The sequence below is a fragment of the Pantherophis guttatus genome, chromosome 2 (genome assembly GCF_059756535.1).
Source record: "Pantherophis guttatus breed Tessera chromosome 2, ASM5975653v1, whole genome shotgun sequence".
NCBI lineage: Eukaryota > Metazoa > Chordata > Lepidosauria > Squamata > Colubridae > Pantherophis > Pantherophis guttatus.
In genome coordinates this window covers 213,802,233-213,874,321 of record NC_142064.1, presented here as the reverse complement: position 1 = coordinate 213,874,321, position 72,089 = coordinate 213,802,233, and the positions used below count along the sequence as shown (strand labels likewise).

General features: G+C 37.9%; 1 protein-coding gene across 1 annotated transcript; it reads left to right on the top strand.

Moving 5' to 3' along the window:
• Positions 1-15,387: 15,387 nt before the first annotated feature.
• On the top strand, positions 15,388-47,986 carry RFT1 (RFT1 glycolipid translocator homolog). Its single transcript, XM_034438877.3, has 13 exons — positions 15,388-15,593; positions 19,678-19,763; positions 24,248-24,364; positions 25,300-25,489; positions 26,844-26,945; positions 27,559-27,693; positions 30,541-30,619; positions 32,249-32,299; positions 34,708-34,838; positions 36,394-36,538; positions 37,957-38,062; positions 43,537-43,786; positions 44,703-47,986. The coding sequence occupies exons 1-13, from the start codon at positions 15,495-15,497 to the stop codon at positions 44,868-44,870; spliced, it is 1,659 nt and encodes a 552-aa protein (XP_034294768.1). The 5' UTR covers positions 15,388-15,494; the 3' UTR covers positions 44,871-47,986.
• The last annotated feature ends 24,103 nt before the right edge of the window (positions 47,987-72,089 follow it).

Genomic DNA, 72,089 nt, shown 5'->3' with positions numbered 1-72,089 from the left:
TGGGCGTCTTCCTGGACGCACGGCTGTCTTTAGAAGAACATATGATGGCTGTGGCCAGGGGGGCTTTTTATCAGGTTCGCCTGATCCGCCAGTTGCGGCCCTTTCTGGACCGTGACGCCTTGCGCACAGTCACTCACGCCCTTGTCACCTCCCGACTGGACTACTGCAATGCTCTCTACATGGACTCTACTTACAGTCCATTTTCAAAGTTCTGACTGATCATGACCCCCCATCATGATCACTTTTTGGTCACTTTGAAACTGGCTTGCATTTACAGCTATTTGCAGCATCCCAGCATAGTGATGTGACTACACTTTTCAGCATTTGTTTTTTTTACCAGTTTCTGACATTTACCTCCAGTTTCTGGCAAAAAAACCCCTCCCATTGGGGAAAAAAGTTTTGCTTAAAAACTGTGGCAATTGCTTAATAACCATGGTGTTTGCTTAACAACTGCCACAAAAAGTTCATAAAATTGGAAAAAGTTGTGGTGACATGCTTAATAACTATCATGACTTACAACTGTAACTTATAATTATCAGATTAAGTTGAGTACTATCTGTACATCCAGTGGTATTTGCTTGTTTGTATGATCTGGAAGATAAGCCTTTCTCTGAGTATATCAGCAAGGATGTGATCAGAGTTCTTAGACATTGACCCTCTCCTAACAATACCTCTTTAGCCCTAATTCTAGCCAAACTGCCCAAATGTATTAAGATTTGGCTTTTCCAGAAGACCTTGGGAAATGTAAGTTGTCGTCTCCTGGCAGGGAATTTTCACATTAACTTCTTCAGTTGTTCCTTAACATGTATGCTGATAATTATATTGTTATTATTTGTTTTAGCTGAATGTAAGCCATTCAGCACTATAAATGTTTTGGTTTGTTGTTGTCGTCATTGTTGTTGCATTCTTCCAATCCTGAATGTGCAACAAGAAAAAGAAAAGGGGTGGGCAGAGGAAATAGGGAACTGGAAACTATGAGCTGAGGGCATTTGTAGAGGCTTAAATGGAATATAATAACATCAAAGACATTCAATAAATAAATTAGAAATTCTTAGAATTATGGTCAGAACAAGGTATACCAAAAGGAGCTTTGAAATGAAAAATTTGAGCAAGAGCGAGATATAGTAATACTCCAACTAAGGTACTCCAACTAAGGTACTCCAACTAAGGTATTGCTTAATGCATTATAAGTCGCCCTGAGTCTCCGGAGAAGGGCGGCATATAAATCATATAAATTTTTTTTTTTATGGAGCATATTGTGTAGACCATAGGTCTTCAAACCTCTGGTCTACACAATATGCTCCATAATATTCTCCACACAATATTCTCCATAGCTGGCTGGAGAATTCTGGGAGCTGAACTCTACAAGTCTTAAAGCTGCCAAGTTTGAGGACCTCTGGTGTAGACAATGTAGCTATACCAAAAGCGAGGAAGAGTTAAATTACCTACAGTAGATATTAGAAAAATGATGACATTGAAAGGTAACCATATAGTTACAGGCCAACCACTTAACACTAAATGAAAAGCTTATTACACTTTTTTGTGGTCGTTTTGTAACGTTTTTTTTTTTAAAAGTGAGTTGCTTGCAGCACATATGGAAAAGATCTGTTTAGTTAATTGATAAATAAATATTTTCAATTTAAGAAGGCTCTCTGTAGATGTGTAGAAGGTCATGATGTTCCACACTAGATGTGATTCATATGTTATTGAAGAATGGGTGCTGTTTCTCCATTTCACTCCCACATCATTCCAGGAAGCTTCCATAGCAAAGAACTACATATGTAAGGTACGTTGCGTGGTTTGTCTCCCTAAATAACAATTTCTGCGAAAAGAAATTATTCATCCTTGCCTATAGAGCTTTCTGACAAAGACTTTGCTGGACCAGCATGAGAACTGATAGGAAAGCAACCTCATCAATTGCTCTGATAATGCATGAATCAACATTGAATCTACAGGGTGTCCGTTAAATGGAATACAGTGAAAAAGCCTGATTTGCGCTTGCAACATGTACAAAACAGTCTATTTAGTTCCTCACAAGAGAGAACATTTTGATACATTCCCTTCACTGTTGTTGGTCAATGAGTTCAATGTGTACTGTTTCCTACAAACTTTTAAGGACAACATTTAACCTATTTCTGTAATATCTGGAGTTTTCTGCAATATCTGGAGATCAATAAGGATTTAGTTTGGTTTTGGTGGGGTGGGTTTTTTTTTTTTTTTTTGAGTCCCATAATGTTTTCTGAAGCTTGGGCTATAGACATTGATTTCTTTTTTGAGGCAAATAATTTATTTCGTGGCCATATAAAAATGGATTATTAGGTTTCCCACAGCTTAAAGTTGCTCTTACTGCACTGCAGGATCTGGTGGAAAGCAACTGTATTATTGACATGTAAAAATCTTCTTTCCCAAGCTGGTAACTCTAAATACATTGGAGCTCTACTTCCTGAAATCCAGAACTAGAATCTAAACACTGGTTTGAATTTTTGGAACCTGTAGTTTTAATGCATCTGGAAGGCATCAGGTTGGAAGCGCATGGACTGGTTGCTAGGAAAGCTGAAGTTATACAGCAATAAATTTTTTCAATGCATTACATGTTCCAGAATATTTATTGTGTATGCCAAGCAGTTCTTAAGATTGTTTCATACATTCACATATTTCATGTGTTTTCAAGATGCTTGTGAAGTGACTCCATGGAAAAGTATATTTGATTTCAACAGAGATGAAATAACGTTTTGATCAATGCTGTGATTGTCCATTCATCAGTATTTACTTAGAGCACAATTCTACTTTTCTACTCAGAAAATTGCAATGACGTGGGATTTATTCTCAGATAAACAGAGCAAAATTGGGGAAACAAATCAACCATTATGTCAGAGGTGAAGGATGTTGGAACTCATGGTTTAAGAACATTTGAAAACTTTTTTCCAGCAGGTTCTTTATTCTTATGATAGAAGAGTATGTTATACCGATCTCAAAGCTAGTAGCAAGTAATAGTCGGATCTGTATTAATTTTTTCTGCTTCCATTTTTAACTATTGAAATTGAGGGCCAAAAACCTCATCTGATGAATAAATTCCATAGATGAAGGAATGTTGCCATGTATGAAGAAAATGTCAGCTGCCAAACACACATAAATGCACATAAAATCCACCACTTCTGAAATACTGTGCTGTCTTCCACTTCTCTTAGGATATCCTGGGGCAAAGCCTCATTCCCAGGGTACAAATGTTTTGTAAATACAATTAAACTACCAGTATTTTCTGCCAGGAAAATAGAGATGCATATTTTAATAATTTACAGCAGTGTTAGCAGGAGGGAAGTGTGTGTGTTTATAATCATGGCTGAATGAAACAGGCTGAACATTTGTAGGAAGAAAAGAGTTGTTACAGAATGAGAAACAAAATGATGTATCCTGAAAATGTGGAAAAATTGTTCTACAAGTTTTCTTGCTCTACAAAAAGACTTGAAGAAAAAAAATGAAGATGCAAGTATAGATAGTCCCCAACTTACCACCATTCATTTAGTGACCGTTAAAAAGTCACTGAAAAAAAGTGACTTGACCATTTTTCACACTTAGAATCATTGCAGCATCTCCATGGGCACGTGATCAAAATTTGGATGCTTGGTACCTGGTTCACATTTATGAAGGTTGCAGGCCATGATCTGTGATCACCTATTCTGACCTTCTAACAAGCAAAATCAATGGGGGAAGCCAGTTTCACAACTGTGGCAAGAAAGCTCATAAAGAGAGGAAAACAAACTCATTTAACAACTGTCTCATTTAGCAAATTTTGGGCTCAACTGTAGTTGTAATTCAAGGTCTGCCAATAGTTGGTATGTCACTATTCTGGAGAACTAAAATAAATGAATGCTAACCGAACTCACTAGTGTGTGAATTATGTCTGCCAATAACAAATTTCAAGGATATGACAGAACTGCTTCCAAGACTGCTTCCAATCATCCCATCTTGCTGATAGATTTGGAGACATACAGCACTACAAAGAATACCTATGATTATATCACCACAGACTTTAAAAATCTCAGAAGGCAGCCCATGATGCTGTGTGATCAGGTACTATTATTGTTGATCTATCTAGACAACGGAAGAAGGAAAAAAGAAAGAATATTGCAACTCCTTGAAGTCTAACATATACAGGGGAAAGAGTTTGCTTTGGGAACCATGGTGTGTTGGACAGCTGACTTGAGATGAATTGTACTTCACAAGGACTGGAAGATACATTTGGCTAAAGGACTGTGGAATGAGTTTCAAACCAAAATCTCTGGGAGATGCAAACAAAAACTCTGAAGTAAGATTCTCACACATGTGCACTATAGAAAATGGGAAATTTGGTGAAATTGGCTTCTTGAGATATACAATCAGAAAGAATACTTGCTCTTAAAGTATCTGCCCTTCATTTTCTGTCGTCTAATGCTCAGAATATTAAATACATGCCTGGCTTGGTGCTAGGTTCATTTACTTCTCCATAGCACTTTTTTCCCCTGTAGGTTAGAAATCATACTTGAACATACAGAAAATGTGAATGTTTCGGGGCCTGTGTGAATCAGGAAAAGTTCAATTTACTTAATCTATTTGATATGTATGGCATCAGCCATAGTTAATGATGTTTGAACAACTAAAGCCTTGATTCAAAGACCTACAAACAAAAGAGTATCCAGACTATTCCTGAGAAATGCATTGGGCTGGAGTGGAACCAGATGTGTCTTCTTGCACTCTTTGGAAGAAACATAAGGTATCAGTATAGAGCCATGATGGCAAACCTATGGCACGCGAGCTTAGCTCTGGTGCGCGCCAGCTGATTTTCGGACCTTCTGGGCCCACCAGAAGTAGGGAAACAGGCTGTTTCCTGCCTCCGGAGGACTCGGGGGTGGTGGGGAAATCCCGTTTTTCTCTCTCCCCAGCCTCCAGAGCCTTTTAGGAGTCTGGGGAGGGTGAAAATGGCCTTCCCCACTCCCTGAAGGCCAGGTGGGACAGGAAGTTGGCAAACGGGCCATTTTCAGCCTCCGGAGGGCCTATGGGAGGTGGGGAAGGCCGTTTTCACCCTCCCCAGACTCCTATAAAGGTTCTGGAGGCTGGGCAGTGCAAAAAACAGGCCTACGTGCCAGGAGCGGTGTGTGTGTGTCTCACATGCATGCGCGGGGGCAGGGCACATAGAATTATGGGTGTGGGCACATGCGCAAACCCCCCCCCCCGGTCCTGGCATGTGATGGCAAAAAGGTTAGCTATTACTGGTATAGAATATACAAAATGATGTGTGTATGTGTGTGGGAGATTCTATTAACATAAATAAGGAAACTGGGATAAGATGTGAGTTCGATGATGGAGATGATGATGATAATGGTGGCTTTCCGATTACATCAAATTGTTCTTGTTTAGGATCTGGAAACTTTTAAAAATATTTGAGGACTAGACATGACTTTTTTTCTGCTAGTATAGTTTTAGGGACAGACAACAGTTATTGCCATTAATTTTTATATGAAGTTGACACTAAATAAGTGGAAATAGATTGCTCTAGATGCAACTCTGTATTAACTACTAAAATAATCCCTAGAAAAATGATAAAATAGTAATGGAAGGGCAGAAGTGCATTATAATTTCACCTTTGTTGGGACTCAATCTATTCCTCTAACAAACTGAATACTTATTAATAATAAATTTGTTAAGTCTTTACAGGACTAATAGAAGCCCCAGGATTCTTTGGCTTTTTTGCTATAGCAACAAACTACAATATCTACCCTTTAGATGATTAAAAATCTATTTAGCATAATCGCTAAATCATTTAGATGGTTTTTCTCTCCGGAATGGGAACTGTGCAGAAATTTCTAGAATTGAACAGCAGCAATTCTACTCCTTTGAATACAGTCAAACATTAGTTTTTCAGATGTAACAATGTGTCTTTTGATAATATCAAGGCACTGGTTATTAAAGCAGGATTCCGCTCTCTCCCTTTCCTGCAGATGTTCTCTATAGATTTCATCTATTTGACACCCATATGTGCGGTAGCAATAAAGGAGAATATTTATAGCTCAGGGTTGAAATGAGGAATCCTTGGTGCTCTCTGAGCATCAATCTTGACTGATGATCAGTGGTGGGTTGCTCCTGGTTCTGTCCGGTTCTATAGAATCGGTAGTAAAACCGGTGGGAGGCCCCGCTCACCTGCCATGATGTCATCATGTGAGTTCTGCGCATACGCAAGTGTGTGCACATACGCAAAAGTGTGTGCGCATGCGCAGAAGTGTGTGCACGCATGCTAGCAAAGCCAACGCACACACTCCCATTGCAAACCGGTAGTTAAGGTAAGGAGAACCCACCCCTGCTGCTGATGTTAGCTAGCTTGGGTAAGGAAACATCTGCAAGAACACAACCAAGCTCAGCAAGCATCAAGGACTCCCAATCTTCATGTCTTTATATTCATTCCTTAATTTTGGATGGTTCCACAGCATTATATTTGAAGGCAAAGAAAAACGAGACCCACCTGAATTCAAGTTTTTTGTTCAAATGACATTTATCAAGCATTATATTTTTCTCAGAATGGAAAATAAGAACTCTTAGAAATGTTCTACATGCGCATTCAATAATACATATTTATGTATTTATTTATAATTATGCTTTATTTTCCCTAGGGCTAAACCACTTCATTGTTTAAACAATACTGAGCGTTTGTTCTGAAAACACAGCAGGTACACTGAATTAATTCAAGGAAGACTAGAAGACAAACTACACAATATATCAGAATACATGTTGTGATTCTATAATGGGTTTCTTGAAAAGATCATTTTGGGAAATTGCAAATTTGAAACCCAGGAGCAGGAGGAACAATGCTAGATCCTCTCCCTGTTGCAAGATTTGAAGTAAGTGGTTCTGAAAATAAATCCTACCTTTTTTTTACCCATTTAGACTCCTACAGCCCCCAAACAGTGGGGCAGAACTGAGACCATGTTTCTTAGTTCACCAGGGGCAAAGATGTATAACTGAGCATTATCATCACACTGATGGTATTTAACCCAATGCTGTTGGATGTTCTCCCAGAATGGATTCATATGTTGAACAAAAGTGGGGAGGGAATGAATCTGTGAAGCACCTCACAAAGTAGGGGGCTAGGGATAGGCAGGAAAAAGGAGAAGAGTCACTGAAACATTGCTTCCTATTTCCAGTCCCCTGATACCATGGTTGACGGTATTGGAGGCTGCTAACAGATCTAGGAGAAAAGCCAGGAGTAATTCATTGGTGCCTGGCCACACCTCACTTGATATCCCTCATTCCTGCCAAACTTTCTCCACTGAGTGTCATAGCAGAGAGACCCTTCTGTCTCACATCTAGCTCCCTGTACCATCAGTCATCACCAAATATTTCAGTTTCTCCCCAAACTTCCAGCCTCTATAACTGCCACCACTTTCCCAATTGTAACCACTTTGGTGGTGTTTCATTTCTTTCCTTTACTTCTTTGGTGTGCAATTGAAAAAGTCTGGAGCTGGTTGGAAAAAAACAGACAATTATCGTCCTCCATATGTTGTGAATTTCAGAAGGGCTAAAATGGCATCATTCCACAAGACAAATCCTGCAGGATTATGGCTGTTTTTCTTGTAAGACCGCCAGCCAATTCCCTCTCCCATTGCTGTCCAGCATGGGTGTTGAGTCATCAGGTCCTCCACGGTGCTGAGGGCGGGGAAGTCCAGATCACCATTCTGGTTTTGTGCTTTAAAAAAAGAAAGAATCTGAAGCCTGATAATCCCATCACCCTTACTAAGGTTCAATGCAAGTTCTGCTCTGAGTGGTTCTCCAGTGCAGACCAGCCATCTTGTCAGTTCAAGACATGGTCAGTTCAAAACCTTCCAGAATCCTCACACAACTTCCAGGGCTACTGAGGCTGCCACTTTGGGGCCCTGCTAAATTCATGGCTGTGGAAATTGTTGACCTACCATCCAAGGAGTCAACAACATTCTATGCAACCTCCACAATACAGTGACACTTCCATGAACCAACAATGCATAAAACCCGCACTCTTATGGCTCATCCTCAAACAACTTACCAGTCTTGGCACCATAACATCATTTTTACCCCATGTAATATTCAAGTTGAATATTGATCGGGATGCCCTGTGCACAGTCACTCATGCTCTCGTCACCTCTCGCCTGGACTACTGCAACGCTCTCTACATGGGGCTCCCCTTGAGGGGCACCCGGAGGCTCCAACTGGTCCAGAATGCAGCCGCGCGGATAGTTATGGGAGCTGCATGGCGCTCCCATATAACACCTCTCCTGCATGAGCTGCATTGGCTCCCAGTGGTCTTCCGGGTGCGCTTCGAGGTGTTGGTTATCACCTTTAAAGCGCTCCATGGCATAGGACCTAGATATCTTTGAGATCGCCTGCTGCTACCGACGGCCTCCCATCGACCTGTGCGCTCCCACAGAGAGGGCCTCCTCGGGGTGCCATCAGCCAAACAATGTAGGCTGGTGACCCCCAGGGGGAGGGCCTTCTCTGTGGGGGCACCCACCCTCTGGAACCAACTTCCCCCAGAGATAAGGAGAATCCAAGACCTTGGTGCCTTCCGCCGTGCCCTTAAAACCTTCTTTTTTCAGCAAGCTGGGCTGGCTTAACTCTTTTAAATGTTTTTAATTGGTTTGTTATTGTTTTTAATTACGGGGCCAAATTTATATATATCTTTTTAATAGTATTTTAATGTTTGTAGTTTATGTTTTTATTTGGCTGTACACCGCCCTGAGTCCTCAGGGAGAAGGGCGGTATATAAATCTGATATAAAATAAATAAATAAAGTTCTAAATCCTTTTAGGAAATTAAGGGTAAAGTGTTTAATTATCTGAAGCCACTTTCCCTCTGAACAATGATTTGACAAGTATGACTTTAAACACATACGTTTAACGCTTCAAAAAACTAGACTAATAACCCCAGTGCAGCAGTTTCATTTGCTTTGTTCTTTGAACCACTGGAACACCAACACCTCAACATCCTTTTCCTGTATCTGACTGTGAAAGCAGAAAAGTTCACATGAAAAAGGGCTGGAGGACATTGCTGCTAACTCTACATTAGTCACAACAGAGCAAAATGCCTACTTGATTGAAGGAACTGAATGAATGGAGTGAAATATGGTTTGTGCTTTAATTTATTTGCTGGATTTTGATTGATGCATAAAATAGCTTGCCCGCTTACTTGGAAGACTAATTCCATAATTACCCACCCAGCAACACATCTCGATATCTATAGTATACCTTATATCAGGTTTCAGTTGAATGCAAAAACTTGGTTTCAAACATATGCTATTAAAAAGAAATAAATTGTCAGATATTTATCATTAAATAAATCACAAAGAAAGAATAGTTATTTATGTATTCTACTTTACCCTGGCTACAAAGATGAGGGGCTCAAACTATTTTCCAAAGCATCAAAAGGTAAGACAAGAAACAATGGATGGAAACAAATCAAGGTGAGAAGCAACTTAGAACTAAGGAGAAAATTCCTGACAGTGAGAGCAATCAACCAATAGAATAGTTTGCTTTCAGAAGTTGTGGGAACTCCATCACTGGAGGCTTTCAAAAAGAGACTGGATAACTATTTGTTTGAAGTTTCCTTCTTGAGTAGGGAAGGGGTTGAACTAGAAAACCTCCAAGGTCCCTTCCAACTCTATTATTCTATGTTCTAAATGAGGTGAGGTTCATATAAAACTGCAAAGCTATAGAACAGATCTGTACAGCTATTGACATTATAGTAGCTACTTATGGAAATCTGCAGACAATGCAAACCATGGAGAATTAACAATGAAGACTGGTTTTATATCATGGTTCGATCACCCTTTTAATTTATAGTTGGAATGAACGTTACAGGAACTAGATCAACAACAAACAGTATATTTACTTTTTACCCACTTCATTATTTTCATTGCACAATTTCTAATTTTACAATGTATCAAAATTGCTGGAGTTTTATATGTGTTATTTATACATAAGATCGTATTCTGGCTGCACCAGAATAATAAAATCAGACTATACTACACCATTTTTCAGATTATTCTAGTCTACCTTTCCTATTGATTTTCTGGACTTCGCAGGTACCGAATACTTGGGTACTCGCTACTTGGGTGGTAGGTTTCACCACAATAAATTATGAAATAGTGTAGATGTGCTATAGTACATGAATGGCAATTAATTTTTATGCAAGTTTAAATAAAAGGAATTCATTTTAATTAAAAAGGAATAGCCAGCTCCATAACATGAAATTTTTCCTGTTGACATGTTTAAAATTTGAGGAATGCATGCTTGTGGGCAACTCAAGAGGGTTCACCAGTGGTGGGTTGCCCACAGTTTGGACTGGTTCACAAGAACCGGTAGTAAAACCGGCAGGAGGCTCCACCCACTGAGCCGGATGTCATCAGGAAGCTTTTGCGCATGCGCAGAAGAGCGTGTGCGCGAGTGAAGCAAGGGTACGCGCACGGCCCCATTGTGAACCGGTAGTAAAGATAAGTAGAACCCACTCCTGGGGTTCACGTTTTAACCCTCTTCCCTTGCATTGCACAATCACCTATATATTGGAGAAATGCCATTCTGAAGTCTTCCCATTTGTTGCAAAGGAGGCTACCATATCCTGGCTTTACCATTTTTTATTCATGGACCTGGAAAAGAAAATTTCTGCAATATTGCAGTTGGGATCAATTTTATTGCAGTCAAATGGGAGTGGGAGGAACATCCTTTCTGTCCAGGTTGAGAGGAAGAAATCAAAAGTTTAAAGGAGATAAAAATGCTCAGAGAAATCCTATTTATATGGCTCCTCCCTATGCCTTTTTCTCTCTTTCAGCTGCAGGAAGGAAAGATTTAACCAACAAGTTAACTTACATTTGTTGCTTAAACTAATTCCTTTGACCCCCAACTGCTGATATGGTTATGTATATCCACAACAACACCCCCCTCCCTCTCCAATAACCCAGTTAAGCCTGCCCTGATAGTATATTCTCACACATATTTTCTTCATAAGCAGGTCTCCCTGAGTTGGAACATCTTCACAGATAACTGTGTTTAGAATTGCAGGTCTCCATCAATGACATGGTAAAAATTGATTGAAAAAAATTACCCGGAAGCAAAGATGTTGCTAAAATAAAATCCTCACTCCCATAAATTATCTACTTGTTGCTCTAAGGAAGGTCTGCCATCTAGTGGAACTAATACATAGATACATGTTATTGAACAAAATTCTTTTATTGTTGAACTAACCCTAGTCTATCTCCTGAATTATTATAATCTTTTGTATTAGTATTCAAGTGTTAAAAAGTAACGGATGTAATGCGATTACATAGCTCATCTAAAGAAAAATAGGCAAACAAGTGCCTATTGAATGAGAGTTTGATATATGCATTTTAGCTAGCATTATAAGAAAACTCTGAAGAAATAAATACTATTCATTTTAGAGAAGATAGCAGAAAATTATATAAACATTTGAAATACTAAAATATGATTGCACCCAGTAATGAAAATGTGTTTTTGGAGTGTTGTATCATTGGATATTTTCAATAATACTATATATGAATAAAACGTGTTTGGTAAATTGTATTTATCTGAAGGAATTGATCCAGATCCATTTGGGTTTACTGATTGTAGGCAATTTATGTAAACACATGTATTGAAAGACAAGTGCTTTTGCTATACAATGCAGGCAAGTTTTGGTCTGAAGATGGGTTCAAAGGATGTATTTAATTGTGCAATTATAACTATTAGCAGATCACATTAGAAGAAGATAACAAAAAATTCTTTAATGCTCTGTAAAATAATATTCTGTAAAGATTATTTTAATCCCAAAACTCCTCCCCCAAATAACTGCATTATTTATTTAGCTTTATAAAAGCTATTATTTACAGATACTTGTGTATATTTGACAAATAAAAGTTAAGATAAAGTTGGTTTTGAAATAAAAAACATCTTATGGCAATTATTTCAATATGAATAATTGATTTGACAATTAGTCAAACAATATGATTTGACATATTGATCTAGAAGAAAATGTAGAAGTGTTTGCATGGTTTTTTTTCGTGATTTCTGCTTTAGTTCAAATTTGAATCTTGCATATTATAGTTCATATTGACCAGTTTTCTTCTTCCATATTTGTTATTGTTGTCATTTTGTCAATAAATGTAGCATTATATATTCCTGCAATGTGTGCTCCTCCACATAGCCGGCCATGACTTTTAACAGGGTGTGGTATTCCCCCATTGCCAATTCCAGTTTGTTGGAATGATTAAGTGGCAAGGAATTCTCACTGGATTTCAGTTGTGAGTACAACTGATTCTTACATAGGCAGAACACCCTTCACCCGAAACCTCTACAGAGAGTTCTATGGAATTCCCACCTATTTTCTTTAACCTTTTAATTTTAAGGCCAGATTCTGATGTACAGCTCACAATCACAACCCAAACCATGAGATTTATGTCCCTTCACTTGATACTGGGACACAATTACAAAAAGCTGGGGCTTGCAATGTGATACCGCAATACAGTACATGTTTCATCATTTTTTGCTGATGCCAATGTCAATCACTTTTAGTTGAGGGTCACACAGTATTCTAAGCCACTATTTAACCATAATTTATTGAATGGACCACACATATTTTTCACAACATACCAAACCATGAATTATGGTTCATAAATCAGTGTCTGGGTTTACACAAGCTAAACCAAATCAGATGATTAAGGGAGTGGAGGCTAAAACATATGAAGAATGGTTGCAGGAACTGGGTATGTCTAGTTTAATGAAAAGAAGGACTAGGGAAGACATGATAGCAGTGTTTCAATATCTCAGGGGCTTCCACAAAGAAAAGGGAGTCAAGCTATTTTCCAAAGCACCTGAGGGTAGGACAAGAAGCAATGGGCGGAAACTAATCAAGGAGGGAAGCAACTTAGAACTAAGGAGAAATTTCCTGACAGTTAGAACAATTAATCAGTGGAACAACTTGCCTCCAGAAGTTGTGAATGCTCCAACACTGGAAGTTTTAAAGAAGATATTGGATAACCATTTGTCTGAAATGGTGTAGGATTTCCTGCCTAAGCAGGGGGTTGGACTAGAAGACCTCCAAGGTCCCTTCCAACTCTGTTATTCTATTCTATTCTATTCTAAACCATTTTATGATTTAGCTATAGAAAAAAACAGTTTATAGTTATGACTGCATAGTACATGAGGTCACAATCAAGGGTTAATCAGTGTTCACTGTTAGTTTAGTTCCAGCCCATTTGTGTGAATGGTTTAATAATTAAGGCTGGAAGCTTATTTGTGAGGTGAACAAACTTGGAGCATTTGTTCAAAAATTAGAAATCAAGGCTTAGTGTAATGGGCATATGCATTAGAAATTAAATAATAGTTTTCTATTCCACTTTTCATTATCAGCTTCTCCCTTTACACAGGGAGGCTAACCATTGAAAGAGACAACCCAGGCACACTGAGATAGAAGGCAGATGCAGTTCATGCACTGTGTATGATTTATGATTTATTTAGTTTTGGCTTGGCATGTGATAAGGATTCACTCAATCTTCCTTTTTTTCCTATGCAGTTGACAGTGTTGTATCAGTTATCAAATTCAAAGGGAAAATGGTTCAGTGATGAAAGATTCACTTTTTAATTCACGTTCATAATAACTATAGGTAGTGAGATTAATTTAGTACTGGACTGATCTGAATGCCTTGGAGTGATACACACAGTTGATCTGGAGGGACCCAAAAATTGTTTTCCTGTGGAGCTGTTCCTAGACAGAAGAACATAAAATTGTTCAAAAAAGAAGATTGCATTCCTCGGACAATCTTCCTCAAATGAAACCTCTCAAATTCCATGGGTATATTTTTTTGTAGCACCAAAAGCTCTGAAGGACAGAGAATTGTTATGTGTCAGGATTTTGCTATTGAAGTTTTGAGCCAAAATCTGTGTCCTGCATCACTACAGCTGAGAGAGGCCTGCATTAAATCAAAGCTGCCAAGGCATTTTCCACCAACAAGGAATGTCTTATTCAAAAGATAGGAGATACAGAGTAATCTGTGGAAAGGGATGCATGTTTCCTTATATTCCTGATTTCCTTGGTGGAAACTAATCAAGGAGAAAAGCAACCAAGAACTAAGGAGAAATGTTCTAACCCTTGGGTGCTGCCCTTGGGGTGCACCCGGAGGCTCCAACTGGTCCAGAATGCGGCCGCGCGAGTAGCTATGGGTGCATCCCGCTACTCCCATATAACACCACTATTGCGTGAGCTGCACTGGTTGCCAGTGGTCCTCCAGATCCGCTTCAAGGTGCTGGTACTCACCTATAAAGCCCTTCATGGCATGGGCCCGGGGTATTTGCAGGATCACCTCCTACTGGCCTCCCACCGCCCAGTGCGTTCACATAGAACTGCTCTCCTCCGGGTCCCCTCGGCCAGACAGTGTCGGCTGGCGGTCCCCAGGATAAGGACGTTCTCTGTGGTCGCACCGACCCTCTGGAATAGGCTGCCCACCGGGCTCCGGACAGCCCCCGACCTCTGCGCCTTCCACGCCGACCTAAAGATATGGCTCTTTCAGGAACTTCCCTGATCTGCTGTGGATTTTAACTTGGGGATTTGGGGATTTTAAATTGGTTTTTAATATTATTTAATTTTTATCTATTGTCGGGTTGTTTTATTGTTGTGAGCCGCCCCGAGTCCTACGGGAGAAGGGCGGCATATAAATCTGACGAATAAATAAATAAATAAATAAATAACAGTGAGGACAGTTAACCAGTGGAACAGCTTGCCTTCAGAAATGGTGGTTGCTTCATCACTGGAGGCTTTTAAGAAAACACTGGACAGCCACTTGTCTGCAACGGCATGGGTCTCCTGTTTGCACAGGGGGTTGGACTAGAAGACCTCCAAGGTCCCTTCCAACTCTGTTATTCTGCATGTTTATATGTGCATGAATACTAGTGTAATAAAATCTGTTTCCGTTTAAACTGTATGGGCGCACCATGCATAAGATTAACCTTTGCCACGTTTAGGCGTATAGGACATCTCAAAGAAACCCGTCCAACTAGAAAAACATCAGTAGCAGGCAGTGGTCGCAAACTCAGTGGAGAGGCAACCCATCCCAAATCCTGATCTTTATTCCAAATACGAGATAGGACTGGGGAATAAGGACTAGGGAAACCAGCGTCTCCTCCGCCTTACCGCGGCAAACAACGCCCCAAAACACACCTGCCCAAGACAACCGGCCAGTTCAGAGAAGGGACGCCTTCCCGCCGCACGAGCCTTCTCAGCCGGATTCCCGGTTTTGCCACGTGTGAATCTGCAGGTGTAAACGGCGCAACTGTATCGGCAGCGGATTAGGTGGAACAAGCCTCGAAGCCGCCGCCTTCTCGTCCTCCCTCTGCGGCTGACGGGATCCGAGCGCGACGGGGAGGAGCCACGGGCTGCTTCTCCCTCTGACAAGGCAGCCAGCGAGGGAAGGGAAAAAAAGGTCGGAAGGAGCGCACGGAGAATCGTTTTGCATGGGCGCGAAGGATGGCGGGACGGTGCCGGGGAAAATGGGCTCCCAGGACGCGCTCAGGGATACCGCCAAACTGGCTTCCTCCAACGCCCTCTTGCAGGTACCCGCCTCAGAAGATGGGAAGGCGGGGATGGAGATCAGAGGGCGCGCAAAAGCAGCAGCCTTTCGCTCTCTTTCCGCCTCTTCTCCCGACTGCCGGCTTCTCCTTTCTCGAACTGGCTCTTTCCAGGAGAGGTGGTGAATCTCAAGCTCCCGTTTAAGTGGACAGAAGCCGAACGTGTCCAGACACGTCAATAAGTTGCTGGAGAAGCCGGGAGGCAAAGTGACTTCCAATAGGCAGAAATCAGTGGAGTTTCAAAAATTAATTGATCATAGCATATGTGACCGGAGTCTTTCCCGTTGGTGAATCGTAACAATCCAAATGTTGGAAATGATTTTTTTTCCTATTGCAATCTGCACTCCACTGCAGGAATCCATTGCTCCAGCATCCCAGATAGATGGCTGTCCAGCCTCTGTTTAAACATTGCCAGGGAAGGAGAGTCCACCACCTCATAGGGCAGCCTGTTCCATTGTTGAATAGCTCTTTAAGAGATTTTCTTGATGGTCAGCTGAAACTTACTTTGTAATCTAAACCTACTGCCCTATCTTCTATGGGACAGCCCTTGAGAGACTTGAAAATAGCTATTATGCCTTCCCAGAATCTTCTTTTCTCCAGGATAAACATATTCAGCACTCCACCACTGTTCCAGGATATGATGCCCTTCACATAGATCCCCTTCACATCGTAGACATCATATGTCTATTGAGATTCTCAATCATTCAGGCCAAGGTTGTCTCAGAAGTGCTTTTTCCAAAAGGCAACTGAACTCTCTGTGAGGAAATATTTATTTATTTATGAAAATTGTTTGCCGTCCATCTCCTATCCATTGGCTCTGAGTATCTTACAACAGTCTTTCACCAACAGTCAGTCAGAACTGAAGAAGCTTCTTGGATGAAAAGCAAAACATTGGCAAAGAAACTCCCGCCAAGAAAGTCCAGTTGCCTTTTGAAAAAAATGCCTTTGGATCTCCTCTGGATACATTCTAGTTTTCAGTGTCATTCCTAAAACGATTCTTCAAGACACTAAGTCCTTTTTGTCTATACTGCTGGCCTATATAGTCTCCCCTGCATACACTATATTTGTGGCTTTAAGGTTTTTTTCCCCTTCCTGTTCAGCTGTTCTGCATTGTTTTTCTATTGAATTTCATTTTGCAGGTTTCTGCTTGTTATTCAGTTTGTCATCATTCTCCTGAATCTTGATACTGTCCTCTAAGATGCTTTGTTTTCCCTTATCACTTCGTCATTTGCATATTTGACATTTCCCAGAAATCACTTGCATTTAATCTGAGAAAGTACTTCATAAAAACTATTTGTTGAAATTTGTTGTATAGTTATTTGTATACCATAAAAACATTTATGGCAAATGGCAGAATATGTAAGGTCTAAGCCTAACAAAGAATGTATGCCTAAGAGAAATTTGCTTATCAGCATCACATTCTTTTAATAGATAACTTACTATTGATACTATTGGATTTACAGCTATTCCTGTCATGTTATATTTCTTCTTATGTTCTTGTTTTCTTTATTTCTCACATTGAATAAGTAATTTATTTAATCTTCAATTCAATGCAAAGCGTCAGATGGTTCTCATTTCAGAGAATTGAATAAAATTCTTATAGTCTCATGTTACCACTTTATTCACAATTGACAATGAGATAGGTACCATAAGTGGATTTAGTGATACATGCATTCCAGAGGTGAGTTTCAGCAGGTTATAACCAGTTCTGGAGAATCGGTAGTGGAAATTTTGAGTAGTTCGGAGAATTCTGATTGGCCCTGCCCCACCTATTCTCTGCCTCCCGAGTCCCAGCTGATCGGGAGGAAATGGGGATTTTGCAGTAACCTTCCCCTGGAGTGGGGTGAGAATGGAGATTTTACAGTATCCTTCCCCTGCCATGCCCACCAAGCCACGTCCACCAATCAGTGCCATGCCCACCAAGCCACACAGAACAGAACCACAGAACTGGTAGTAAAATTTTTTGAAACCCACCACTGATGCATTCAAAAGCTAAACATTTTCCTTGATATTCTTCCTAGTGATTCATATAATGTCAAGAAATATAGAGTATATGAATATAGGTGTGTAAAAGAAGACACAGACATCGCGATCTCCGGAACTTTAAAATATGCAATGCTGCATAAATATATCTTCAATTGTAGTTTTTACACTCTGACGATGTTAGCAGAAGCTAACAAAAGCTAAGTGGATAATCTGTTTTAAAGTTCCGGATATTGCGATGTCTGTTTCTTCTTTTATAGCTACACCTGGAACTCATATTTTTAGGATAGTTCGCAATATAGGTGTGTGTAGGTAGGTATGTATGTGTAGGTATATATCATATTTTTTGGAGTATAAGACACACTTCCCCCCCCAAAGTGGGTGAAAATTTGGGTGTGTATTATACACCAAATGTAGCCCCGCCCACCAGCTGGCCCCCACCCTTTGGCCTCTGCCTCCCAGCAATTTACCTCCTTGCAGCAAACAGCAAACAGCCCATTTCAGCTTCAGCACAGCCTGATTGTCCGTTGGATCGGCTTCCCGAACCTTAGCTGTTTCAGGCTGCAGGAATTGCCATTGCCTATTGCCACGCGGGCCTCTGCTGCAAGCATGCAAATTGCTGTGAGGCAGATTTTTTTTTTCTTGTGCTAATCAGGCTGGGCTGAAAATGAAACTAAAGCAGGCTGTTTGCTGCAAGGAGGCAAATTGCTGGGAGGCAGAGACAGAGGCAGATTTTTTTTTCTTGTGCTAATCAGGCTGTGCTGAAAATGAAACTAAAGCAGGCTGTTTGCTGTTTGCTGCAAGGAGGCAAATTGCTGGGAGGCAGAGGCAGATTTTTTTTCTTTTTTCCTCCCCCCAAAAGATAGGTGCGTCTTATAGTCTGGAGCGTCTTATACTCCAAAATATATGGGGTGTGTGTGTGTAGGTATATGTGTGAGTGCATGCATGTGTGTATATAATGTATGGATGGATATGTGCATACACACACATACACATAAAGGGTTTCCAGTCACTGATAAATGTAGTTATTAATTTTAGTTTAATTAAGCAAGTTGTTTTGTCATCTCTGCAAGTTTATTCTCTTCATCAGGCATTCCTCCATTGAGATTATTTCAGAGGCTTTTCACTTTTGTGCATGACTCGCAGTTGTAATAGTCCTATAGCTACATTGTTGAGCTTCCATGTCTGGAATAATTAAATTGAGCAAAGGCACTTGCATTTGCCTAAAACAGCTGTTGCCTGTAATCTGTAGGGCTAACCCAGGAAAAAAGGAATCTTGTTATGTATAAGAATTCTTTGATATAAGTAATAGAGACAGATTCAGCTTTAAACAACCGATGGAGGATCATTCTGAAAAGGTTACTTCAAGCATTGCCCTACAGATTAGGTTAGGCTCTAATCTAAACAAACAGCAGTTCAGTAACTGTATGGTAGTAAATTAAGAATCATTACAGCCAAACTGTAATTACAATATTGTGTGTAATTATTTTCTATTGCCATATTTAGATAGAACCTTATATAAAAGCTAACAATAATGCTGATATCTTTTTGGAAAAGCTTTTCATTATGCTCAGATTTTACCATTCTGTTCTACATCCTACAATATAGCAGGTTTGCTCTTTTCCATGCGGTAAGATTTATTTGGTAATGCAAGTTAATGATTTTATTTTGTGATGAATGTTAGTAATATTACAAATTAATACTCATTCCAAGAGTTTCATATGCTATGAGTGTGATTGTATCTAAAGGTGAGAACGTTAATTTAGACTTAATCCCTTATAAGGGCTTGATGCTCTTACATGTATAATCAATAAATTATGTATCTGTAGAGTTATTACTGAGTTTGTAGTAAAAGTTTATAGGCAGCATTTTTGGAGTATCCAACTTCCTATTAGAACAAGGAAATAATCCTACATGTCTGTTGAGTGATGACAAATTGAATTGTAGGGTTTACTGTTATTTAGTGGAAATAAGATCATAGTGTTAAAATGAAATTCTGAACAAAAGAAATCTAACAAACAAACAAATGTTGAAGTCTTACAGTTTGAAAGCTAATGTTTGATTAATTTCACGTTTCTTTTTGCAGGTGCTATTCCGGCTAATTACGTTTGGCTTAAATGCTTTTACTTTACGTTATGTATCAAAAGAAATAATTGGTCTTGTGAATGTAAGGTAATAAATCATAATCATTTTATAAAAACATGAAATATTAATGGTTACAAGTTATACTAGCTTTGTCTCTAATTTCTTTCTGGAATAAATTTGGATAAATTACTTAACTTTCTGCTGCTTGGCATGATTCTGCAGGGAGATATTTTGAATTGTATGGATGAATCAATGTCTTCACTGATGTATAAATGCAAATTTGAGTTTGTGATTTAGTTTTTTGAATAAATGCCTTTTCCTCTAAATTATGTAAATAGTGGTTTTGAAAATGCTATGTTTTCAAAGTCATTCCTGTTTTTAATAGGTATTCAGTAGTTCTGAGTGATTCTTGAAGTGAAATAAAGAAGTTTTGCTGCTTCTTTATTATTTCAAAATGTGAAATATACTGGGTTTAATTGCATACCAAGTATTGTCAAATGTACTACCGTGTTTCCCCGAAAATAAGACAGGGTCTTATTTTCTTTTGAATCCCGAAATAAGGGCTTGGCCCTATTATCGGGGGTCTTATTATTTTGGGGATGCTCATGGTTGCTGCTGTGTTGCGCTGCTGCTGTTTGCCCAAGGCCGTGTTTGCTTCGTCACGTCTCTGTGCCCGGCTCTTTGGGAACCTGTTTGCAAGAGAGCAGCCGCCCAGCACCTCTTGCCACTTGGTGCCCACTCAGCAGACATCCCCCCCTCCGACCAGGCAGAGCGCCACTCACCGACCGAGCGGTAACCCAGGATCACGATGTGGGCGAAACTGGTGAGCACCAGGTCCTTGAGGAGTCTGTGCCGCTGCCATCCCAGCACTGAGGCTGGCTTCCTCTGCGGCTTCCAAACCCCGTCTAGAAGTCGCTGGAAGCGGAGAAGAGGCCGGTCGGACCAGCTGCCTGCTGCCAAGTCTTTGGGAGTCGGGGAAGAGTCTTTTGGCAGCTGGGGCAGAGAGGCGGCGAAGGGTGATGGGAGCCACAGCCCCGCATGGGGACTCTGTGCTGTCGCCATTCCAGCACTGAGGATGGCTTCCTCTGCAGCTTCAAAACCCCGGCTAGAAGCGAAGAAGAGGCCGGTCAGGCCAGCTGCCTACTGCCAAGTCTTTTGGGAGCTGGAGCAGCTGCATGGACCTGAAACCATAGAGCGGGACTTCGGCAGCAGGCAGCTGGCCCAACCGGCCTCTTCTCGGCTTCCAGCAGCTTCCAGACAGGGTTGGAAGCCACAGAGGAAGTCAACCTCAGTGCTGGGATGGCAGCGGCACAGACTCTTCAAGGATCTGGTGCTCATCGGCTTCGCCCACATCATGATTGTGGGATACCGCTCGGTCGGTGAGTGGCGCTCTGCCTTGCCGGAGGGGGTAGTGCCGCTGGGTGGCAAGGTGGCTGCTCTCTTGCGAGTGGGGTGGGAGTTTTCAGGCGAGGGGAATGGATGGATGGAAGGCGGGCGAGCACCAAGAACACTGGGGCAGCTCCTGATCAGCTCAGCTGATCTGCGGGTTGCCATTAAGGAGCCCAGCTGCCATTAGCTGATCGGGGAAGGGAAGGGGTGCCTTCTGTGCTGTCCACGCCCAACCCTTCACTAGGGCTTATTTTCAGGGGAGGCCGTATATTTTGCCCACCCTAAAAATCAGGATTGGCCTTATTTTCAGGACATGTCATATTTTTGGGGAAACATGATAGTTTTGCTATGTTCCCTTGATTCACAAAAACCTTGCCTGAAAAATAACAGTCACATGTCCAAAATACATTTCTACCTTTAAAAGAGAGCTGTTGCAGTGTAACCTGATGCAGACTTAGCGATACTTTAATGTAATATTCTTTACCTATGGTTATTTTAGAGCAAAATTACTGCTGAAAGAATATGACATTTAAAATTGTCCACCCAATCCACCCAAAGCAATAGAACTCTAGAAGAGACCTAAGAAAACCTTGAGTAATATTTTCCATGTGCTCTTGTTTTATGATTTTCATTTTGTATATTTCCTGATTTTAATTTTTATTATGAAACCCTCAAGAAACTTGTCTTCATACAGGTACAAAATAAACAATGGGACTACACAGATAAATATGTGGTATAAATTAATAAAAATAATTTCCACTTTTTCTTGATATTATGTAATATACTCAGTGAGTTACAATTGCGTACAAAATGGTAAAATATTGTAAGATTGTATTTTTCTGTAATTAATAGTGTTATTAAGAAACTTAGTATAACATTTAAATATAACTTAGATAGAATCTAGAGAAAAGAAACTTACCCTAATATCTGGGGATTCTTACCAAGCATGAATATAGATTGTAACTGTTATATTCTGCAGAAATGAGATCTCCAATTCCCAAAATATATGTAAGCAAAGTAAAATAAAAAAAAAAAACCACTGAAATTTTAATATGACCTCAGATTTTTAACAAATAAATTTAAGAACTCTTTAAAAGCTATGTATTTATAAAAGGTTAATTAAAAGGTTAATTAAAAAAAGACTAAAACTTAAGTATTTTGAAACTTAAGTAATTTGAAAATACATATTGGGCAGTTCATATTTCCTCTATTAAAAAAAGGAAGCAGGTGGTAAATGACTTATGAGCTTATTAAAATTTCAAAGGCCTAGTTTGTGTCTGGCACAACTTCTATAAAATTTTATGACTCTTCCCAAGTTGCATGTGGACCTGGGTGAGTGCAATTCACAATTGATAACCCTTAAGGTAATCAAATCTCCTTTGATACATATTATTGATAATTATAATAGTTACAGTCAGGTCCAGAAATATTGGGACATCGACACAATTCTAACATCTTTGGCTCTATACACCACCACAATGGAGTTGGAATGAAACAAACACAATGTGCGTTAACTGCAGACTGTCAGCTTTAATTTGAGGGTATGTACATCCAACTCAGGTGAACGGTGTTGGACTTACAGCAGTTTGTATATGTGCCTCCCACTTGTTAAGGGACCAAAAGTAATGGGACAATTGGCTTCTCAGCTGTTCCATGGCCAGGTGTGTGATATTCCCTCATTACCCCAATTACAATGTGTGGATAAAAGGCCCAGAGTTCATTTCAAGTGTGCTATTTGCATTTGGAATCTGTTGTTGTCAACTCTCAAGATGAGATCCAAAGAGCTGTCACTATCAGTGAAGCAAGCCATCATTAGGCTGAAGAAACAAAACAAACCCATCAGAGAGATAGCAAGAACATTAGGCATGGCCAAAACAACTGTTTGAAACATTCTCAAAAAGAAGGAATGCACCGGTGAGCTCAGCAACACCAAAAGACCTGGGAGACCATGGAAAACAAATGTGGTGGATGACTGAATAATTCTTTCCCTGGTGAAGAAAACACCGTTCACAACAGTTGGCCAGATCAAGAACACTCTCCAGGAGGTAGGTGTATGTGTGTCAAAGTCAACAATCAAGAGAAGACTTCACCAGAATGAATACAGAGGGTTTACCACAAGATGTAAACCATTGGTGAGCTTCAAAAACAGGAAGGCCAGATTAGAGTTTGCCAAACAACATCTAACAAAGCCTTCACAGTTCTGGAACAAGATCCTATGGACAGATGAGACCAAGATCAACTTGTACCAGAGTGATGGGAAGAGAAGAGTATGGAGAAGGAAAGGAATTGCTCATGATCCTAAGCATACCACCTCATCAGTGAAGCATGGTGGTGGTAGTGTCATGGCGTGGGCATGTATGGCTGCCAATGGAACTGTTTCTCTTGTATTTATTGATGATGTGACTGCTGACAAAAGCAGCAGGATGAATTCTGAAGTGTTTCGGGCAATATTATCTGCTCACATTCAGCCAAATGCTGCAGAACTCATTGGACGGCGCTTCACAGTGCAGATGGACAATGACCCAAAACATACTGCAAAAGCAACCAAAGAGTTTTTGAACGGACAGAAGTGGAATGTTATGCAATGGCCAAGTCAATCACCTGACCTGAATCCCATTGAGCATGCATTTCACTTGCTGAAGACAAAACTGAAGGGAAAATGCCCCAAGAACAAGCAGGAACTGAAGACAGTTGCAGTAGAGGCCTGGCAGAGCATCACCAGGGATGAAACCCAGCATCTGGTGATGTCTATGCGTTCCAGACTTCAGGCTGTGATTGACTGCAAAGGATTTGCAACCAAGTATTAAGAAGGGAAAGTTTGATTTATGATTATTATTCTGTCCCATTACTTTTGGTCCCTTAACAAGTGGGAGGCACATATGCAAACTGCTGTAAGTCCTACACCGTTCACCTGAGTTGGATGTACATACCCTCAAATTAAAGCTGACAGTCTGCAGTTAACGCACATTGTATTTGTTTCATTCCAATTCCATTGTGGTGGTGTATAGAGCCAAAGATGTTAGAATTGTGTCGATGTCCCAATATTTCTGGACCTGACTGTATATAGTTAATATAACTATATTAACAACAATATAATAAAATTATCGATCGTTGAAATTCCCTTTTTAAAATGAAATTCCCTTTCCTTTCTTTTTTCTTTCCTTTTCCTCCCAAAATACTAGACTGACGCTACTTTATTCAACAATAGTTTTCTTAGCCAGAGAAGCATTTCGTAAAGCTTGTTTGAGTGGGAACTCAAGGAGAAACTGGACACAAACATTTAATCTATTATGGCTAACGTAAGTTTAAATCACTCATTTGAACATATTAGTTTCTTTCTTCTGCAGTTCTTCTGCAATGCTGCTTGCACTTTTGAAAAGGCATAGGAGCTTGTTTTTGAAGTCATGATTGCATTGAGAAACAGGCAGTTGAGTTCCTCAAGATAGGCTATGAAATTGTTAATACTTACCTAAATTACATCTTAGTTTATCTGTAATAGTTTCATCCTAATTGCATATATTAATTACCTAATATTTAATTAGGTAATTTCATTTACCTAATTCTAATTTAATTCTAATTGCATATATTAATTACCACATCTCCATAAACCACATTTGAGAAATTGAGAAAAGCTGCTATTCAGCTCTTGCATGAGAATGATTTTCTTTGGAATAATTTTTGCCTTACTGCCTGGAAAAAGAAAGCAATCTCCAATTTTCAATGCTAATGTTCCAAAGTTAAATAAACTTTGGAAAGTCAATGCTGGTGGGAGAGACTGGGTCTTTTATATAATACTCAAAGAAATATAAGTGCCTTGGCTTTTTTAGTGTGTTTGTTTGTGTGTATCCACATTCGTGCATATTTGCATATGACACCTGCAAAATTTGCTGTTTGTGCTGTTTCTTTTTTGCTTTTTGTATTGGGTTATTAGTTTCCAAAGAGCATTCCTACCCTGAAGCACTGGATGAAAAGTATAGATTTCTCAAATAAATATTTATGCAAAAACCTTATAAGTTGTAATGCATTCCAAGAAATATTGTAATTAAACTGCAGAAATAATTTATTTCTGCAGATGCAGGAAAAAACCAGTTGCCTGTACTTTTAAAGTTTATTGTACTGACTCTTGGTTTGCTAAAACTGGATGCAGATTTTTTTCTAAGAATTCACACTGAAGATAGGAGAGAAATGAGCAAATTATTAATTTTGGCTTAATGGTTTATCTTAACTTTTGTAGAGTTCCTTTGGGTGTATGTTGGTGTGTGTTCCTGGGCTGGATCTGGCTAGATGTACTTGAAGTTCCTAATGAAAATGCAGTTCCTTACTATAATTTTGGAGTACTTGCTTTTTGTCTTTCTGCTGTGATTGAACTCCTGGGTGAACCTTTTTGGGTTTTAGCTCAAATACATTTACTTGTACGGCTAAAGGTTAGTGAAACTATATTAAATTGTATTTTTTGCTTCTTTTAAAATTACAGTAATGAACAGATGTCTGAAGTTAAAAATCTTTATTCTGACATATATTCTGACATTTTCTTATAGGTAAAGTATTGATTTACTGATTAACCTAAATACATTAACTTAAATGCATTAGTCTTATTGATGAAATAATTAATAACAACAACAACAATAAATCTGAATACCTGGCTGACTGTGAATGAACCATACATAAGACAAAGATACAAAATAATCACAAAATATCAAGATCAGAAAATTGAAGTTGAAAGATTATAGCATAAACTGGCAATGATGGTTCCAATGGTTATTGCACATTGGGTATCATACCCAAAAGCCTTGGACAATACTTAGAAAATCTGCCTATTGATAAAATCTCCAAATGTGAGATACAAAAAAAATCACACTGTTTGGATTTGCAATTCTGCATATATAAATTAGGACAGCCTAGGTTTTTGGGAAGAATTTGATGCGAATGAAGGCCAACATCAGTTAAAGAACTGGCAGCTGTGATTTCACATTGTTGTGTATATGATAATAATACCACCTTTTATTTTTGTACAATTCAAAGCAGTGTACATAATTCTTCTATTTCTTATTTTCCTCACAACAATAACACCGTGAAATGTGTTGGGCTGAGAAAGTCACACTTCTAGTCTCATACTAGAATTCATAGTCTCTTGGTTTCTAGTCAGCATCTTAACCACTACACTAGACTGGCTAAGCAGAAGTGGTGGAAGTGCTGTTGCACTGGCAAAATGAGGTTTACATAGAGGTAGTCTTGCAGAAGCCGCACCTGCATAACCATGAAGTACATGAAGATTCTTCCTTTTCATCTCTGGCAATTGTTTTTATTATTTTTCTTTCCATTTCAAAGCTGATGATGGCGTTGTTTACAACAGAGAGCCATCATTGCAGACCTGGAAATATTTGGGACTACAGGATTTCTTCCATAGTATTGCTTTACTTGTTCATCATTGAGTGATGAACTCAACTCAACTACATTGAGTTCACTAAAATCAATAGGATTTTTAATCCTGATAACTGCCTGATTTTCCTGAAACAAAGCAAGAATAATTTAACTGAGGTTCAATTCATTGTTTTTGGCACAGAGGATATGAATACCCAAACAACTGAAAATGTCATCCTAAAGAAAAATTGTACTTTGAGAAGTTTCTGGTCTTATAGAAAGTATTAATGGTTTTTCAGAAGTGCATATTTGTAGAAAAGTTTCAATATAAGAATTCTGGATTCCATGCTTTTTGAATCTGACACATAAGTATTAGGAAGTTGTGTTTCTGATAAGATCTTTGTATATTCTTTACAGGTGATTGCTGAGAGTTTGTCAATCCTTTGCAAATGCTTTTTGACAGTTCTTCTAGTAGTTTTGTATCCACACTGGGGACTCTATATCTTTTCTTTGGCTCAGGTACAATTTTCTCCCTGCTTTATTAACATTTATTGGATCTATCATAAGAATTGGTTGTAGAAACTGGCATGTTTTCCTTAAGTTACATCACATTAATGGAAAATATATTTCACAAGCAAATATATTTATATCCCTGTGCATGCTAGACACATATAACATTTAATTTAGCATGATGGATAACTAGTATGTATGGAAAGCTAGTATATGCTTGTGTCTTATGCAGAAGTGCCAGTGTTACTCTGCCAAGGAGGTGAGATGAACATAAGGGATGGGTTAGTCTTGAAAATAATTCAGCATTAAATTTCCCACTTATAGCATTCCCTTCATCATCTTAAATTTCTTGGCCCAAGTTAAGGTGAATGCTCACAAATACACCTGAGGTTGAACTGAAAACTGAAGTTGATAGGTTCCCCCTAGAAAAAAGTCATACTGCTTGCATCCTGTGGCCCTTGGCATCTGTCTCACCATGATGATCCTTAAGCAGGATTGGAGTGGATGTAATTGCATGACTTTTGAATGTTGCCGACATTCTCTTTTGTTGCTGTTCAAATAAGAATGTTGTTGCATTGCTATGTTGACAATAAAATCAATATGAATTATTTTTCTGTTGCAGCTTTTATACACTACCATTCTAGTATTGTGCTATATAATATATTTCATGAAATTTTTGGGTTCTCCTGAAGCAACCAAAAAATCATTTCCTATTACCAGAATGGTATCTTTTTTGCCTGCTTTGGGACAAAATGAGGTAAGTCCAACAACTTAAAAAAAATTAGATAACTTCTTGGCGCAAGATATTTGTTGTTCATGAGTAGCCAAATTGTCCTAATAAATTCTTAGATTAAGTATCATATGTTTACCAGTTAGCTGTTAATCAGTTTTAGTTTCAGAGTCATTTTTCAGGTTTCAGTTGGTTACATTTTTAATAAAGGTAAAAGTTCCCCTCACACATATGTGCTAGTCGTTCCCGACTCTAGGGGGCAGTGCTTATCTCCGTATCTAAATCGAAGAGCCAGTGCTGTCTGATGACAATTCTGTGGTCATGTGGCCGGCATGACTAAATGCCAAAGGCACACGGAACGCTGTTCCCACCAAGGTGGTCCCTATTTTTCTACTTGCATTTTTACATGCTTTCGAACTGCTAGATTGGCAGAAGCTGGGGCAAGTAATGGGAGCTCACTCTGTTATGCGGCGCTAGGGATTCAAACCGCCGAACTGCCGACCTTACTGATCGACAAGGTCAGCGTCTTAGCCACTGAGCCACCGCGTCCCCCTACATTTTTAATATTTACATTTTATTGTTTGAAAAAATAAGCATATAATACTTGAGATCTTGTGTGCACATATTTGTTATAGTAAGATTATTTATGACTTGGATATTCAATATTAGTAAATAAAAAAATTGGTACCTGAAATGGGTTGAGACATTTTTTTTCTCTTTCTTTCTCTTTTTGTGAGACCTAACTATGATACATAAAACAAAGGATTTCCAAAATAATAATAGTGCTATAAAAACAATATTTTTTTATCAAGGCAACCTAACAGAATCTTGCAGTCTGATCAGTCTGTATCTCCTCTTCCTTCAGTAATTTAGGGAGGCATTTTCCTGATTCACTTTCAAATGTCATTTGGCTATTCTGGACATAAAAATGTTTTGGCCCATTTGCCTAACATTTCCTACAAATTCCTGTCAAGGCCATCTCTTTCTTATTCTCTACATCATGTGGCATATTTCTGTGCATTAAGGTTTTTCTATCCCTTAAGAAGTGACCCTCACAAAGTATCCATCTGTCCAGCCTATACTCTCCAGCCTATACCATCTACATATAAGAGGAAATATGAGGAAAATATTTTATTAACTCGCATCACTGGTCATTTGTTTATCACCATTGAGTAGTTTTAGTGGTACTGGAGAAGTTATATCATATGTCTCAGCTGTGTTTTTGTAAACTTTATTTTTATAATATAAATAGTCCTTGACTTAGGTCTGATTGTTTAATGACTGCTTGAAGTTACAGTGGCCTTGGAAAGGGTGTTTTATGGCCCATAAAGCTTTTCCAACTATCAGAAAGCATTGCACATACCCCTCTGTAGTTAAGTGATCGTTATCTGAGTGCTTAGCAACCTGTACAACATATGATTGGTTGCCAAATGTTCCGCAGTCTTGTGATACCATTAGCAATCTTCTTTGCTGGCTTCTCCACAAAGTAAGTGGACCCTCCCAGGCCTCCCTTAATACTTAAGGCACCCTGCGCTCCTTACCTGGGACTCTGTCTGCTTAGTGACCCAGAATAACTGTTTAATAACTGCAAGATCTAACCCTATAAGCAAAAATCTTTCAATGATTTCTCTGAACTTAGATTTATTTTATAAAATATGTTTCTGGTGGCTTGTTAGTTTAAATCCATCATGTATTCTTAATTATAAAAGAGTGTAACCAATTTATATACTTAAATTAATATTCTGATTGTAAAACAGGTTTTTTTTGCATAACCTCACATTATGTTTAAAGTTATACAAATATATATAAAATGGCTTATATGAATTCAAAATGTTGACTTATCTAGTGTATAATGTGCTCAACAAACTGCAGAGTAGATTATTAAATTTAAACAGAATTAAGAAACCTATGATGAAAAGAAATGAAGTCCGTTATTTTAATATTGGTGTCATTAAAATCATTAGGGTGCAAACTATTCTTTTGATATTAATGAAATTTGACACTGAACTACTAAAATAATTCTGAAATGTTTCAGAGAAGAAAAGATAGGGGTTCCTGTAAATTATTGAGCAAAATGCATTTTTAACCATTTTGATATTAGATTTAAACTTCACTTAGTGGATTTTTATTTATGTAAGCAAATCTTTAGATCCAGAGATGATTGTACCTTTTAGAAATGATAAATATGTTATACAGAAAACGGCTTTTGCTAATAGCTGCACTAGCTCAATGATCTTGTATGCAGATCATTTTTCAGGAAAGTGTTAGAAAACCTTTAGCCTAAAGCCAGTTTATTTTACTATGGAAATATATAGTTAATTCTAATATAAAAACACCTGAGTAAGCTAAAATGACTGCATTTTAATCTTCTGGTGAATAGTTCAGATGTTATAATAGAAGACATTTCTATGAGTTGCATATTAAAATGTAGCTCTAAAAATGAAGAGTCTTCCACATTAACATTTGCAGAAACTTCCTAGTTTCTTCCTAGACCAGGAACAGGTATATCTGTGTATTTTTATTTAATTAAGACATTATTTTAATTAAATATAGTGTTTTAATTAAATAGGTTTTTTTCAGAGTTTGTGTTATGTAATATTTTCACTGATATATCAGTGTACAGTAAATTGAATCAAGCTTGACCTTCAGTGACTTCCTAGATACATCCAGGAAGTTCCAGGTTTTCTTGGAAGTGGAATGGAGGTGTGTGCTTGCCATTACTTTCTTCCAGGATTTCTTTTTAGCCTTTTTAGCCTTGGTGTACCAGAGAGGCCTGTTATCCAAGTATTAACTGGGGCCAACTCTGCTGTTTTTAAACCCAGACAAAATGGGACAGGCTATTTAATTATACCTAATTATTTGTATATATTTCAGGATATTGTTAACTGGAAGGAAGCAAGGTTGACTTGGAGTTTCTTTAAGCAGTCATTCCTAAAACAGGTTTTAACAGAGGGTGAGTACGACACTTTCTTCAACTTACATTTTTTATTCTCAGTCCCCTTTTGCCAACTATATCAATAAGAATGTCATTGATTGACATTTCTGCATTTTTAGAATTGTTGGAATGGGTTTAACTTTAGGCTATAGAGCAACGAGAAGAAACACGCTGATTTCATGAGGTTGTTTTAATATAGGTTTTGTCTCTGTTCATTGCAACATGGAAGGTACTGAATTATTTGATAATCTTTTGATAATCTTTGAGAAATACTTGCCTACTATTTCAGCTTACAGCCCCATCTTTCTTTCTTTCTTTCTTTCTTTCTTTCTTTCTTTCTTTCTTTCTTTCTTTCTTTCTTTCTTTCTTTCTTTCTTTCTTTCTTTCTTTCTTTCTTTCTTTCTTTCTTTCTTCCTTCCTTCCTTCCTTCCTTCCTTCCTTCCTTCCTTCCTTCCTTCCTTCCTTCCTTCCATTGATTTACCTAGTTTACATAGCCACCGATCTCTCAACAGTGACTCTGTGTGGTGCACAGGGTTAAAATCAAACCAAATGAAAAAAGAAAAATAAGAAAAGTAGTGGAGGTTGAGGACAAACCACAGCTTCAATCGTAAGAAAGACAAACTTAGCGATGGGCACATCTAACTTACAGACCATCCAAGGCAGCCCATGTAAAGTGTGTCGCAATGGTCTACTCAGGAGATAGTAAGGCGTGAGTGACTATGAGCAGGGCTCCTGATCCAGGAAAATACGCAGTTGGATTAGCTGTTACCTACTCTTTGAATAGGAGTTGCAAGTCCAGGAGGACCCCAAATTTGCATACAATTCTGATTAGGCAGTGCTACCCCATCAAAAGAACTAACAATGGAAATCATCAGAGCCAGAGCTCTAAAATCCAAAGCCACTAGGATTGAACTGACCCTGTTCTTCCCTTATTTAATCCCATCACTTGCATATCCTGGGATAGAGATACATAACTGAGAATTATCAACATATTGATGATAACTCTCATTGTAGTGTTTGCAAACTATCTTGCTCAGCTGCTTCATGTAGATGTTCAGTATAAACGGGGAGAGCCCAGAGAGATCCTACAAAGAAGGGAGCTTGGAATAGATCTCTCCCCTCCATCAACACTAACTGCAACTGGTTCTGAAATAAGGAGCAGAACCACTACAATGCTGTGTTCTTCTACTCCAACCCCAGAGTGGTTTCAGTGTCCAAAATATACCATGAATAATGGTATTGCAGGCCACTGAGAGATCAAGAGAGGAAGAGTGGACACATCTGCTCCAACCAGAGGTCTTTCAGAAGGACAATCAGTGTTGTCTTGGGTTCATGCGCTGGTCTGAAACCTGACTTAAAAGGGTCCAGATAATCTGTTTCCTCCTGGGCTCTCCCAACGACCTTTCCTAAAAGGGTGAAGTAGGAAACACGATGAAAATTGTCAAGATAAAATAAGATAGGGTAGAATAGGGTAAGGTAAGGTAAGATAAGGTAAAGTAACCTTTATTGCCACTTCTTTTTCTTTGAATATACTGTGTGTTTGGATTCAAAGAAAGTTTCTTAAGCAGAGTAGACCACTGGCTTCTTAAGCCTGAGCAGGATCACCCTTTAAGAAAGAAATACTAATTTGAAATATTAATTCTATAGGTGAAAGATATGTGATGACTTTCCTGAATGTTTTAAATTTTGGAGACCAAGGTAGGAAAGACTTTAACAAAATTTACCTGCATGGAAGAAATATATGTGAATATCTAAAAATAATCTAAAAACATTTTTATGTGACTCTGACTTTCGATGATAAATATAATAAAGATTTGAGGTATTTCGTTATTGTGTTATGTAATATCAGCTAATCTGATTATGAGGCTAAGATTACTAAATGTCACAATGATCGGAGGTGTGCAGTACTTCAATTTTAAAATCAAATGTTTCGGACTGTCCAGACGCAAATGGAGCACCTCGGTGCAACTCTTCAAAGTAACTGTATCTTTTTTCTCCATAATGATATTCTGATATCAAAATGTGGAATTGTATTATTTATTTATAAAATTATTTGCGGTCCATATCGTATCCAATGACTCTGGGTGGCTTACAACACGAAAAACATTAATTATAATTAAACATCAATTATAAAACAACAGATAAAGCATTATTGTCCAAGCAAAACAAATCTCAATACAAAATGACTTATTGATTAACATAGGTACCTAAAATTTATACTATCATTTTTAACTTTTTGGACCTTGGAACTGAGTTCCCCATTAGAATCCCTCTGGCAGAGGCATTTAGAAATTCCACACTCATTTGGACAGTCAAAAACCTCACATTGTTATAATGCTTTAGACCACGGGTGTCAAAGTCGCCATGTCACGTTACCATCACGTGACTTTTCATGATTTTCCCATTTGTGGAGCTGGGGTGGGCGTGGCCTGTGCGTGACTCATCCAGCCTGAGGGCTACCAGTTTGACACCCCTGCTTTAGACTATCAGACCTGGGAATAAAAAGGTCTCTCTTTTTTTTTGGAAGGGGGGGAACCATTTAAAATGAACTAACAGGGAAGCGTCAAACTCCAATGCATGCATCGTTTAAGTTGCCTGCATCTAGTACTGGACTATCTGGGTATAAATATAGCAAATTAATAATATAGTTTTCAAGAAGATGCATTAATGTCATATATTTACAAAACCGAGGTATCTGTTCTTAATCATAATAGTACAAGGCTTAAATTGAAGGAAAAAGGCTAGGGCTATGCTAGGATATGGCTTTAATGTAACCACAGGGATATCAAATTTAGTGGGAGCAATTATTGTATTCTCAGTTTCATGAGGGGTTCGTATTGTTTATACCGGGTGAGACTCTAAAGGCAGAGTGGGCATATCCAGGTATAAATAGATCATGCATAACTCAGGTTTCTTGGAAAAAGAAAATACGAAAAACAGTAATGTAATTCCAGAGGGTTCCTCATTTATCATCTAGCTATGTTCCAGGAGAGGATGGAGATTAAATTATAATCATGGCATATCAGTATTAGGGATCTCAACTGATGACCTGAGCAAACCATCTGGGGGAGATAGTGGGATGCAAACATTATCCCTGACTATTGATTTGTTTTCCTGTGGAATCTTCTGTGAATGTAGGTGAATATGAGGAAAGAGTTTGTTTTCAAAAAGAAAGAAAGAGAGAGAGAGAGAAAGAGAAAGGGGCGGGGGAGGGGGGAACCTAGGCATAGGCCCAACTAGGAGTCAGTATAAATGACTGCAGAGCTTGAAAATCCCTGGGGAATGGCTGTCTGTAAAAGAGCTATTGGTACTTCTGTGGAGAAATCAGAATTGTGAGGAGGCGAGGAGTCATATTCAGTATGAATTTATGAATAGATTGCCGCAGTTTTTAATTGTCTCCTAGTGATGCCATATGTAAACTTCAGTCATGCAGTGAACTGATTCTAAGTGTATACTTTCTCTTAATGATAATGACATATCTGATTCCGTGTTAATGAAAGAACGAAATAATACCATATATGCTGCATTAGATAAGTTGAGACAGCTGACTTTCTAACATGGCAATATGCTGATCTTTATTTGTCAATGAGTTCCCAGAGCATTGAATTATAAGGATTTAAGTTTAACAAACCTGGAAAATATCAGATTGAAGATTTCTATGATAGTTCAATGAATGTGAAACAAATGCAATATCTTAGTGTTTTTAAAATTCTGCACTTTGAAAAAGGATAGTTTATTTTTCTTGGAACTGAAAATGATTTTCCATTTCTATGAAATAAGTTTGCCACAGAAATAATTGTTTGCTCATTAGTGTGAATAGAGTAGATTTCTCTATTAGGTTGATTGTTGTTATAAAAATGAATTATTATATTATTTTTAAATTGTTATATTGGCTCTCTGGGTTGCAAGTGTTATTCAGATAATTTATCTGGAACCTTGTAGAATGTTATTTATAATACTTATAATATTTTTAATCTTAATATAATACTTATAATATTTTTAATCTTAATAGAAACATGTTTTTAGATAGAGACTAATTTATATTGTGAGTAGACATTAAGTTTATAATAAACATATTAACTTTATTTTTCTCCTCCTTTCCAAAGGTGTATATGATATTATAAACAACCTTGGTTCTTTGACAGCTAGATTTATATTTTTACCAATAGAAGAGAGTTTTTATGTATACTTTGCTAAAGTTCTAGAACGTGGGAAAGATACTAAGTTGCAAAAACAGGTAAGTTTAGTCTTAACATTTGTTAATTTAACATGCTACAGAAGTAAAAAGGATGAAAGTATTGATCAATGTTTTCTAAAGCATTAATACACGTTTTCACTAGAAAGAGAGAGGAAAACTGATAGATGTACAATTAAGCATAGAATGGAGAATGTACTGTATGTAGAGTTTTTTCCTCTCATGATACAGAACCTCTATATTATGACAGAAAGCTGTTTGGTGAAATTGAATGGTGAGAAAATGAGGACGGGTAAAAGGAAAGGAATATATTTGTCGCATTTTACAAATTGCTCTCTGAAGTTAATGGAAGGTCTAAAAGGCTGAGGGATAAGTGTATGGATAATATGGCCTCAGAGTTAGCTTCCTCCACCATTAGTCCCTGGGAACAGCAACTGGAAGATAATGAACTCTTCTCAGAAAAAATTGTTTGGCTGATTTCAGAACACAGTGCTGGTCTTCTTGGAAGAGGCCTTCCAAGAGGCCTCTTTGTATGTTAATTAGTTCTAAAGTACTTTACAGAACTAAGTAAGAAAAATCTTGATGTATCATGGTTTTCAAAAAATGTTAAAGGAAACACATTGTCCTATAAGCCATGTGTGTGCAAATAAAGGTTTATGTACAGTATGTGCGTGTGTGTATATATATATATATACATACACATACTGAAATTATACTAGAATTTGTGATTTAAAAGCAGGGTGTTATTTTCAATTAATTTCAATGTAGTAAATTATTTTTGGTGAAAGTACTCAGGATTGGATTACTAGCTCTTGAATAAGTATGAATATACATTTCATATTAGAGTTTATGAATAAAATACAAAATATAGAAGTAATATTACATAATTTACCTACTACACAGACCTCTTACTGTGGGGAAAAAAATTGAAGGTGAGTGCTACACGTGCTGTTTTGAATCCTGGAGAAAAGATCTACAGTAAACCTAAAACAAACAAACAGTGTAAGATAATTAAGGCTTGGAAATCTAGGCCGCAGAAATCTGGAAGATCATTAAATGGCAACAAAGAGAATTTTCACTTGCAGTCATCTGGATTTTTACAGCTTAGATAGATTAAGCCTAAGTATCATGTTTATTTTAAGATCAGATTGATTTGCTGTAAAAGTAAAAAATAAAGTCTGACATAGTTTACTAGGAGTGTTGAGTGTTTTTGCTTTCCCTATATTGCATTTGAAGGTAACTGTCAAATAGATTTATTTTCCCATTGCAGATTTCCCAGTGAAATTAAGATACTTTTAATGAAGCAATTTGTACAGATCAATTTAAGTCTGTAAGTTTCAGCATATCACGTACCTTTAAATGTGTATACTGTCAAACATATTCTATAAAAATGGCCTTTGCTTATTTGTAATAATTTCACTGTGACTAAAAAACTAAACATAGCACATTATAAAGGTGGCAAGAGTTCCCAATTGCCCTATAAATTTAATACAAATCAATAAATGAATAAAATCTGATTATTCTGTGTATACACTTAGCATAATAATCTTGAACAGTTTTGTTGTTTACATTAAATAAATATATAATTCCTTTTTAGGATGAAATTTCTATGGCAGCTACTGTATTAGAATCACTGTTGAAACTGGTGCTTTTGATTGGCTTAACCATTACAGTATTTGGTTTTGCTTATTCGCAATTGGCACTGGATCTTTATGGAGGATCAATGCTCAGTTCAGGATCAGGTAATACTTATTTACTTTCTGAAATGTACTTTCATAAATTTCAAATTATGTTTTGAAAGCCTATTTGATAGACTTTTATCTCTGGAGAAGGTACACAATATTTGAAAGAATTGATGCATAGCAATCGTATTACAACTAAATAGTTGTCTAGAGTTTTGCTTAGATTTGCTTAGTCTTAGATTTAATTCATGTTGTTAGGACTGTGCAATGAATTCAAAGGAGAGAAATGAGTCAGAGTGTGGGTAGACATTCACGTTACACTTATCTGCCCTTCTTTAAATCAAGCACCTATTTTCAACAAGCTCAGGAAAAGATGCACAATTCTTTTCCTTCAACTCTGGTTTTCTGAATAGACAAGCTTTGTGCATTGGATTTTTGCTGTTGTAATGAGACATTACATAACAATGAGTGTAATGAGACATAACAACCAATGAGGTTGGAGTGCTATGAATATTGGGATGGTTTTCTAGGTGCCGCATCCAGAAATGGAATATCTTCCTTTGATGGAAAGATTGGCAACCATTTTGAAAGCAAACTCATTACATAGAGGAAATAGGAAGGGAAATTATACAATGAGAACCAGTGTTATATTGTTAGTGGCTTACTTCTGTACTCAGTTCATCTTTTATAATTGGAGAAGGAAACCCCTGCTCTCTAGACTTTGCTGAAGTAAAGCTTCTAGCAATGGTGAATGAAGTAAAGCTTCATTCACCATTGGGCACACTGATTAAAGTTGCACAGGGAACAGTAGCCCAGTAACATCTGGTGGGCTGCAGGTTCTACTCTCATAATTTAAAATAAAGCAGCAACCTTTCCCTGAGACTTGAGAGAGTTGCTAGAATTGAAATATCTTATCAACCTATCTATTTATTTGGTTTGACTTTCTATGAGGTAGCTTCATGCACTCCACATATATTTATCTAGCTTTCAATGGATGACTCAATTTTTTAATATAAAATTAATTTTGTAATAAGCAGAATAGATTAATCAATTGTCTTTTGGCATCTGCTGCTTTCGTGAAAAAGATGTATAATTCTGTTAATGGATTGCACATTAAAAGCAGCCATCTGGCTTGCAACAGGCTTTCTGAGGCCTTTAGTTTGGCTAGTAAAGCTTTCTCTGATATTGATGGAGACCAAAAAAAGGAGCAGCCCAGAGCTGTCTTAACAGTGAAATGGACAGCATATACATTAAATAACTAAATAAATTACCCGTATTCAAACCTAATTATTGATACTATTTCTTATACTATGTTTGCTTTGAAATGGAATACTTGAATTAAACTAAAAATTTAAATGGCTAGATTACACTCTAAGTTGATTGTGTTTTTATAATTTATTAATATTTTTATTTGCATTTGTGTACAAAATTAAGGTTATGTGTGATTAACTTACCTACTTGTCACAATGTTTAATCAGGTCCAACTCTCCTTCGTTGGTATAGTTTGTATGTCTTGCTGCTTGCTGTTAATGGGATAACAGAGTGTTTTACCTTTGCGTCAATGTCTAAAGAAGAAGTGGACAGGTAATGTAAAATTGCCACAATTACCAAAAGTTAATTTTAATTGTAAGTTTGAATGAGGAAGAGAATCCAGTTTGTAGAACCTCAGAATAAGTAATAGCTTATTAAATTTGATAGCTATTCTCTCATGGATAGGAAAAAGCATTCATTTACATGAGGAACTATTCAAGAACTGAAAGATCTTAATTTAACTGGGAAGTTTACTGATTGCTAGATAAGTAGTTTATGTACATAACTCACCTAGTGCCTGAAGGTTCATCTATGTGTATAATCAATTGGAGTTGAAGGATTTATTTTAATTATGCTTCTTAAAGTCAAATTAGGGGTGTCCCCACTAAATGAAATTGCCTGGGTATTTTGAGGGTTGAGGATCAACGTGATCCTGGGCATGAATCTTGTATTCTTCCATTCATTCCATTCGTTCTACCATTTAGGCATAGGAGATATTCATGAGTACAATTCTCAAAAAGGATAATGATTTGTGAATTATTTATACTAGATTGTTTTCTAATAAAGGTAGTCCTTGACTTATGAGCACAATTGAGCCCAAAACTTCCATTGCTAAGCAAGATAGTTACGTGAGTTTTACCCCCATTTTAACACCTTTCTTGCCACAATTGCTAAACGAATCATTGCAGTTGTTAAGTTAGTAACACAGTTGTTACTGTGAATCTGGCTTCCCCCTTGACTTTCCTTGTCAGAAAGTTGCAAAAGGTGATCACATGACTCCAGGACACTGGAACTATCATAAATATATGCCAGTTGCCATGGTCATCACATGACCATGGGAATGCTACAATGGTTGTATGTATGGAATAAGTCATTTTTTTTAGTACCATTGTAACTTCAAATAACCACTTAATGAATGGTTATAAGTCGAAAGCTACATCTATATTAAAGGACTAAATTTCAAGTCTGTAGGATAGAATCCCAAGCTGTATTTGGAGGGAAGTGTTTGTTGAATTGGTTAGAATCTTAGCTATTTTTTAAAAAAGTATTTTATTAATAATACAAATTATTTGAGGTCCTAATAAATAAAACTGGTTTCTTGGTGCAGTTCCTATTGCGTATTTATTTTCTTACAGCATAAAACAACTCACCTAATTATAACAGAATTTAATAATAAATTCCTCATTATCTATAACAATATTTGATACTGGCCTATTTTTAAAGAAGAGTTGAGAACATTCTAGTTATAAACTTTTAATTAATTTTTATGTGCCTGATCTGTATTTGGAGCAGGGAAAATAATCAATGAACAAAGGCTTTCAGAGTTGTTCAGGCCATAGAATCTTACTTAAAATCTTTGAACCTGAAGGAGCCCTGGTGGTGCAGTGGTTAGAATGCAGTATTGCAGACTGACTCTGCCCACCGCCGCGAGTTCAATCCTGCCCGGTTCAAGGTTGACTCAGCCTTCCATCCTTCTGAGGTCAATAAAACGAGGAGCCAGATTGTGGGGGCAAATACTGACATTTGTAAACCGCTCAGAGAGCGCTGTAAAACACTATAGAGAGGTATATAAATCTAAGTGCTATTTCTATTGCTAACCTTTGCTAACCTCCTTCTGAAAGTTAGCTGACCCACCCTGCTCTTTTTACTAAACCTTAGAAAAATTAGCATGGGTGCCCGAAACTGCATTTAAGTGATTTCCCTCTATCATGGAACTCTGTAAAGTTTTCATGGAACTTTGGAAAACCTAAAGTAGCATTCTTCCTGTACCTTCCTATTTTGAACCTTTAGGGTTTTGCTAAGGGGTTTACCAACTGCAAACTACAGCAAACTCACACTGCTTCTTCTAAGTTTCTGGTCGCTTTCTTTATTTATTCTTGTCTTCCCTCCAGCAGTCTCTCTGTTGGGTTCAACAATGAGAGAACTTCTTATATACTGCCTTCCCTAAAAAAATGGGACACATTCATATATATCTGCCTTGAAAATAATCCTTGTTGAACTGTATAGCACAGTCAAACATCAGCATACGAAAATTTGTTATGTCATAAACTGTTTTATGCTAATTTTTATGTAATAAAATGTTTTAAACAATTTTATAAAATTCCATGAAAGGCATAGGTCCCAGATTTTGAATGCATTCTTTAAGTTATTCTGTTTGGTTCAAAATGTTTTGCCCTATGGTGTACTGCTTTACCCAGTTACCTGAAAAAAGAGCTTTAGTAGTATATAGATAGGCTACTCTGCCATTTCCAGTCACTATTTAGCTGAATATTACTTATATAGCAATAGCAATAGCGCTTAGACTTAGAGAGGTGCTTTTACAGCCCACTCTAAGCTGTTTACAGAGTCAGCATATCGCCCCCAACAATCTGGCTCCTCATTTTATCCACCTCAGAAGGATGGAAGGCTGAGTCAACCTTGAGCCTGGTGAGATTCGATCTGCCAAACCGTCTGCTGGCAGCCGGTGATCAGCAGACGTAGCCTGTAGTACTGCACTCTAACCACTGCACCACCGTGGCTCATTAATATATAGTATATAGTAATAAACATATGGTTACTGCTAGATATGGTCCATTATATTTATGAAACTCTTTTTCAAGGAAGAGTATACATGTGACTTGCTTTTTTAGCAGTCAGTGAACACCTAACTGATTCATTTGCCAATAAGCAGCCATCCACATAGCTAAAATATTCAGATTTTCAAATATTCCTAGCAATCCCTCATTGAAGTTTTTTATTTGTATGGTGCCTTTCTGTCATATTCTGAGTGGTGCATTATGTAAATTGACAGGGATACAATGAAATGCTAGTCCACATCAATGGTTTATAAAATGGCACCAGGAACTTAACAATAGTCTTTTTCAAAACATAAAGTGCAAAGTCTTACACTAAGCATAGCCATTAGTACAGTATTTACTTCTCCACTGTTCACTGGTGTGACGAAACAGATAAGATGCTATCCTCGGTCACAGTGAACAAACTCATTCTGCTTGATTTTGGATGCCATGACCCTTATTGATACTGATCTTTAAACTTTGTACTCACTCCATAGACTCTGCTAGAAACAGAACAATTATTTTCGGTGAAAGGGTTAGCCTTTAAAATACAGTGCAGTGGCTTCTTGCGAGAATAAGCTTCATCCTAAATGTCTGCCTTAGGTCTTTCTGTTATGGCTGTGAACTAATTTCAGTACTGGGACTGGCATAATAATAGCTGCCAGCCTACTGCTAACTTTGTTCTGACAGCACCATATGTTGTGGAGGTCTTATACATAAACAAATAAAACTTTGCTTCTAAACTTTATAAGTAAATAACACTTGTTCAGTGAACCTTTTCTGTTTTTCTTTTGCTGAAAAAATTCTGATGCTACATATGCTAACTTTATCGACTAAGGATATGTCTCTTGTATATTTCAGTCAAATTTAACTTTATAAAGAACGTATCCCACTGAAAACAAATGATTAATTAAACCTTTTAACATTTTGAATTACATATTTAAACTGATGTAGGCTTCTCTGCAAATTCCTGTCACTGTGCAGCTTCCATAATTTTGTTTTAAATTGACTTTTGATCAAGTAAAATACATTTCAGAGAGTTGTAAGATGTGATTAATTGTACATTCCCAGTAAAGCTATCCTCTAGTGTGAAAGGCAAAAACCTTGAAGATGTTCATTACAGCATTCTGGTTCAAGATCAGAATAATATTGAATTAATCCTCGTTTTAATGAATTTGTTATTAATTCCCACTTCCCATGCATGGGAGTCTGTGAATTAAAGAACTTCCTTAGACATCCTATGAGTGTGAGGAAAGCAGAGACATTGTAATATTAAAAGGATATTTAAGATACTGTTTAGGTTCAGTTTGATCAGTGGCATGCAAAACAGTTCTCTGTAGATAAAGGTGTAGACAGAGAGAAAGGTACTGTTATTAAATATTTCATTTTAAATTGACATAAATAGATGTCACTGTTTATAAACTCATATCCACATAACAGAAATATTAATATTGATGGACAGTCAATTCAGTTACCATTCAATGCATATTTGTGGCTGCCTTTAGACTATCTATTTTTCAGTTCAGCTTTTAGACTTCATCAGCTTTTCAGTAGAGCCTTCTTTTTAAATAAAAAAAGTTTAATCAAACTTATGATGGTTGCTTGTGTGCTGTTATTTATATCATCCCATTTTATATCACCTGGTTTGGACATAATGCTAAACTACTTTTTAGTATGACATACACAAACTTTCTCTCTGGATGTATGTCAAGAGATCAGACATTTTTAACCTCTTGTTTAACTTACATACTTTTATCATTATAGCTAAGTCCAAAACTAATGTTAATCTTTGTAATAATAGTTAAGCGAGTAAGTCAGGATCAGCAGCTGTGGTTGGTAATTGGTTTTCTCTGCCATAGCTCTATACCTCAAGTTTGCTATACTTTGGGTGTGATGGTAAACTGTGCTTATATTGAATACAGGCCTGAAAGCTTTTAGTCTTTTTGAGGCTGCAACAAAAGATAGAAAAGAGAGAATAAAAAAAGATACAAAAGCTCATAATTTAGTACTGAGTCTCAGTGAGGTTTGTATTTATATAGAACATTTTCTCAATGTTCAAAGCAGTGCATATGCTGTATCTCAATCTATTTATAATGTGGATCTAATCTGTGTCTCTTTCATTATGAAATAAACATTTTAAATGTATTTTTTTCCACAATTGTCAATAGGAAATGCGTTTTTCTTCTTTTTAAGTTTTTGGAAGGTGGGGTGATAGATGGGAGAAAATGATAAAACAATTTTCTCTTCTGGCCATATCTGGAATATTGCTGCTCATAGATTAGATTAATAAATTGTCTGGAATAGGATTGAACTAAATGATGATCAATTTACAAAAGTCAGACACAAAAAATGAGCCAAACACAAATTCAACATGTGAATAAAATTTCGTGGTTTAATTTACTTCCTGAGTTGGTCTCAAAGAAGAGAACTAGAACTCACCTACTCCATATATCTGCAGATGTTTCAGCAGTGACCTATTTATTATTAGTCCAATTTATATGCCGCCCTTGTCCGTAGACTCAGGGCGGCTTACAATGCATTATAGCAATAGCCTGCATACTTTTATGTATATACCTGCTTATTAGGGCTTTCGGCCCCCCCTAAACGGTGTTGTTTAGCTGGTTTATTGCCCCCACAATCCGGGTCCTCAATTTACCTACCTCGAAAGGATGGAAGGCTGAGTCAACCTTGAGCCTGGTGAGTTTTGAACTCGCATTAATTGCAGGCAGCTGGCAGCTAAGTGCTAGCACTTAACAGCACTTAATCTGCTGCACCACCGAGGCTCACCGAGCACTTAGTCCACTGCACCACCGACCTGCTGGTTGTTTAGGTTCCTAGCCAATGAGATCTGCATATGAACAAGTTAGAGGTTTACTTAAAGTAGCCTAAAAATAATTCCATCTCTAAGACCTTAAATTGCTAAGATGCTGAAGTGGTGTAAAATGTTTTCACTTCTTTCATTTTTGTTTTTAGGTACAACTTTGTTATGCTGGCTTTGTCCTTTGCATTTTTGTGCATGTCCTATTTCTTGACCTCTTGGCTAGGGAGCATAGGATTTGTCCTTGCCAACTGCTTCAATATGGGGATCCGAATTTTACACAGCCTCCACTACATTTATAGATACTTCGGATGCAGCCCTTACAGACCTTTGAAGGGCCTTCTTATTTCACGATTCCTGGTTATTGTTTACCTCATCAGTGGAATGAGCACTAAGGTTTCAGAGGTGGGTGATATTTTTTTTCTTCCAACTTTGTTTCAAAGCAGGTGACTAAACCAGCACTTCCTTCTACCATTTGGACTGGAGAGTCACTTTGTGAAGTTCTCCTTTAACCCACTAGGTCAAAATAGCTGCATCTTCTGAATTTGTCAACTTAAAATACCCTTTTCTGGGTTTCTGAGCCTAGAGAAAAAAAGTATTGCTAAATAAATGGCATCAGCCGTAATAAGCAAAGTGAATAAATGACATATTGCTATTCCGTATATACAGATCATACTTGCAAATACATCTGAATGAATATGGTGTCTGTCTCCATGTACTTAGTGTGTCTGTATGTATCTATGAAATAGGTGGCGCATGGTTCATGGTTTTTATTCCATAAATGGTTCAGAAATAATGTCAATAGGAGATCAATTACCTTTATTAGAATGATTTTAAAGGCTCTGTATCTGATTATCATGCTGCACTGTCTCTAGCAGCTTCCATTCTGCTAAAGTTGTGAATAGTTTTGGATCAGACATTACTTTTAAGTGATATCTGAACTATACAGTATGAGCCACGGTGGCCCAGTGGTTAGAGTGCAGTACTGCAGGCTACTTCTGCTGACTGCTGGCTGTCTGCAATTTGGCTCAAGGTTGACTCAGCCTTCCATCCTTCCGAGGTGGGTAAAATGAGGACCCAAGTTGTTGGGACAATATGCTGACTGTCAGTGCTTAGAGAGGTAAAGCACTGTAAAGCGATATATAAGTTTAAGTGCTATTGCTATTGCTACATAGCAATTTTGCAAGAAAATGATTAGGAAACAGGTTATAGTCTGTAGGTGATATCATCTTTCCTTTACCTTTGAATCAAAAGTATTAACCTGGTGGTAAATTAGGTTTGCTTTCTTTGTCATAGTAATTTCAGTTTCTTTTCCTTATAGGTGTTTCTGTGCTGTGATAAAGGGTGGATGGCCAGATTAATTCATGTCACAGTTGGAGCACTTTGCCTTACGGCAACTCTCACGACAATATTTTTCACAGAGACAAACCTAATCCATTTTGTTAGAATGCATATTTTATCAAGATATTCCAAAGAACAATTAAAATAATGTTAAGTATGTATTTGATATAGGGATTTGTATTTAAATGGATAATTATTATATAAAGATGTATAAAGATGTAATATTTCTGATGATTATCTGATTGAAATATTGAAACAGACATATAGGGATAATACATACATATTATCATTTAGCAACCGTTCAATGTTACAATGGACCTCCCCAGAACTATGTACAACCTGATTTTGGAGTGCAGATGACTGTACTTTCCTCTGAGTTCACGGAATTGCATTTTGGATGCTTGGCAACCAACTCACAATTATGGCTGTTTACTGCATCCTGCAGTCATATGACTGCAACTTTTGGCATTTTTATTCCTGGTTTCCAACAACAAGAACAAAAAGTCCATTGGGGAAAACGGGTTTATTTTACGACCATGGCATTAACTTAATGAATATGGTGTTTGCTTACAACTGCAAAAAGGTTGTTAAAAATAATCATGGTCACATGGCGATCCACTAAACAGCTACCATGACTTAACAACCATAATCCGAGGGTCAATTACATTAGTAAGTTGAGGACTACCTGTAGTTGGTGACAAAATTAGGTTTTGAGCCTGAAACATTTTAAATTGACAACTTTGCCAGGTGCCAGCAATTTGTGAATGGAGTTGTTTTCTAAGTATATTTTATGCTGGAGGTTACTGCTTCAGAGGGGTCTGGTTGTTTGGAATGCCTTTTAATCAGAGGTGGGTTTTAGCAGATTCTGACCAATTCTGGAGAACCGGTAGCGGAAATTTTGAGTAGTTCAGAGAACCGGTAGTAAAAATTCTGACTGGCCCCGCCCCCATCTATTCTCTGCCTCCCAAGTCCCAGCTGATCAGGAAGAAATGGGGATTTTGCAGTAACTTTCCCCTGGATTGGGGAGGGAATGGAGATTTTACAATATCCTTCCCCTGCCACGCCCACCAAACCATGCCCACCAAGCCATGTCACGCCCACCAAGCCACACCCACAGAACTGGTAGTAAAAAACGTTGAAACCTGCCCCTGCTTTTAATGATATACATGGAGGAATTTAAATGTGAGCCAGTGTAGTGTAGTGGGTAACGTGCTAGACTAGGAATGAAGAGAGTCAAGTCCTCAATTAGGCATCGAAGCCAGCTGGGTGAGTTTGAGCCAGTCATTCTCTTTCTCTGTTTAGACTGTGAAGTTCAAAAAAACCTAATCACACCAGACCAGTGAAGTAAAATATGGTCCATAACCTTCAATGAAGAGGATTTCATTGAAGAGTCTGTGAGGACTGATGAATTGATTTGAGATGATTATAACAACATGGGGGAAATATACTTTTATCTGTCGGATGAAAACTGTTTTGTTAGTGGGAAGGGATAACCAGATATTATTCAGGCGTTAAAATAGTAATTTAACTCTACTGCTAAAGTAAGCATAAAGAAAGCATATGGGGATTTTTTTTTCTTAAAAAATCATAATTGATTGTCAGGGATTTTACTTCATTTTTATACAATACTTAAATATTGCAAATGCGGATATTAATATATTTTATAAATATTTGAAATGTAACATCAAGTATTATTTGCTATAATATTCTATTCCATTTAAAAAAAAAACAATTCATATAAAACCATGTTAAAACATCAAATTTAAGGGGAATAAGGAAAATTATTTGGAAAATGAGAACAAAAGCCACATTAAAGTGTTAAAAATTAAATCTGGAAAGACTGATATATTGATATCTATAACTCTAGCATGGAAAGCATTAGTAACATAACATTTAATGTTATGATTCTCTTGCATCAGTAAATAAAGCACAAATTTAAGTGTTTCTATAAAACATGCAGCTAATATGTTTCCTTCAATTTCAGATATTACAGTTCAGTAGCAAAGCTCAGGTAAAGCATATTTTGTTAAAGTCACGGACAATTATGTATCATTAAATCACTTGGGATAAATATCATTAATCTTTATCATGTTCAAGCTCCAAGAAACCTTTGAAGACACATTCAATTTGTTTTCTTGAGTAACAAGTCAGTGGCATTTTCAGAAGCAATAGGAATAGCTGATCTTCCCATGCCATATTCCTGCTCAGAGCCATAAATGCTCTACAACAGGGGTTTCAAACTCAAGGCCCGCGGTCTGAATCCGGCCTATGGGGTGCTTAGATCTGGCCCATGGTGCTGCCCTGGAAACAGCAAAAGACTGGCCTGCAGTGCTTCTGCCAGCGAAAACCCAGTTTTTGCTGGCAGAGCGCTCAGGCCACCACAGATGCCCCCAATACGAGTAATGTCAAGCTGGCCATGGCGTCCCTGGCCACACCCACCCAGCTCCTCGAGGTCAAACACAACCCTGATGCAGCCCTCAATGAAATTGAGTTTGGCACCCCTGCTCTACAATCTCTTGCACAAACTACTCTGCTATTCCACAGCATCCTTAGTTCATAGCTGTAACTTTAAGGGGTGGGAGGACTTCTAGGCAAGGAAGGACCCAGTAAACCTAGTTTCCTCTCTGCCTCTCTTTGCTGGTAATGATCCAGGAGTACTGGATCATAAAAGCCACGTTTTGAATTTGTTATTTATAAATTTAATTCCAGTGTTCTGAGTTCATAACTGTTACATTAAAATGATGCGCTTTTGATGAACTGAAGGCCTTTTCATTCCTGAAAAATGTTTCCATGTTCCTGTGAAAGATTGGCATGCACAGGATGTATTCAATCAAAGGTTGGTAGAAATATTGGCTTCTGTTTCCTACTATAGAATATATTGCTGCTGCTGCCTGCTAAATTTACGACTGTCCTTTAAACAGCCTTCCCAAAGGAGAGGATCTCTCCAAATGTATTTGATTTTAATATCCATCATTCTCAAGAATCTGTCTATGCGATACATTTAAGGTTGCATGGGTTTGAGATTCGTAAGGATCAGAATAAAGTATTTCAGATTAGTTCTCTTTTAATTTGATAAAATAATCTGTGTTTGGAATTGCAATATTTTAGTAACTCTGTATTAAAAACATAAATCCTGCAACTCAACATTCAAGTGAGTAACCTCCTTTGGACAGGGTAGGAATTCTAAGGTATTTTACAATTATGTTTTGTGGTGTGATCTAAGCAAGGCATTTAATGTTATTAAAATGAGATTCCGAATTTCAATAGTTGTGGTTATTGAAGTGTCAGTAAGACATAAGCACAAACTAATATGGATTAGGCACAAATATTCAAATGGCAAGAAGGCTATAGATTGGTTCTATGTGCTCTTGAATTTTTTTTTTTTTAATTTGATTTATATGCCGCCCTTCTCCGGAGACTCAGGGCAGCTTACAATGTGCTAAGCAATAGCCTTCATCCTTTTTGTATATTTATACAAAGTCAGCTTATTGCCCCCACAACTGGATCCTCATTGCAGAACAAGTAAAAGATAAAGGCTTACATAACCAGCAAGCATTTTTGAATATATTGTCAATTAAAGGAAATGGCAGTCTTTTTTCTGTATGCACAAATCTGTCTGTCTGTCTGTCTGTCTGTCTGTCTGTCTATCTATCTATCACCTACCTATCTATCATAAATAGGTTTTATATAATTTTTTTTACAAAATATATTTTAATAAAGCTAATTAAAGATAAATAATAGCAGAAATACGTTTGGTGAAGTTCAGAAGGGACGCAGTTGCTGATAGCAAATTGCATCTTCTCCCACTGTTCATTTACTTAATGGCAATCAGTTTTACTATTTCATTTTAGTTTTCAAATAAAAAGCCATGGAATATCAGGGGAATGCAGCAATAATGAACCAAATTGATCCATTAATGAAATGCTATTTTAATAGCATATTAAGAAGCTTGCTTTAAAACCAGTAACAATGAAGGAAATTGGTTCAAATGATGCCTATTCTTCAGAAGTGGCTCTCTTTTTACATGGCTAATTCATGAAGGTATTTACATTTATTAACTTTTGCCCTTGGCAAATGTAACTCTTGAGATGATCTGCCAACAAATCATTTGGCAATGCTTGCACGGCTGAATGAATGCTAAGGATAGAATTTCTAGTGCATCCCCCCTTAAAAATTCATATGGCCATGCACTTTTCAAAAGTTAATTTGGTTTTGAAATGAAGCAAATGGTTGTTGGGCTGACTTGGATATGTTTGTACTAAAGAGATTACTCATGCAATTAGGAGGATCTTTTTCTTGGCTGTTGTGATCAGTTCTGCCCACTCAAGGTTGATGCAGTAAAACCTTGGTACCTGAAGCCCGCGGTTGCCAGGTGCTTTGCTAATTGCAGCAAAGAATTTGGCTCCTCTTTGCTTGTGGATTTTGATAAATCAAGAAGTCACTACCATGGGTAAGTAAAATCTCATCCATATATCTCTCTTCTGGATTATCTTGACTACCAAGGCCATGACAGCTCATAAATCTAGGTGCGCTCTATAAAGTACAGTGGCTTATGGGTTCACTACCCAGTGTAGAGGTTTGAACAGAACTTTTTTCTTCCTAGCATTTTCCTTCCTAGCAATTTTTGTGTGGGTGCTCAACCTAGTGTTGTTGGTTGTGACAGGAATTGACCAGCTAGTTTTTCACCTGAACCTAATGTTGCTGGTTGAGAAAAAGTGACTGGCCCAAAGTCACCCAGCCAGCTATCATGCAAGGTAGGACTAAAACTCATAGTCCCTTGGTTTCTAGCCTGGTGCCAAAACTAGTAGGCCAAACTTACTTTCGTACAATATTAACTATAATGATTATGCACTTGATGAGTCCCAATAAGAACAAAACAAATCATGCATTACCTACTGATGATAAAGAAATGTGTAAAAACTAATGACTGAGGCAGCTTATGCAGTAACCAAAAACAATTCAGCATGTAATTGACTTCACATCTGGAGGGTAGACTCCAGGTTAATATCTGAATTGTAGTTATGATTATTTCCACTCATTCTTCTATTAACTAAATTGAATGTCATGGATTGCAGAGAGTAGCTTAGCTCATTTTCTGTAAAGTCATAACAATTCTGGCAGATTTCAGAAAAAAGGAAGAAAGCCTATTGGAATTCTAATCCACTTTGCACTCACAGCTTGTATATTCAGCTTGATACCAAACATGTCTCTACTGAAAATGTAATTATGCTTTTGAATGTGCTGGTTTTATTCCTCTGGTGGTCTGCATCTAGCAAAGTCTTCTTGAGGAGGGGAGCCCATTAAATTCAACAACCTATGTAAGGCTGAGTTAGGCCAGGAACAGAACAGGTGCTCAAGAGCTAGCATCTAATTACAAGAATGGGAAACAGTTATATAGAAACAGAAAAGCTAAAAGCATCAGCACAAGAAACAATGGAATTATTTACCCAGGTGAGAACAGTCAGCTTAATTTGTGGAAAATAATGGTCTCCACTGGAACTTCATTGCAGTTGAAGAAAATAGACACTGAAAACCTGCATTTCAGAAACACATTTGCAAATAAACAGCTTTATTTCTCACTGAACTAGTTAAAAGTACCAAGGAACTGAGATGTCAGCAGATCCGTATACAACTATCTGCACTGATCTTGGGTTCACCAAAAACAGCACAAAGTAGTCCCAGCTTTCTTTTCTTCCTCAAACTTACTCTGGAGAGTTGATACTTTGCTCTGGAAAGAAATATTCCTTGTGAACGGACTGATTTTACTTTCCAGGGATTTTATCATTTTTCTCCCTGTTCTTGTCAATCACAGGGTTCATAATGATTATTTGTCAGAATGTCAGGGGTTATTTTTCTGGTAAGGCAAATTCTTGCAACAACAAAGACCTCTATGAAACTACGCAATTTGCTGTGAACTGTAACAATAAGAAATTTGAAAATTCCCCTTAGCCTTCCTCAGATGTCTTAAACTACATCGTTAGATATCTTAAAACTACATTTTGTTAGACTCCCCTACCTCCTGGCTGGTTGCCTCAATGAAGAACCCGAATAAATGTTATGTTGGTGGTGGTTTGTCACCTTCTCTCTCATTTCCACTGTTACTTGTAAAAGCTAGAAGAAGCTTCTGACTAGAGGCTACCTGGATGCAAACACTTCTTCCTGATCTTGCAAGCACTAGAATTTCTTATGCTGGCTGGGGATTTCAAGGAGTTGAAGTCCAGAAGCCATAAAATTGCTAAGGTTGAGGAACTGTGAGGACTCTTGGAGTGCTGGGAGAAATTGAAGTCAATTTCTTCAATTAAAGAGTATTGAAGTCAAACAAAACCAATAAGGCAGCCCATATTGGAAGTGAGCAAGATATTAATGCAAGGTTTGTACAACCCTAAACAGCAAGTTTTTTATTTTTAGACCTAGAGTGTCATAATTCTAACCTTAGTGAAACTATGGTTAGAATGTAGTATCTTAAAGACCATTTTACTTCAAACCTCCAGGAATGGATAAATTAGAGGAGGAAATGCTCTCTATATATGCTGCCTTAAACTTTAGGAGTAATGTATGTGTATATGTATATAACATTATATATTCATTTTACAATTACAGTAGAACAAGTAGTGATAATATTAGATTTTTTAATGATGGGTTCACATATTCCTTTTCATCCTTGCAACACTAATTAATACATGCAAGATGCTTTCTTAAAATCTCAGTGTGATCCTTCCATATAGGGACCAATGAGTAAAGTTTGGAGTGAACCAGTCTGAACATATTCCATCTTATAATAGTTTTTCCATTTTTCTAGTCAGAATTAGTCCTGATCCTTTTAATTTTTATGAACTGGTGTTATCCTTAAGTGCTGCCTTTCAAGATGAGTGAGCCAACTTGTTTGGAAAAGGATGAAACCCAACTAAGGCACATCGTCTCTGCAAATATTTATCTAATTCTAGTTATATGTTTGTTTTTTAATTTGAGAAGGCAATGTTTATGTAATGACTGAAACTGAGACCAAGAAAATGATGTGCTGTGAAGTCAAAGGGTGCTAGGCAAATACACTATTCTGATAACAAATTGGTTCAGCCACCAAGATTGAAGTACAATGTTTAAGAATATGTGCCCAATCATTTTAATCAATTTCATAAATCACTTCTGTGGATTTGTTTGTTTTTCTGCACCTGTGAATTAGGTGTGAAGAAAATGCAGCCACTGAATATAATGTTGCTTTGTCATGAAAGCAGTTGATGCTGTCAGTGAATTCTGGATGGAACAAGAAAGGGGGGAAAAGAAAGATATAATGCCCCATTTGTAATATGGCAACATTTGGCTGGGAAAACTCCTTGATTTAATTGTTGATCACAGTACATCTTGGAATATTATCTATTCATCAGATATTTTAGTTTTGCTGAGCAAGGGAGGGAGGCAATACAATCTGTGAGTTATAAATAAGTTTGCCCAGTTGTATTTGCAATATGTGTAAATTGCTGCTAATGATACATATCATTTTCAGTGTACATTTATTGTCAATTGCATGCTGCTATCAAGTATAAATACCAAGTGTCAAAGCTCAAATTTTGAAATTCAATATATGAAAGCTATCAAGTATTTATCTAGTGATAATTTGCAGGGAAAAAAAAGAGACAGAAAAGATTATAGGTTTAAGCTTTAGATTGGTTATTCTGCTTCTTTATCTACCTCGTCCAGCTCTCTTTTAAACAGCATTGCCTGAACACTAAAGGCTAAAGTCAGCTCAAGGAACACTGTCATCAGGAAATTGATGAACTACACATGGGGAGCTCAACCATCTACATTGCGCACATCAGCTTTGGCTTTGAACATCTCTGCAACAGAGTATGTGCTTCAGGATGAGGCACATCTGCACATGCGAAAGAAGTTGATATTGCCATCAATGAAGCAGTATATCTAATGACGGGTTGTCTCAAATTTATACCAGTTGAGAAAATATATCCTCTCGTTGGTATTGCTCCACCTAAGATCAGGAGAGAAGTAGCATCAGATGCCGAGAGAACTAAGCAAGAGAATGATTAACATCCTTTGAATGGACATATGCCCCAAGCCCCACTGACTCAGATCTAGGAACAGCTTTATGGCAAGAACAAACATTCTTGAGGGTACACAAGAACAAAACCTAATTAAAAGATGGAGGAAGGAGACCATTGAGCAAGGAATAACATTAAAGGAGGATATGGCTGAAGGATATAACAACATGCTGTGTGAATGTGGAGAGACACAGAACCTGGCCCATCTGCTGGTATGTTGGCTACTACCAGAAACATGTACTGATAATGACTTATTTTTGGCCAATGACAAAGCCAAGAAGGTGGCCTCATTCTGGCAGTTTGTGATCTAGCCACAAAAGAAGAACCTGTTTTGTACATTTTACAGGTGGCTAAAAAATATCCTAATTCCTGGCCAGCACAAGTCAATTCCAGGGCTGGCTGTGGTATATGGAAGAATAATCCATACGTCCAGTGAGGAAGGTGTGTGCAGAAAAACAGTAGCAAAATAATAGATGTATCTAGAATGGATTGACATGTTTTATTGTTCAGGAGGAAATTTTTTTGTCTTGAGTCTGCTGTATTTGGTACTCTGCCTCTTCTCTACAATTGCTTCCCCTCTGCTAAGAGCAATGGCTCTTTGCCATGTTCAGTCCTCTTTTTGACAGTAGTATAAATATATATTGATTAAAGTCACATTTTTTCTCTTTAAAATCAATAACCTTTGAATAACATTAGCTGGAAACTGTAACAAACACGTCCAATAATGATGGAATGTTTGCTGTGGTGAAAGAAGCACTTTATGTAGAAACTTCCATGAGTAAATGTGGATGAATCCTAGATTCAGGGCTGTACCAGGTTTCTCTGAGTAACCAAGATGGAGAGGGTGGGATTTGGCTATGATTTATTGGGATTCTACCTGGTAGCAGCATGCCAGCAATGCAGTTATTAGATCATGTTGACTGGATTTGTTAATGTGGTCATTTTTTAAAATTTCCCCTTTCTTTCCATACACTAGGTTCATTGCATTGTGAGGATATTAAAATGACCTCCATTTCAGTGAATTTAGCTGGAGGCAAGTAGACTATTGGAGGCAAGTTGTGGCCTTGTTGGGTGGAACATCCGGCTAATAGTTATCGTATTTTTCAGAGTATAAGACGCATCTTTCCCCCCCACCTAAAAGGGGGTGAAAATTTAGGTGCGTCTTATACATCAAATGTAGCCCACCCACTGGCCCCCACCCTTTGGCCTCTGCCTTGCAGCAGTTACCTCCTTGCAAGCAAACAGCAAGAAAAAACAGCTCCTTTCAGCTTCAGCACAACCTAATTAGCACAAGTTGATTAGATCGGCCTCCCGACTCTCAGCTGATTTGCTCTCAGCTGTTTTGGGCAGGGCTCTGCTGCTTGCTGCAAAGAGGTAAATTGCTAGAGCAGATTTTTTTTCCTTGTGCTAATCAAGCTATGCTGAAAACGAAATTGAAAGTAAAGCAGGCTGTTTGCTGCAACAAGGCAAAATTGCTCAGAGGGAGAGGGAGATTTCTTTTTCTTCTTTTCCTTACCAAAAAAGGTAGGTGCGTCTTATACTCCGGTGCATCTTATACTCCGAAAAATATGGTACATTTTCCTCATGATGTATTTCCTGTGAAATAGGAATTATACGTAGGACATTGTGGGCCTACCTATATGTCAGGACTATGTCAGGAAATCTAACTGCTTTGATTATTGTCAGGAGATATAACTGCTCAGGCCTGACATTCTTGTTAGCAACATACCAAATGTTAAAGATATTCCTCTCTTACTATTCTAGCATTTACTTGAATGTGCATATATTAGCATGGAACCTATGCATATATAGTATTTTATAGAGCATTTTGGGGGAACTGTTGTTTTTGTTTCAGTAGAATTTACTGTTACCAAAGTGATGGTGTTACAATTTCCATTAGCTTAATCTCACTGCCTTTCATATAAGAGATATTTGCTTTCTACCACATTGTGCGTATTTTGTAAAAATGTTCTTTGAACATCAGGATGGAGCAGTTTATACACACCTCTCTCTAATCCAGAATTTAGCTTGTTATCAAGTTATCAGGTTTATTTTCCCTCCCCTTCCAACCTGATGCTTGTGTAATAAATCCTAAGAATGTGTGAAATTGCAGGAAACAGATCCTGGTTTATATCAGCCTGTTCTTTTCACTTCCTACTGAATTTTTCATATCTAGCTTCAATTGGCTTTTGGTGAAATTGTGTTGTTGTCACCAAGATCAGGAAACAAAACACATTCCAACTAGAATGTTGGAATGACAACATTCCAATCTGGAGTCGGTGTCAGGGTTGGGTTTAGACATAAACCAGTGGTGAAATGCAGCCGGTTCTATCTGGTTCGGGTGAACCAGTAGCACCATCAGCAGGAGGCTCCGCCCACCTGTCCACCAGACATCATCACATCCCATTTTTGATGCTCTGCGCATGAGCGAAGTGAGTGCACGTGTGCGCTCCCATTTGCGAACCGGTAGCAAAGATAAGTGGATTCCACCCCTGACATAGACCAGGAGTTTTCTCTTCAGCCACTGCTCAGCCATACAGCTTGATTACTGCCTTTCAAACAGTTACAGGCTTTGAATCCAACCCACATTACAGAATAGTCTGAATATAGGAGGAAGATCATGGAGAAATGATACAGTAAAAAATAACTATTTCACTGAATGTGTATATCTTTCTTGATTCATGATTGTCGGCATTGGTCGCGTTGGTGGATGATCTCTGGAGGGCTCGGGATAGGGGTTGTTCCTCTGTCCTGGTCCTGTTAGATCTCTCAGCGGCTTTTGATACCATCGACCATGGTATCCTGCTGCGCCGGTTGGAGGGGTTGGGAGTGGGGGGCACTGTTTTGTGGTGGTTCTCCTCCTATCTCTCCGACCGGTCGCAGTCGGTGTTGGCAGAGGGGCAGAGGTCGACCCCGAGACGCCTTGTTTGTGGGGTGCCTCAGGGGTCGGTCCTCTTGCCCCTTCTGTTCAACATTTATGTGAAGCCGCTGGGTGAGATCATCCGTGGCTTTGGGGTGGAGTTCCATCAGTACACTGATGATACGCAGCTGTACATCTCCACCCCAGGCCATCCCAATGATGCCCTTGAAGTGATGTCCCAGTGTCTGGAGTCCGTGCGGATCTGGATGGGGAGTAACAGGCTCCGACTCAACCCTTCCAAGACTGAGTGGCTGTGGCTTCCGGCGTCCTGATATAGCCAGCTGGTGCCATTGCTGGCTATTGGGGGCGAGTTATTGGCCCCCACGGATAGGGCTCGCAACTTGGGCGTCCTCCTGGATGCATGGCTGTCTTTAGAAGAGCATATGACGGCCGTGGCCAGGGGGGCTTTTTATCAGGTCTGCCTGATTCGCCAGTTGCGTCCCTTTCTGGATCGGGATTCCTTACGCACAGTCACTCAGGCACTCGTCACTTCCCGCCTGGACTACTGCAATGCTCTCTACATGGGGCTCCCCTTGAGGAGTACCCGGAGGCTCCAACTGGTGCAGAATGCGGCCGCGCGGGGGATTATGGGAGCGAGGGGTTGCTCCCATGCGACACCTCTCCTGCATGAGCTGCATTGGCTTCCAGTAGTCTTCCGGGTGCGCTTCAAGGTGTTGGTTACCACCTTTAAAGTGCTCCATGGCATAGGACCTGGGTATTTGCGGGACCGCCTTCTGCCGCCGATAGCCTCCCACCGACCAGTACACTCCCACAGAGAGGGACTCCTCAGGGTGCCGTCGGCCAGGCAATGTCAGCTGGCGACCCCCAGGGGGAGGGCCTTCTATGTGGCAGCTCCCACCCTCTGGAACGATTTGCCCCTGGAGATAAGAAGGATATCGGATCTCCGGGTCTTTCGCCGTGCCCTGAAAACTTTTCTTTTCTAGCAAGCAGGGCTGGCATGAACCCCGCCCCCTTTTTTAGTTTTTAATTGTTTAGTTTTAATCTGTTAATGGGTTTTAATTCGCATTGTTTTAATTCGGGCCAAAGTATATAATTCTTTTAATTAAGCGACGTGGCGCTCCCACATAACACCTCTCCTGCGCGAGCTGCATTGGCTTCCAGTGGTCTTCCGGGTGCGCTTTAAGGTGTTGGTTCTCATCTTTAAAGCGCTCCATGGCTTAGGGCCAGGGTATTTGCGAGACCGCCTGCTGCTACCGATAACCTCCCACCGGCCAATACGCTCTCACAGAGAGGGCCTCCTCAGGGTGCCGTCGGTCAGGCAATGTCGGCTGGCGGCCCCCAGGGGGCGAGCCTTCTCTGTGGGGGCACCCGCCCTGTGGAATGAGCTGCCTCCTGGAATACGATTGATCCCGGACCTCCGGACCTTCCGTAAAGCCCTGAAGACGTTTTTATTTCATCAAGCCGGCCTAGCCTAAATGGTTTTTAATTGGGATTTTAAATTTTATGGATTTGGGGTTTTAAATTTGGGTAGCCAATGATTTAATTCTTTTAATTATCTTAACTTTTGCATTTGTATGTTTTTTAATTTTGGCTGTTCACCGCCCTGAGTCCCTTCTGGGAGAAGGGCGGTATACAAATTAAAAAAATAAATAAATAAATAAATAAATAATTAATTTTAAATTTTGTATTGTTATGTATTTTAGTTCTGGCTGTGCACCGCCCTGAGTCCACTAGGAGAAGGGCGGTATACAAATTGAATTAATAATAATAATAATAATAATAATAATAATAATAATAATAATAATAATAATAATAATAATAGGCCAGGGGTGGGTTCTACTTACCTTTACTACTGGTTCACAACAAGATCGCATGCGCTCACTTCGCTCGCCTTGCTTCTGCGCATGTGCAGTTCGCCGATGATGACATCCGGGGTAGTGGGCAGGGGCTTCCACTGGTTTTACTACCAGTTCTTGCAAACCGGTCCGAACTGGGGGCAACCCACCACTGACCTAGGCATGTATCTTGGTTTCTACTTAGACAAGTAGTATTAATGTTTTGAGCTTTTCTAAGATATCCTTGACAAAGGATAGCATTTCACCTTGATGTTATTTTGTTTGTTTGTTTAATTATTTTTGCCACTCGGTTGGATTGCATTTGTACAATGGGAAGTTGATCATTTGAAACACAAAAGGAGCATTCTGTTTCTTTCCATTCGTTTTTTTTTAAAAGACAAAGTTCATTTACTTCATTGTTTTATTTCATAAAATAACTGCATAAGTTACCACAATAGGAGCCTTGGTGACGCAGCGGACTAAAGTGCTGTTAAGTAGCACTTAGCTGCCAGTTGCCTGCAATTACTGCAAGTTCAAATCTCACCAGGCTCAAGGTTGACTCAGCCTTTCATCCTTCTGAGGTAGGTAAAATGAGGACCCAGATTGTGGGGGCAATAAACTGACTTTGTATAAAAAGAACACCGCTTAGGGGGGGCCGAAAGCCCTACTAAGCAGGTATATACAAAAGTATGAAGGCTATTGCTTAACGCATTGTAAGCCGCCCTGAGTCTCTGGAGAAGGGTGGCATATAAATCGAACCAATAAACAAACAAACAAACAAACAAACAAACAAACAAATAAATAAATAAATAAAATAGGGCTGCAATAAATTACATTTACTGAAAACAACAGCAATTAATTTCCAGATCATTTGGCTGCAATGTTTTCCTATATATATAATAGAATTATTCAAACATCCACAAACAGTTTACACGCTGTACTAGAGTGAATTAAATCAATCAAAAATTAATTGCTTCCAAAACATCAGCACAGTCTTCTGGGATTCGTTGAATTTCAATAAGTCACAATAAAATCATATTAACTGATGCAGCATAGAATGCAACAATTGCCAGTTGCTCATAATGTAAGTTTTATTAACTAAGCAGACTGGGTAGAAAAATGAAAGAAAAGAAAAAAAAAGAAGGTAAATATCAGGTAGTAGTTACTGATATTAATTTGATATAATACATCATGTTTATTATTTGCTTGTTTAAGATTTCTGTGCCTGGAGATGATTCATAGGGGACTGAAAATATCTATTCACTCTCAGAAGCCTCTGAGTGCGAGTACAGCATTTGGTGATTTTATGCTCACTGTACCCATCTGCAAAGAGCTCTTTCATTATCTTCAGTGCTTTCAGTTTGTTTATCCACAACCACTACTATTCATAAAGTCATTTGAGCCCTTGCTAGAAGTTTCCCTGTTTTTCTCTGCTACCACTTACCTGCTGAAGGATGGATAGAAATGGCACTAAAGGAGCTCTTTCAGCTACATTGTTACGGCTGTCAGAATGAAAAGATACTGCAGAAAGACTAATTTGCAGGCTTGTATATTCATTTTTAAGCATCTCACTTGAATCTATTACACCTATGGAATCATAGCTATAGGAGATCTATTACTGCAGTGGTTGGACATCTAATTTCTGTTATCGATACATTTATTGTTACTTGCTCTTGGAAATGCAATTATGTGAAAGCTGTTCCATATCAGACCAATCAAGAAATAATGCTGTAGATCTCTTCTAGGATTGAACATGAAAGGACCAGCGCGAGCTGATCAATACCTTGAAAGTCGGGGGTCACTAAGATGTCAGACTGAACTATTGCTTACACCAGAGGAAATACTTATTTATTTCATACTCTTACTTTCCCTAGAAAGACCTGAAAGAATGTAGTCTGCATTTGACATTTGCCCACATGCTCCAAGGGACTAAACTGACTGGCGATTAGTGCCTTCTGACATGTAAGTCCCTTGATGTTTGATATTGTATTACTAATTTGATTATGTAAACGGACATTTGATTATAGTAGAGAAATTATGCAAGGTTTTCTATGAACAGGTAGTCTTCAACTTACAACACTACAACAATTCATTCAGTGATGGCTCGAAATTACAGTGTCGCTGAAAAAACAGACAATTTTTTACACGACCATTGCAGCATCCCCATGGTTACTTGATCAGAATTCAGATTCTTGGCAACTGGTTCATATTTATGACATTATAATGTCCTGGAGTCATGTGATACTTTTTGTGACTGCATGACTGTAACTTGTTGCTTATATCCTTGCGATTTATATTGATATTGATTGTTTCCTAGTATGATTTGATTGCTTATTGTACCATATGATTGTCACTGGGTGTTGTGTCTTGTGATTCTTGATGAGTGTATCTTGCCTTTTTATGTACGCTGAGAGCATATGCACCAAAGACAAATTCCTTGTGTGTCCAATCACACTTGGCCAATAAAGAATTCTATTCTATTCTATTCTATTCTATTCTATTCTATTCTATTCTATTCTATTCTATTCTACTCTACTCTACTCTACTCTACTCTACTCTACTCTACTCTACTCTACTCTACTCTACTCTACTCTACTCTATTCTATTCTGATCTTCTGACCAGATTCACTTAACAACCCAGTTACTAACTTAACAAATGCAGTGAGTCACTTAACAACTGTGGCAAGAAAATGGGACAAAATTCATTTAACTGTTGCTTAGCAACAGAAATTTTGGTCTCAGTTGTCATAAGTCGAGGACTAACTGTATATGAGTTTTCCATTATTTGAAAATGTTGGCATAAAATTTGCATAAAGCTATTTTCTGAAAGGGAAGAACAGAACCATTATAGTCTTTTGAGTTATCCAGTGTTTGTGAGCCTATGACTTGTGATGTGTTAATACTGCAAAGAGATGAATTACTTGGCTTTTGACTTTATGTCCAAAGCTGGAATCCCATCTCTTTCTGTGTTAATTAGACTTCAGTTGATCTTGGTTGGGATGTTTGTGTGGTAATGAAGACATACAGCTGAATTACTGAAGATCTGAGAGATGCAGCTAGTTATGTGGAGTTGGTGAAAGGATGTGTCTGCCATATATGTTTTCCCACCCAATCTCCCAACCCAGCAAGACTCATATGCCTATTGAAGGCTTAAGAGTTTCTGTTTTAATGATCAGTTTTTTCTAGTTAGTTTTTCCCAAGCTAGTCTGAAACTTGAACTTTGAGTCATTTCCCCCCCAGCTATAATAATGACTTTATTTTAATGTTGGTGCATTATGCACAAAAATGGAAGGACGCTTTGATCCCCACAATGAATGAATGGCTGCAAAAGTTGATGGAGTTAGCAGAGATGACCAAGTTGAGGCTTTGATCAAAGAAAACAACAACACCACAAGTACATTTGTTTCTACTTGGAAACCACTTCTGGACTTTGTGCTTGAGATGGAAAAAGCCCCCAAAACTTTGGTTTTACTGATTAGATAGATTTGTTATTATAGAAATGGATAGTTTATACTATTATGTAAAAATAAAAAGTTGAGTTTGATGTTACTGCCTTATTCTACTGCACCAAAGGAAGTTGGAAGTCAACACCTGTTTTTTTCTTTTTTCTCTTCTTTTCTACATCTCTCCCTTCCCTTTTCCCTCCCCTATTTGCTTTTGTAATTTTGTATTTTATATCATAAATTGGAGCATATGCACCAAGACAAATTCCTTGTGTGTCCAATCACACTTGGCCAATAAAAAAAATATTCTATTCTATTCTATTCTATTCTATTCTATTCTATTCTATTCTATTCTATTCTATTCTATTCTATTCTATAAAAAAAATGGTGCATTATGAAGTTAATTTTGTCATTGCCCACCCACTCTTATAGGTCAGACAAATGGCAGCTGAATCTGCAGAAGGAATGAGGTTGTGGTGAACATCTCAAAAGGAACTCAAAAGGAACTCAATAGAATTCTATTCTATTCTATTCTATTCTATTCTATTCTATTCTATTCTATTCTATTCTATTCTATTCTATTCTATTCTATTCTATTCTATTCTATTCTATTCTATTTAGATGAGATGGGAGAGATATATGTTTAGACTTGCAAGATTCTGTTAATATAACCTTACAATAAAGTTAGAGCTAATACTTCTGAATGTGTTTCTTGTCTGGACTACCTCAGAAGGCTGAGTGATATATTGCTAGAAATAGCAATAGCAATAGCACTTACTGTACACTTATATACTGCTTCACAGTGCTTTTACAGCCCTCTCTAAGCAGTTTACAGAGTCAGCATATTGCCCCCAATAATCTGGGTCCTCATTTTACCCACCTAGGAAGGATGGAAGGCTGACTCAACCTTGAAATAGTACATTACTTCCATCATCTTAGTCCCTATATTAATCTACTATACTCTTAGTGATAGAGCCAGTTTGGTGTAGTGGTTAAAGCATTAGGCTAGAAGTCGGGAAACTTGGAGTTTTAGTCCTGCCTTAGGCACAAAGCCAGCTTGTTGGGCCTCTCTCAGTCCTAGAAAGCAGGCAAGAGTAAACCACTTCTTAAATCTTGTCAAGAAAACTACAGGAACTAATCCAGGCAGTCACCAGGAATCCACACTGGTTCAAAACAAAACCAAACCTCTCCAACTATTGATAATATATTTTAATTTAACTAGTTTCTGGAATACTAGGGTTATATAGTTTAGAGCACAATAAAATACAGTACATTCTGAGTTGCATCTGTGGCTCATTTTGAAAAGCTGAAAGGGCTAGGCCTTGTTTTCAAATTCAGATACAGATTCAAATTCTTGGAACTTGTTAGTCTCTATAGGAGATCAGCAGAAAGTCCTAAGACTGTAGACTAGACTGGGAAGTCAAAACCACCCTGGAAGATGGCACAGGTAAATAATTTTCATATTCTACCACTGTTGCCACTGAACTAAAATGGTTTGGAAACTAATTCTTCTAATGTATTACATTTACTCAGAGGTCTATGGGTGGGTTAAGATTACTTCATCATATAACTAGTACGTCCCCTTCCCTTCCCTTCCCTTCCCTTCCCTTCCCTTCCCTTCCCTTCCCTTCCCTTCCCTGCCCTGCCCTGCCCTGCCCTGCCCTGCCCTGCCCTGCCCTGCCCTGCCCTTCCCTGCTCTGCCCTTCCCTGCCCTGCCTGCCCTTAATCACGCTGCTGAATGAATAGACATTTTTGTGGTAAATTTATTAACTACATTTTTGTCCATGAAAATTTGTGGGTATATAAACATCGAGTTGACATGATCCCCATTGCCTTTGAATCTTACTGACTGAGTTCAGCACTGGACAGCTGCTCCTCCACTCCTGCATCAAATATCTACCAAAAGGATGGAGGGATATTTGTCGTCATTTGCATTATAATGGTTTCTAGCAAGATACAATAGCCACTTGTGGAATTCTAGCAGATTCCAGTGGCAGCTGTAGGTGCAGGAGCAATGACGTTTACAAAAAAAAATAAAAAAGAGTTTTGAGTGCTGGTGCCAGACGTCATATGAGGGCAATCAAGATGAAGGTAAAGGTTCCCCTCGCATATATGTGCTAGTTATTCCCGACTCTAGGGGGCGGTGGTCATCTCTGTTTCAAAGCCGAAGAACCAGCGCTGCCCGAAGATGTCTCCATGGTCATGTGGCCGGCATGACTAATATTAGTAATATTATATTACTGTATTAATATTAATTAATATATTAATTAGTAGCAATATTAGCTACTAATTACCTGGTAGAGAAAGTAGTCTTTCCAGATCATTGGGAACTGTAACCCCAATACTTCTAAAACCTACCTGATGGAGAAAGTTGAAACGTATAATACTGTTCAATTGTTAGAATTAAGTGTTTTAATTTTTGTCAGATGGGAGGCTACCCAGGAACCATGCAGAGACATTGGTCTTGCAGGAACAGCTGGCTACCCACCTCATAACAAACCTCCACATGTCTCACTGTAAAATAAAGTTCTTCATTTTATTCTTTTACCATAAAATACAAAATGTATTCTGGCATTTAATATTTCATAACTTTATATGGAGATACATTTTCTGGGGGGGGGGGGAAAAGGATAAAGGTGCCTGACTTACATTAATGTTTAATGGAAGGCAGCCCTTCTAGTAGCATTAAGAAAACGTTTCCCTCAGTCTTGAGTATGTTCATACATTTCTGTATCTGCCTGTCTGCCTTTAAATGAATATACTGTAGACTTTCTGTAGCGCATCAGTTCCCTGCATGAGACATAATTTACAGGTCAGTCTTGACACTTCTTCCGCTAGCAAAAAAGTGCTTAGGTTAAGCCCTGATCAGTGATAACGTAAGAAGTAAGCTGCAGAGATATGATTCTCATGTCAGTGCTTCAGAAAAAGGTGCCAGCTAGTTTCCTTGTAGCATGACTGGCCCTGGGTTATCCTCTGGAGGTCTGAGGTTGACATTTCTTATCATGAAGCTTGAAGTGGTGACGTTTTCAAAGTGGTATTTGAAAGACACAATATTTTGAAAAGACAAAAAAACCCCCCCAAACAAACAACCACCAACCCTTAAAAGAAAATAATGGATTAGTCCTAGCTGCTTGCTTTAGCAATTGCCAGAAGAATTTAGATACTAGCATTGTACACTATAATGTAGAATTTGAATAAAATGCTACAACTCTTCCAACTGCATTCCAGTTTATTTTCACAGCAGGATGTACAGCAAGGCTTTAGGTATGAGAAAAATGGTGCATTTGCTTTGGACAATAAGCCCAATATTGATGTAGTTTCTCATAAGAATTAGGCATTTGAGACTATAGATTGATTAAAAATGTATTAAACAAATATATTATTATATGTTGCCATAAATAAATAATTTATTTAAATACATGTGTTAAATAATTTATAAATAAATAATTTATTTAAATACATGTGTTAAATAATTTATAAATAAATAATTTATTTAAATACATGTGTTAAATAAATTATAAATAAATAATTTATTTAATTCATTTAAATGTATTTATTAAAAATTATATGAAAATAAAAGTGGCTTCCAACATGCTGGCGGATTGAGATCCTCTTTGTGAAAATGTTTTTTCTAGAGGGAAGAGCATTACTTTTGTTTGTTTTAAAAAGAAAAACTATTTGGTGCAACTATAACAATTTTCTTGGTTTTGATGAACTTCTTATTAATTGCATGAATTATCATTCAAGCTGTCAATGCAGATGCCTTTTTAATGGGCATGTGAGACCTTTGAACAGAATGTGTCTGCATCCACGAGAAACTAAAAATAGTTTGGCATATTTGCACTATCTGGGTTTTGGCAATATGGGCTTTAGCTGCTGTTCTTTTACAGTTAATGAATTAATTCCCACCACAAAAATGTAAACATGTAAAAGACTAGCATAACAAGTTATTTACAATATGTCATCCTTTTGTTCCTTCCAGCATAACTAATATTTTATGAGGTTGATCTCTGTTGTTTTACAGAAGACACAGTCCTAAGCAATGAAAAAAAACCCATCACAATTCATGCCTCCCAACTGTGTGCCATCTATTAAGATTCCACATTTGTTTCTTTGTAGGCAAATGACTTCCTTTTTAAAGATATAGTCCTAAATAGTGTTTGGGTAAATAATATTAAGTTATTTATATTTAAAGACAGACGTTGGCATGAAAGACATCTTGCAATTATAAATCAAAAGCCATCATCTAAAAAAAAATCCCATTGTTTCCATCTATTCTAATACCAGCTATGACTTTATTTGCCTTATCTTATGTATAAGTCCCAAATAGACATCAACCCCTTGGGCTTCATCCAGAAGCTGTAAAATATGTTTGGACAAATTTCAACTGTTGTAATATATAGGAGTTTGGGCTTTAGGAAGGCAGACAATCACAAACATATTGCCCAGTTCTGAAGTCACTGCATTGTCTGCTTTAGTAGCTAATCTTGAATAGAATAGAATAGAATAGAATAGAATAGAATAGAATAGAATAGAATAGAATAGAATAGAATAGAATAGAATAGAATAGAATAGAATAGAATAGAATTCTTTATTGGCTAAGTGTGATTGGACATACAAGGAATTTGTCTTGGTGCATACGCTCTCAGTGTACATAAAAGACAAGATACATTCATCAAGAATCATAAGGTACAACACTTAATGATAGTCATAGGGTACAAATAAGCAACCAGGAAACAATATCAATATAAATCGTAAAGATACAAGCAACAAAGTTACAGTCATATAATCATAAGTGGGAGGAGATGGGTGGTGGGAATGATGAGAAGATTAATAGTAGTGCAGACTTAGTAAATAGTTTGACAGTGTTGAGGGAATTATTTGTTTAGCAGAGTGATGGCGTTCAGGAAAAAACTGTTCTTGTGTCTAGTTGTTCTAGTGTGCAGTGCTGTATAGCATCGTTTTGAGGGTAGGAGTTGAAATAGTTTATGTCCAGGATGCGAGAGGTCTGCAAATATTTTTACAGCCCTCTTTTTGACAAATATACAGGTCCTCAATGGAAGGAAGGAATCTGGATATATAAAAGACTGAACAGTTTGAGATCATTTTTTTTGAAAGGTTGCCCTCCAGAATGTGTGCCTGTGAGCTTGTGATGATACTAGACCAAGGTTCTCCAGTTATACCACAACTATGTATGGAAACAGCTGGTACCTACTTATTATAAGATGCCCTCCTGAAATATTCAATATATTTTCAGCACATTTTTCCTACTTTATTTAATTAGGATTACTAGTGGGTTGCATGTTTTGGCATTAAATGTGTTTTTTTGGAGTGGGGAAAATGTTTATGTTTGTACTTTTTATCTTTTATTGAATTTGTATAAAACATTGTTTCCCTTTTATGTTAGTAAATGTCATATTAACAAATGCCTATTAAAATATTGCCTGAACTAAAATTGGACTTTTCTAACTAATTTGTCTTTATATATGTATGTGGGTGCACAGTATATGAAAACAAGTAACAATTGGGATAAATAAACTACTCTGTAAAGTATGGCATTGCTTCGCTCTTGAATCCAAGTCAAATTGGTTCTACAATAGCTAAAAACGAAACAACATTCCTGAAGTGCAATTTACATCTTATTTTCATCTGGAAGTATTATGTTCTTTACCTGTTGTAATTCATTTTAACTGATTTATTTATCCTCACTTTCTGATTGACATAAGATATATAATTTATAATGACAATATACGATTCTAAGGTGGGTTACTTGAATAATTTTGGCTTTTTTCAAAGTTGGCTGACTTATCATTAATGGAAGCATTCATTTAAAATATTATGAAGTTCAAACCATGAGTTTCTGGGTTGAATAAAGTATTCTGTGTATATTGATACTGTCAGAAAGTGGGTGTCTGACCCATCGCGACCCATCGCGACCCCATGGACAACGTTACTCCAGGCCTTCCTGTCCTCTACCATCTTCTGGAGTCCATTTAAGCTCACACCTACTGCTTCAGTGACTCCATCCTCATTCTCTGTTCGTCCCCTTCTTCTTTTGCCCTCAATCTTTCCAAGCATTAGGCTCTTCTCCAGTGAGTCCTTCCTTCTCATTAGGTGGCCAAAATATTTGAGTTTCATCTTCAGGACCTGGCCTTCTAAAGAGCAGTCAGTGTTGATCTCCTCTAGGACTGACTGGTTTGATCACCTTGCAGTCCAAGGGACTTGCAGGAGTTTTCTCCAGCACCATAGTTCAAAGGCCTAAAAAAAAAGTGGGTTTTAATTACGGGTTAGAGAAGAAAAACAATAGAAAATGTTAACAAATCTGATTCCTTTCTTCTATCAGCAGGTGGCGCTAGTAATCTATAAAAAGCTCTTCTTTTCTACAAAGGAAACCCTTTGTTGTGACTTCAGAAACATGTTTTTTTATTTCCTTACGCTATCCTTAACATAATGAAACAATGAAGCTTCTTCTTAATGAAGTAGCTAAATTGATTGCTGACAAATCGGGTCAGGAGAAGTGTGTAATCTTTAGCTTCATTTTAAATTATTTTGGATGGAGTACAGGAAAAGTACCTTCAAGAATAGATGTCAAACCACATCACAAGGAAAACACACACTTGTTGCTAAAGAGAATAAAATGGTTTTTCTTTGTACCTGGGGATTTAGTACTGTATGAGCGTGCACTTCCTCTGTCTCACACACAGCAGTTTGCCTTAAGTGGATCAAACCATTTCAGCATAATAAGAGTTTTTGTACGCTTTGATTTTTTTTCAGTAAGACATATGGCTTTAAAGCAAACAATTTTAGACCCAACCGCCCCATCATGAAAAAGCATGCAAACTGAAATAAGAATACTAGATAATTTACAAATTTAAAAGCATGAACCGTGCCAGTGGCAGAATCTTAGTATTTAGACAAGCGATTCAGAATGCTGTTTCCTCTGCTGTGGAAATTGGTTTGCATACTGCAAGCCTAGCGAGAGGAAGATAAAATAGCCATTTATTTTTATTTCCATAGGAGGTTTTGGCCATTTAGATCTTGGGTAGCAGGTCTGAAAGAACGCATATATTTTCCTTTATCATCACCTGTTGACATCAGATAACTGGCCCACCACTCCTTTTACACCGAGAGATGATCTCATTATTATCTGACCTGCTGCATTGTAGACTGTGATATTTACTCTACCTTCCAAAAGATTTCCCATCTCTCTTAGTCTGAGACATCCAAATGATCACAAGTTCTATAACTGATATTTCCCCCTCTAAAACAGAGGTGGGGAACTATGGCCCCTTTATGACTTGTGGACTTCAACCCCCAGAATTCCTGAGCCAGCATGTCATAAAAGGGCCACAGTTTCCCACTCCTGCTCTAAAATAAAATATTCCTATATAAGAAAAGAGAGAACACACATAACACTCTTTTTTTCCTATTAAAGAGATTATTTAAAGTGCTCTCTCTGTCAAAATTTTAATTACAGTTGTTTTTTCCTTCTTCAAATGGATGCATAAATACTTTGAGGTCTACATGTGCTTGTTTGAATCTATTAATTCAAAATCACAGAATTGGGAGGGATCACAGATATTCCTAGACTAATTCCCTGCTCTCTGAAATGAAAGGAAAACAAGAGGGATACTTATCTTACCCTCCCAGCTTTTATTTATATTTCTTCAGGGAAGGAGAACTCAGCACCCACAGAATAATTTGCCCTGGTGTCGGACATCTTTTTGCAATTAGAAAGTATCTTCTAATGTTTAACTGAAATGAATTCTTCTTACAATTAATTGCTCAGGGTGCTTCCATATTGCCAGCTACCTCCCAGCTCCTCATAAGCAGTTTGCCACGACTCTGATCATATTCACTCTGTTGACCTTGAAATATGACAGCTGACCTGCTCATAAACAACATAAGCCAAATAGTAATCACCTGTTTTCCCTCCAGTTGACTGATAAGATTGTACAAAGAATATCATTCAATCAGTGCCCTGCCTCTTGAATTACCCCTAATCCCCCCTCAACCATGGCTGTCTGAAACAGAGTAGTTGCTATTAAAAAAGCTATGTAGGTCAAGGAAAATTATGGGGCCTAATAATTTGAGGGACCACTTATCTCCAATTATTTCTGTCTCCTGGTATATTTGGGTAGAGTGAGTGTGCTCCAGGTCCTTCAATTTAAACATTGTAGGAGCAATGAGAATATGCGGTGTTCTTCCAGAACAGCATACTCTTAGAGATACGTATGTTGTCCACTGTCTTGAGATTCTGGAAGGCCCTGAAACCTAACAGTGTTCCTGGTTCCATATGTCTGTGCAATCCCTGTCATTTTTAAAAATTGTTATGGTTGTTTGTAGTCTGGGCTTCTTCTTTTTTTAATCCTTTTAGCTGTTTTGATTGAATATTTAGAAACTACAATCTGCCCAGAGTTTTCTGGAATGGAAGGCTTTTATGAATAATAATTCGTAAAAGAAAAATAAATAATAAAGTAAATAAAATTGTAACAAATGTAAAGAAATCCACAAACATCACAACTACCACCACCGTCACTGAAACCCCCCCCCTTTTCCTGGTTTTTATGGTGCCATGACCTTTAAAATTAAATAGCACAATGGCAGTTTTGCAATTTGGTAACCGTGGTTGCAGGTTGCCAGAAAAGTTGAATAGATGGTTAAATAGATTGAAAAAATAATATGTTCTTGGCAATGGATGCACTTCACAGCTGAAGCTTTTGGGGGGTCAGGGACAAGTAGCTTCACTGCAGCTGCCGTAGAGTGCCTGACCGGAGACTGCAACCCTAAGCGAGAAATGAGATTAAACAAAAATTGTCTCCAAAGGGAGCAAGTCAAGTGTAGCAGGAGCTTTTTCCAAACTTCAAAAGAAAAGGATGTTCAGAACTGGCTTTGCTGCAGTTTTTCAATAAACTACAACAGAGTCAGAAATAAATCAGTTCAGCTGACATCATGAAAACAACTGGGTGAGAAATTGTTACCCCAAAGGTAAAAACTTCCATCTGCTATACTTCATTTGAGGAAATATATGGACTAGAGGTCTCACTACCATACCAGCCGGATAGTCATGCATGAAATGGTGGAATGGGGAAGATGTCAATGGAAGTAAATCAAAAGATTAGGAATGGTTGGTTTCACTAAATTCAGGTTGTATGGCTTAAAATTCTGTTTCTGGAGAAGGACACTGCTCCAAATATTGCAATGTAGTTCCTCATCAAGAAATCATATACCAGAATGTTAACAGAATAAAAGAGTTTGAGGGGACCTCGGAGGTCTTCTAGTCCAAACCCCAGTTCAAGCAGAAGACCCTATATCATTGCGGATTTAAAAAAATGTTTGTATCAAGAAAGATTGCAGATAAATTGCACATGAATTTTTAAAACTGTGATACAAATAGGCACTGATGATTGAGCCTAAACACAATAGACTTTAAAAGAACATTACATGCTCATTCATTTAGCACTCATCCTAGTAAATTAGTAAAACACCATATTTGAGATTTTAAAAAGCATCTGGAATGACAAGCTAAGAACAGTTTCTGTGAAAGGAAGCTCTGCCTTATCTACTTCTGAGAATATGAACAGACACAAAGAGAAAAGTGATCTGGTAGACTTTGTAACTTCTCAATTGCAACAATAGACTTTCACCAAAATTCCTGAGACAGCTAAGCAATCATGAGGTAAAAGGACCAAGTCTCTTAGGGAACTAGCCATTCATGTACAGGATTTATACCTGTATCTCTCACAAAGGATTTTTCTCAGTAGGATCCATCAAGAATTTGAATTTGGAAAAAAATGGTTTTACTTAAATCAAATAATTCTATGTCTAATTAACAATCTAAATAATTTGGTAGTAGGAATAAGAAATGGGCTGGCCAAACCAATTGTTCAAAATGGTAAATCCAAGAGGACAAAATATGACTGAAATCCAAACAGAAGACTAGAAGTGCAGGGACTTTGAATGGCAAGGACATCTAATTGGGAGGAAGGGGGAGCAGTGGTTACATTTTGAATTAGGAGAGCACATTAGGGGCAATTTAATGAAATGAGCACCATTGGGATGCTTTCCTGTTCATGAATTGACTGCTGGATCAGAAAATATTCCATTTACCTCTGTGATGATGTTTCTTATCCACCCACAAAGGGTGGCCCTGGCCCAGAAGCATCTTTGGAAATGTAATACAGTGATGCTGATGGGGCCCCTCATGAATGAACCTTAAGGTAGAGGAAATATGACTGATAGGAAGCAGCGTCTGTCATACAAGAGTTCAGAGGTTGTAAGAATGATTAGCATCTGGGAGTCCTGCATTTCAGAGCCCCTCTGTTTGGCCAAGAATGACTTATTGCAGTGGTTCTCAACCTTTTCTTCACCACGGATCGCCTTTAAATGCTTTTTGTGGCCACAGACTTAAGATTTAAATCACAACATTACTTCAAGCCTTTGCAGACCCTCTGTGATGACATTTCAGCACCCCAGAGGACACAGATCACAGGTTGAGAACCACTGACTTATTGTAGGTACTTTACATTTAGAGATTAATCTATACCAGTGTTTCTGAACCTTGGTGAAAATGTGTGGACTACAACTCCCAGAATTTCCCAGCCACACACCTTCAAGTTGCCAAGGTTGAAAAACACTCTGCTGAAGCCTAAGAATATCCAGGTATTCCTTTTTTTGGGGGGGGGCATTTAGAAAGCTAATTAGTGGGGATCTTCCAGCAGACGTACATGTGAATAAGTCACCTGTTAGTTTGGTGGTGACTTTTTAAAATGTTCTTTTAAGCTGTACCAGTTCATTCTATTGAGCCATTTTTACCAAATATTATTGGTATAGCAGCTACTTTAGTACTTTATAGAATTTCAAAAAATAAAGTGTCTTTGGGTTGCAATTGTCTATTCTGTTTCCAGGGAGTAAACCTCAAAGAACTCAGTGGTATAGCTTTTCAATAGATAAGTATAAGACTGCACAGTTTACCATCTAAAAATAGATAAGAGACAAAGAAAAGACAGGTGGCCAGAGAAGGAACAAAAACAGTATGCAGCAGTAGGCTGTTTTAGATTTTGGAAAATGAAGACATTAATTATATTTATGGGGCATTTACAATTAGTGTAATTGTTGAAAATACTTATCCCTCAAATATGTCGCAAAACGTAAAAC

Coding starts and splice junctions, on each gene's coding strand:
- RFT1 (XM_034438877.3), top strand. CDS start 15,495: ATGGGCGCGAAGGATGGCGGGACGGTGCCGGGGAAAATGGGCTCCCAG. Junction 19,764..24,247: donor ATTGGTCTTGTGAATGTAAG/GTAATAAATCAT, acceptor CCAAAATACTAG/ACTGACGCTACTTTATTCAA. Junction 32,300..34,707: donor TTTAAATTTTGGAGACCAAG/GTAGGAAAGACT, acceptor TCCTTTCCAAAG/GTGTATATGATATTATAAAC.